Genomic DNA, 53292 nt, shown 5'->3' on the forward strand with positions numbered 1-53292 from the left:
TTTCCCCAAAATTATCTTCTTCTTCTTCTTCTTCTTCTTCTTCTTCTTCTATTTATTTTTGTTTTTATATTTTTTTAAAAAATTATTTTTGTCAATTTTTTTTAATATTAAACAGATTAAAAATTTAGTTCTGCAGTTTTTTTTTTCTTTTAAAACATTATGAATTATTACAATGTTTCCCTACATGGCTTTTCTTCTTCTTCTTTTTTTTATGATTTTTTTTTTCAAAATGATCTTTGTTGATTTTGCTTCGTGATTTTTTTTTTTAAAACACTGTGGATTGTTACAATAGTCTCCACGTGGTTTTTGTTTTGCAACAGTGTTTCCCCACATTTTTTTTTTCAAAATTATATTTGTTGAACTTTTTTTTTTTAAATATTGAGCTGGTTGAGAATTCAGCTTTAACTTTCCCTGCATGCTTTTTTTTTGTGTGTTTTTTTCAGAGTTGTTTTTGTTGATTTTATTTTTTTTAATATGGAGCTGATTGAAAATTTAACTTTGTAGTTTTTTTTTTAAAAACATTGTGGATTGATACAGTGTTTCCCCACATGATTTTTTTTTTTATAGTTTTTTTTTTTCTTTAAAACACCGTGGATTGCAACAATGTTCCTCCCATATGATTTTTTCTTTTGTTATGATTTTTTTTAAAATTATCTTCATCGATTTTATTATTTTTAATATTGAGTTGGTTAAGAATTACAACTGTAGATTTCATCATAAAACACTATAAATTACTACAGTGTTTCCTTGCATGATTTTTTTTTTCCTTTTGTTTTTTTTTGTTATGATTTTTTTCAAAGTTTTCTCTGTTCATTTTATTTTTTAAATATTAATGTTAAGAATTTAATTTTGTAGTTTTTTTTAAAAAATATTATAGATTGTAATAGTTTTTTTCTATATAATTTTTTTTTAATTTTTTTCATAAATTCATGACAATACACAAATATCCCACAAACCTGCAGCATCTCGCGCATGGCTTATAGTGTTAATTTCATATAGAAACTAGAATGGGTATTAATGTTTGTGTATGGGAGGACAGACCCCACTCCTGGTTCAAAAGAGAACCCCATGCATGCATGGGCTTGAAAGGCTCTCTCTTTCTTTTTTTGGCCCGTACTCCTAGCCCGAAAAAAATTCTCAGCATGCATGGGCATGAAAGGCAAGGCATGTGTGTTTAGCTTTCTTTATCTTTTTTTTTTTTTTTTTAATGGGTAGACTACACCTCTTTTATTAATAAATTAGACGAAAATCTTGGCACGAGAGAGAAGAAATCGCGTATCAATCAATTTTGAGTGATGAATTTGTCATTTGTGTATTTTGTATTATATTATATACGATAACAAATTCATCTTTTTATTTTATTCGATTAACCATATACACAAATTGTAATCCATGAAACTACGAATATAAAATATTATAAAGGGCAGACCTTGGAAATTTTCTCTTACAAAATTTATTTACTAAAAATAACTCTAGAATTATTATTCATAACTAAAAACTATTTTTTTTTATAAATCATATCAAACTGCCTTTTAGTACATAATTGAAAATGACCAGGTAACTGACCAATAGAAACAAATTACATGTAACTATTGTCTTTGTATTGCTGCAGTTCTTGCTGGAGGGGTGGATCTAATGGTTATACGAGGATGATTTTTTTGGCCAATGGTGGTTTATAATTCCACCATAGATCACTTGCCTTTAAAACCAGGTTCGAGCAAGTGTCTACCGTCATTTCTTACCTGGGGCGGGTTTTCTTTTCTCCTTATGTAAAAATACAAAAGCTCAGCGATTGCCCCAGAATAGTTAGAAGAACTTTTAGCCCCTTTAACCCTTCTGTAACCTTGCTCCTCGTAAGGTCATCTGTGATTGAATGCCATCGCATCTCTGTCTCCGACCCAAAATCTCTGGATCTCGATCCTTGCTAGTTGCTTAAACTCTTTCTCTCCCAAAAGCTCACAAAAAGAAAGCATATGGCAATGATATCTGTTCAAAGTCTGGTCAAAGAAAGAAAATACCCTTTCATCTTCGCTCTTGCTATCTTACTCGTTTCTGCCACTATCTTCTTCTTATACTCAAACAATTTTCAATCTCTCACATTCTCTCTCGGAGATCTCCAAAAATCTAACCCCACTACCTCAAAACCTTCTCAAAACGCCACCATCTCACCTGACACCACCCAAAATGTCGATGACGCCAACGATAATACCAAGAGCGATGATAGTAATGATTCCAATTCATCAAATGATCATGAAAATAATAATACTACTATTACTAATATTGATAATAATGATCAAAATAATTTACTAATAGTTGATTTGAAGATAAAATGGGGGGCGTGTAAAGGACCGGTGGCAGTGGATTATATACCGTGTTTGGATAATTTCCAGGCTATAAAAGAGCTGAAATCAAGAAGGCATATGGAGCATAGAGAGAGGCATTGCCCGCAACCAAGTCCAAGGTGTTTGGTGCCTCTACCTAATGGTTATAAAGTGCCAGTTCCGTGGCCGAAAAGCAGGGACATGGTGAGATTATTTTGATTAATTCTTTTTGGTAAGATTTTGGTTTTAGTTAGTTTTCTTCCCTTTTATTTCAGGTTTTAGTTGTTGGGCAAAATCTGGAAGCTTAATTTTAAGTGAGCTACCTAAATTTTTTGTATTGTTTTAGGAGTGAGGGATGAGATTTGATATCCCCCCCCCCCCCCCCAAGGATGTATTATGGTGGAATGGGATTGAAGTTAATTATCCAAAAAAAGAAGAAAATAATAATAATAGTAATAATGAATGAATGAATGAAGAGAAGGGTGTAAAATGCTACTACCATTTATAGATTGGATGCCCATATATGGGTTTTGTGCGTGTGTTAAATGGGTGTTGTTTTTTTCATTTTTGATTCAAGGGTTTCATTGACAAGTAAGCCAAAATAAATTCTACGTTATATTTTGTTTGGATAATCCAATTTAGTTATTTTCCCCTTTTTTTCTGTTTTCTAGATTTGGTATGATAACGTTCCACACCCTAAGCTTGTCGAATACAAGAAGGATCAACATTGGGTGATTAAGAAGGGGGATTTCCTTGTTTTCCCTGGTGGTGGTACCCAATTCAAGGATGGGGTTGCTAACTACATCAATTTCATTGAAAAGGTGGGATGAATTGACTTAATTTTATTCTCATTTCTTAAATATGGTTGGTTTGTGACTGGCTGCTCATTAGTTATGCCTGGGAAAGGCAATGGTCAATGTGTCATTGGATATTGGTATGGATTGTAATTTGTGTGTTTGGGTGGGTAATTGGTGGATGATTCTTATGATTCTTGTAATGTGCAGACTTTGCCAAGTATTGAGTGGGGGAGGCACATTAGGGTAATTTTAGATGTTGGTTGTGGCGTTGCCAGCTTTGGTGGCTATTTGCTGGACAAAGATGTTATTACCATGTCATTTGCCCCAAAGGATGAACATGAAGCTCAGATTCAGTTTGCTCTGGAGCGGGGAATTCCTGCTACGCTTTCTGTCATTGGCACACAAAAGTTGACATTTCCAGATAATGCTTTTGATCTGATTCATTGTGCTCGATGCAGGGTTCATTGGGATGCAGATGGTATTAGTGTTATATATATTAAGTTTGAACTTCTTGTCTCTTATGAATAATCTTTTGAATTGTTCTCTCCTCTTTATCAGCCTAGCTGGGAGTTGACGTATTTGCGATGCTTTTCATTAAATTTCAGGAGGGAAACCACTAATGGAACTCAACAGAATTCTCAGACCTGGGGGTTTCTTTGTGTGGTCTGCTACTCCAGTATATCGTGATGATGAGAGAGATCGCAATGTTTGGAATTGTAAGCTGATAGTTGTCTCTGTGCTTGTATTTCTTACTCTTCTCCCCCCCAACCACATCCTTATTTTTTCTCTATACACTAATTATCTCCCTCCTCGTGACTCGATAGAGGGCAACAATCTCCTTCATGTTGCTTATTTATATCCATTTTATTGCAAAATCATCAGAATTAGCCGTGGAATTAATAATGACTATTCTAAGTTGATCTAAATTGGAAATTTATCTTGCATGTCTGGTTCAGCTATGGTAGCTTTGACAAAATCTATATGCTGGAAGGTTGTTGCCAAGACTGTTGATTCATCAGGAATCGGACTTGTAATATATCAGAAGCCTCTCTCATCTTCCTGCTATGAAAAACGCCAAGAAAGCAATCCTCCTCTTTGTGAGCAGCAGGATGATAAGAATGTTCCATGGTATTCTTTGTGAAAATATCATCTCCTACAGGAAATTGTGATGTTTATGTTTTGTTTAGCCGACTGGCTTTTGGCCTGTCTAGTTGTTGTGTGTAAGAAAAAGTAATTTTTGCCCCTTATGACTTTTCTTCTTTCATTTTTTTCAAAACTTTTTTTCGGTCTGATAGGTATGTACCTCTCAGTGGATGTCTTCCTAGACTTCCAGTTGATAGCATGGGTAACCTGGTTGGCTGGCCAACACAATGGCCTGATAGAATTAGCAGTAAGCCACCAAGCCTGACAACCCTGTCAGATGCTGAAGAGATGTTTATCGAGGACACCAAACATTGGGCATCTCTTGTATCTGATGTTTATCTGGATGGCCCTGCTATAAACTGGTCGAGTGTGCGGAATATAATGGATATGAATGCTGGCTATGGAGGGTAAGATTTTTAATCTTCGCAAAGCACTTGGGACTGGTTTGTATTATTTGTTAGGTTTTATTGTTTGGCTGTTATCTTAGGTCTCTCCTTTTCTTTAGTTTCCCTATTTAGTTGTCCTCATAGAGCAATGTTTAGGCTATGAATGTTCAATTTGCTAGTAGATTTTAATGTCGTTATCTAATTTGGATCCATCTCTCTTTCTTAACTTTTTTTTTCCCATTTCCATAAATCTAGAGTTTCTACCTTTAAAAAAGCAAATCAAGACAGCTAACACTTGAATGTTATTTAATCAAATTTACACGTGCACTCCCACACTTAATTTGGAAAGAAAAAAAATGCACTATTGCCCAATGTGTAGCGGTAACATTTTTCTTGGACTACTTAATTGCATGACTGCTTGTTCACACCCTGCAATTGTAGCTTGCTGTGCTATTGAGATTTTTGTTCTTACAGATTTGCAGCAGCCCTCATTGACCTTCCTTACTGGGTGATGAATGTTGTCCCCGTACACATGGAAGATACTCTGCCCATTATTTTTGACAGAGGGCTGATTGGAATCTATCATGACTGGTGTGAGTCTTTGAATACCTATCCGAGAACATATGATCTATTGCACGCCAGCTTTCTCTTCAGAAATCTAACTCAAAGGTGCTGTGTCATTTCTTGTTTTTAAAGCTTGCTCATTATACTCTGATTTATGGTTGTTTTGTGGTTTGGATGTTGCATAAAAAAATCAGCAAAATATGAGACAAATCGGTGCTTTGGCAACCATGTTGTCAATGAACTTCTAGGATTACTCTCTGTGTGGCTGCTGTGTTGAATTTACTCTGCAATTTTTCAGATGTGATATCATAGATGTAGCTGTGGAGATGGATCGCATCTTGCGACCTGGTGGATATATTTTGGTTCAAGACACTATGGAGATGGTTAACAAGCTAAATTCAGTATTGCGTTCGATGCAGTGGTCAACGAGCCTATATCAAGGACAGTTTCTCGTTGGCAACAAAGGGTTTTGGCGTCCCAAATAATGGTGAAATAGTGGGCAGAGGTCGTGATTCCTCGTGTGATGTCAATTTGGATTCAAAATTACATGCTCTTATTATCAAGCTATTAAAGAATTTTGATGAAAATATTCTTGAGAGCTGTTTGATTACTGCGACAAGAAGATCGCCCCTCTTTTGGTGGTGTAAATCTTTATAGTGCATCTTATATGAACAAAAAGAGATCAGAGCGGTTGATTCAATTACTGAAAATTCTGTGGTTATGTTGCCAATGTATAAAAGTTTAATTGTATAAAAACATACACGATCTCTTAGTCGTTTGAAGTTGCTACAATGCTGATATCAACCGACAGACGCCTGTATCCAGTTTGTTTGAATATAGCAGCTGCTTTTTATTATTTTCTTCGAACTCAATAGGTAGCATGTACTGGCAGTCATTTTGCTATTTACGCCTAATTTTTGTTATGCCCCCGAACCACATAACGATGCATGGCGCCATGCAATGAAGCGTCTCCAAGCCACAATAAAATCTGTTAGCAGAGATATGAATATGCGCATAGCGCCGCCATCCCAGCATCCCCGTCGTTATGCTTCACAGGGAACGTAGCTGTTCTGTTTCAGATGCGTACACATAATCAAAGCTGAATCCTGGCGGATAGCCATCATAGAAGATGACAAGCTTCAAAAAAGATTAACAAACTGAATTTTTTTCTTTTCCCTAATTCCTCTACAATCCATGTCTAATATTTACTTAGCATTCGTCGGCAGCTAAACTACCCACGTTTAACACAACAAAGTGAGAACTAGAAAACCACACTTTAAAGCTTCTTGGAGAGCGAACTCAATCAGATCGTACTGAAAACCAGAAGCAAACCAAAGCAAGCTATCAATCTGCATCAATTTGGCAGTAGCTTCTTGTTGACACAGCTTAATGTACGCCACATGCAAGCCTGTATCACATTCTTTATCGTTGAGTTGAATTCCTGTAGCTCTGGAATCCTGACAACAGGCGCAAGTTCAATGAAACTTCACATATGGATGCTCGTATCTTGGCATTATCAAAGTAGTCAGTAGATGGTTTTCCCCTATCTTTCTTAGTATTTTTTTCTGTCCAGTTTTTTTTCCAATTCTCAGGCAAGTAGGACATCCCTTTTCATCGCTGTGTGGGAGTCTTCAAAAAGCAGAGTAACTAAATTAAATTATGAAGCAAATTAGTTAATTTATTGCTTTCATTGCTAATTGATTTCCAAGCAGATTAGTTCATTGGATCACATCTCCCATCTACACAATCATCTCACTTCTAATCTCTACTCTCTAAAGACGACAACTTCAGTTGTACTCGTACATAAACAGTTTTGACATTATTTCACAACCAGCACCTTCTTTCCTAGTTTATTTGTTTAATCTTACTGGTGAATATAACAATTCTAACAGGAAACCACCTAAGGTATCCCTGTACAACAATCAGAGCGTAAAAACCTGAACATCGTCCTTAAGTTGTACAGTACGACCAAGACACTTGGAAATCCACAAAATCATCTCGGAAATGAATTCACAGAAATCACAGAGAGTGACAAAGCATAATAGCAAATCTAGTATTTGCAGCAATATAATAGCTCTAAAATTGGAGACGGCTTTATAGGCAGCAGAGGTTTCAAAAGCTACCAGTCAGCACTGTATGTTATGTTCAGAATCACACATCCAGGAACACTAAAAAGAGAAACAAGATTGTTTTGAACTAGAAACTTTGCAATGAAATAGAGATCAGAAATTTCTATTAACGAACAGACGGACATGTACAGCTGCAGAAATGAAACATTATTTTGAATTTCAAAACAAGTGAAACAAACATTAGAATCAACAGAGTCAAATTAAATTACTTAACAGATGGACAGACATTGGCAGAATCGTCTTTGATGAGTGTTCCGTTCAATGCTGCAACAGTCCTGACATAGCAACCGAACTCATCCCTGCAAACGTAAGTTTGATTAGTCATAGCTTCACCTGAAAGAACAGAATGATCCTTAACCTCCATCCAACCATTAGAAACCTGTTTGTTATTAACATGGCTCGACAGCTTCCCAATTCTAATCCTCTCATTCACTTCATGGGTAACATTAGTAACAAGAATATAAGTATCGTTCTTCAGTCCAGGAAGAGTCACAGAAATCACTTTGAGAGGATAATTTGTCCTAACAGTAACACGACTAACCAATCCACCCACATCATTCAACACTTTCGCTTCTCTTCTCACCTTGATACTCTGTTTAACAGCCTTATAAGATCCATTCTTTCTGAACCTTATCGAGCTCCTAAGCCTAACCTCCTGAGTAATACTAGTAGTCAAATTCCCTGAACTCGACTTAACCCACCCCTCCAATCGTGTAAACTTCTCCGCCTTAATCTCAAACGATCCATCAAGTGATCGAAACTCTTCCCTACGACTTATTTCCGACGCAGGATTAATATTCACAATGTTCTTAGCTTCAACAACCGTGGAAGCTGTGTCCAACCAAACGTGCAAATTAGCATCAACAAGCCAATACTCAATCCCATCCGTAACTCCAATGCCAAAAACATGATCTTTCCCGTCTAAAAGCATCCCTAAAAAGGGCGTCAAATCAAAATCATACGTAGGTAAATTAAAAGCACCGATCGCTACAACCGGTTCCCAAAACAAAGGATTAATCCCTCCGGTAAAGATAACCGGAAATGGCATTTCTGATCCCACTAATTTCCCATCAATTGTAACAAAGACCTCCCTAAACGCGCCATTACCCCGCGGAGTGCTCAGATTATTCATTCTAATGTAAGAATTCGACGGATTCGAATACCAAAACTCGTCATTCCCATGAAACGACACATATAATTCCAAAACGACTTTCCGTGTATTCAACGGAAATCTAACCTTCTCAAATTTGACATCCAATTCACTCTCTATTATAAACCAATAACCCTTTGTACTATCGGATGCTGAAATCGGAATTATCAAATCAGCTGGTGGATCATACATACTCTTGTCTCCAAACAAGGGTGATTGTAAAACTGGGGCAATCAGATTTTGATTTATACCGGTTAAAGGAACCTTGACTGCGTTATCTTTGTAGAAGTAGAGAGTGACGTTAACATGGTAAACGCCGGTGTAGATATCGTTAACGATGTTTTCGAGCATGAGAGTGAAGTTAAGGTAGTTTTGTACGAGGAGAGAGGAGTACTTGGTGATGTCTTTTCGAACATTCCAGAAGATACCGTGTTCTTCGGGTTCAGCGGTGCTGGTGCGGAGGAGCTCGGAGCCACCGAGCCATAAAGCGGAGACGCGATCGTATTGGTCACCTTTGGATTCGACGTGGAATTCGAGGGTTACGTGGGACCAGGGAGGGGGGCAGTCGAATGGGGGGTAGTATGGGGTGGAGAAAGGAGGTTTGTTGATTGTATTGGCAAATGAATGGTTGATGGTTTGGTGCACGCATGATGCGGTCAAACGATCGCCCGGTAGAGGATGGGTGAGTTCGAAGTATTCTTTAGGTTCGGGTGGGCGAGGGTGAGGGTGAGGGTGAGGGTGAGGGTGAGGGTGAGGGTGAGCGAGGTGGTGAGGATGGTTTGAAAAAGTGATCTGGTGAAGTAGAACGAGCGAGGGGAAGGGACGCGGTCACGAGGAGGAGGAGAAACAAAGTGGGAGATGGGTGCATTTTTTAGGTTTCCTTCTATTTTGGGTGGCGACGAGGACAGAGGAGAGAGATGGTTAGTTATGTGATGTGAAGCCAGTCTCTGTTGACTTAAAAAAGATCTTGAAATTACTGCCCTCGATTTTATTTTTTATTTTTTTGTTCAGTAAACTTGTCGCTTGCTGAAACCAAAGGACACTGGGTAGGGACCCTCCTTGCCCCGTGCCTCGTTATTCTAACTAACTTCAAAATACATAGAAAATCTCCATGTTTCCCTTTCGTCAATTTCATCAAAAGTTATCATGTTTCTTCTGTCACGGATATAAGAACTCGTCAATGGAAAAAGCCGCCTCCGAGACAGGATATAGAAAAACATGGCAGCGACTGGGATTTTAAGCAAATATCGTCATTGAAAACCAATTATACTCTAAATTAATAAACACCAACCAATCTGATGCTTCAAACGTTCACCCTAGGTCGTCGGCAAAAAAGATCCACTTGGTAGATTGATTAGAGGTTAGAAATATATATATATATATATATATATATATCTGGAGAAATCTTTAATGCAGTGGAAATGAGTTGAAGGAAAGGAGAGTAGATGCGAGGCCAGTGATGTAAACTGTAAAGATCCAATTGCAGGTTGAGAGTGTGTTTCTATATGCGAGGTACATGAGAATCATGACATGAAAACTCTAAATGGACTCCATGTAAGGAAAGCTAGGAAATTTCCTTCTCCTACAACAGTAGGAAAGCATTGTCTTTTCCCTTTTTAGTGATTTTTTATGCATTCAAACTAGATTCACCATCTTGCTTGCTCAATCTATAATAGGAAGGTGGACTTTCACTATAGGATTCATTCATCATTTATATTATTTTGTTGGGTTTTTATTAATCAGTATATTTCAAATCTAAATTTGATTCTTATTAGGATTTTACTATTTATTTATAATTTTTGACATTATAGTTAGTTTTTAATGATTTGATTCTTTTTTTTTAATCCCTTTCTCGGAGCCAGGTTTTTAGTTGTTCGTACAACTAATCTACCCATTGCCAAAATTAACTTCGGCTCCCGCATCAAACCCTCAACAGTCAAGGCCATCCACTGCCCAGATCAGACGCTAGAGACCCGCAACGGCAGGATCAACCATAACAACAATCTTGCCCGATTGTCCACAAACGACAAATCCGACCCTGCTTTTAAAGAAAATATCGATGATCTAATGCTGGAACTGTGGAAGTTATGTGACAGAAGGGTTTTGAGAAATGTTTGTAGAGGAAATATCCCTAATAGAAACCTGGTGGACTTTAGTACCAAAGCTTGGTGTTTCTGAGAAACAACCAAGAGTTCCGCCACAGGCTGGTGGGTGTTGTGCGGGACAATATATAATTTGCTTGCAATGCATTCGTGACCCCCGCTTTCTCATGGGAGTGATCAAATTATCGAGTTGAGGATGAGACTGTAACATGTTGCTCTTGACACTTGTCAATGTTCAGTCAAAATAACAAAAAAGAAAAAAGAAAAAAAAAAAAGAAGTGATTCAAGACTGGTTTATTGGTTGTAACATGAGAAATGACGAGGATGGCAGAGAGAGGGGGGGAGAAGAGGAGGCTCCTCTGTTTACCAGAAACTGTGAAATATCATCATAACCAATGGCTTTAGCCATATAGAGAGGGGTGGCGCCTCGATTGCTCCTCGCATTAACGTTGGCTCCCCTGTTGATCAACACCTCCACCGTTTCTATGTGGCCGCCCTCCACTGCCAAATGCAACGGGGCATGACCTTCATTGTCCTGGCATTCTAAATCTACTCCAAATTCAACAAGCATCGACACTATGTCCTTGTGTCCCTTCACAGCTGCTGCGTGCAACGCTGTGAAACCATATTGATCGCGATATTTCAAGCTTGCACCCCTTCTCAGTAATGATTCAAGGCTCTCTGATTCACCACGTCTTGCGGCCATTAGTGCTAGCTCTCCGCATTGTAAAACCTCCACAACCTCCTCCTGCATTGTTATACATTGTACCAGTTGAAGAGTAAGAAAAATTCAACTAGATGGACACCAAGATGTCAGGGTTGAATGTTTTCACAGTAAAATCACAGTTTGCTTTCTCAAAACAATGCCATGTAAGATAGGTAATTGTTTTTTCAATCCGTAACGTCACTTGCTAAAAAAAATCCGAGTTTCTGTCTTTGTTATTTTTCATGATCTTACTTCCAATATATCCAGCAGCATGCAACAAATAATAATGTTATCTCAGAATATCTGCTTTTTAATTTAAGCTTCGTAGCTAATAATCAGTAATAAACAAAAGGCTAAAATTGGACGCGCAAGTTCTTTATCAACTTACATGGCCCTTGTCACGAGCAGCGTCCATAGCTGAACGGCCACGATCATCTAGAATGGTGGGGTCCGCGCCAACATCAATTAACATCTCAACCATCCTACGGTCACCACTAGCCGCTGCTCTATACAACGCTGTCCTACCATCCTTACTCTTAGCATCCTTATCAGCACCCGATTCCACCAACAATTTAGCACACTTGATGTTTCCCCTACTAGAAGCCAAATGCAACGGTGTCCTTCCCTCCTTATCTCTCAAATCCAACGGCCCCGATCCTTTCAACAAATCCAAAACATCATCCGCCCGATCAAGAGCCGCTGCCACGTGTAAATCACTCCACCCCTTGGATTCCCACCTGGGATCCACCTGATAAGACCCCACCCCACCAGCTGTCACACATGCGTCAATCTTCAACCCGCCTTCAAGCAGTAAATTCACCACAACCTCCGAGTTGTCCAACTCGGTCGCAACTCGGAGCAACGACTCAGCATCTCTCTGGGTTAATTCAGACAGAATTGTCTTTTGCCTCTTCAATATATTCTTGACTGAGTCGGCATCTCCACAGCTGACAGCGTGGCGTAGAAGAAAGGGACCAACAAAGGCAACCTTGAGTTTGAAGTCCTGAGTTGAGCCGAGAGGGAGAGAGGAGAACCAGGAGGCTAGCGAGTCGGGGTGAGTTGAACAAGGCGAGTTGGAAGCAAACGGAGCCGTTTTGATTAGAAAACGGTCAGACGGAGAGCGTGGGAAAGCAGGTGGGAGTTGATTTTGGGGTCTGAGGATGATTTGGAATGTAGCGAAAGACAAAGGAGAAATGAGTCCAGATGGTGGATTAACAAGAAACTTGTGCGGAGATGAAGTTTGGATTTTGAAAGCTACCGGGGCTGTGGCACAAAGTGACCTCAAACGTACTGTCGCTCGGCATTTGGAATTCAGCAAGAAGTCTATGCGCACCTCTGTGTCTGATAATTCTACTAATCTCTCCATTGTAGGTGTACGTGATGCGAAAGAGGAGTGATGTCTTCTTGGTAATAGGCAGTGAGGTTTGTGGTTTCTTATGATCAACCCGTGAAGAAGTGGGGTTCTTGTCTTATGACTTGTTTGGCGCTTTGTTAAAAATACGAATTTCATAAAGAAGAAGAAGGCTTATCCAATATGATTTGTACTCATCACTAATCCAGTGTCTGTAATAGCATTACAAGAATTGCTAAAAACATAAGATAGAAAAAAAACAAGATCGCATTGAATAACTCTATGTTTGGTATAATTTTTATAAATTGATTTAAGTTTTTTTTTTTTAACTTTGATTCAGAGAAAAACCTTATGTATGTTTGGTTAAAATTAATATTGAATTATCTATGGGAAATCTTAAATCCAAAACAAAATACACTAAATCTAAAAAAAAAAATTGAATAATGCATGAACTGTATTTTTTGGATTTAGGGGCTTCGATTTGTTGTATAATAAGTATTTAATTTTACTAAATTGTTAATGCATGATTAATTTACGTGCCAAGACAAAACACTCATGTGCAGAGAAAATAATCCAAAACGTTACAAGTGCACCCTGCTCCTGGAGAAATGTCCCACTTTAGCCCCCACCTGGATTGATTAAAACCAATCTGATGATAATATTTAGCGATTTATTTTGTTAATTATGTTGCTTACGCAAATTAGAAGGCTTTCTTGATTGGTTGCAGGGTTTGGCTCGCATTCCTGAGGGTGCTATTGTACTGTTTTGTTTAAATTCAGTTAGTGAAGCATTTTTTCCATCAAAATTAATATAAAAACTTTGCATCGAAACGGCTGTTTATTCGTTGTTCATTGATGAAGTTTAAAAAATGGGCCTTGCTAGATCAAGTTCCTTAACAACCAGGCTAAGGCCCAAAACGTAAAAATCAGAATCTGTCTCGTCTTTCTCATAAAGGCTTAAACCCAAAACCATGATCCTCGAGATTCTCCGCAAAATCCCCAATTAATCCTCTGTCCCTATCCCCAGGCCCATCTCCTCCACTTTCCGTTCCCTTTTCACAGCCCCAAAGAACATTCAATAATGAGATTTTTAAAGTTTTTCTCAATTATGTCTGTTAGCTTATTTTGTTCATGCGAGTTCGTACATAAAATTACTCCGAATAACTAATCATCGCTGTCCTTTTATCTATTCGGCGAGACAATTCGGTAAAGTTTTTCTCAAATAGTGTTTTTACGGCTAATTAATACAACACATACCGAAACATTAATTATATATCTTGCTAGTTCGAGGGCCCTAAGAAACTTTATCTGCACATGTCAATATCTGACAAAATTATTTTTGATTTACTTTAATTTAAAATTTAAAATTACAGTAAATCAAAATAATTTTGTCAGATATTGACATGTGCAGATAAAGTATGTGAATCGTACATTAAAAACAATTTATTTTAAATTACCACATGTGATTTTCAATAAGAACAAAATAATTAAATTTCAAACTGTGCATATTGAATTGACAAATAATAATAAAAAGTTATTATTAAGAAATCGAAGTAAATTTATAATATTTGAAGCTAATAAAATGTTTTTAAGAATTAAATTTAGTGTATATTTAAATATTTCAATGCTCTGTTAAGTAAAAAAAGGCTAAAATTGTGAATTGAGTGTATATATTGAGTTGTGTACAAAAATAGCATGTTAAAATTGTGAATTGCCAACACATAAAAAACAATATTATAATCTTGTACGAGGAAAAAAAAAGAAGGCAAAATTAATTGCAAAATCCCACAAAAATTGTAACAATGATCAAGAATATAAAAGAATAACTAAAAACCAAATATCAGAAGAAAAAAGAAATCAGCTCAATGCCTCCTGGCTTAAACGCGACATGTCCCAGCAAAGTCTAAAAAACCTAAAAATTTATGTATTTTTTTAAAAAAGAACGATGCGTCATTCAATGAGAATGACTCATCGTTTTTTGTCTTTTTTAATTATCGGATCAAGAATTTCTATCCACAACTTTTTAAAAACATTGTTTTCACAGCTGTCATCTAAAAAAATTTTTTAATTCCATCCGGCAATGTCTACAAATCAGTTTCAACTTTAAAACCTATTTTAATCCATTTTAAATAGTTTAAAAACAAAATGAAGGAATTGAAATGAAAAATGGATCTTGATTTCTATCTTCATTTTTTTTCTTATCATGAAAGAGTTTTTTTTTTTTTACACGTGGATCAACTTTACTGTAAAAGTGATCTCATCCTTTTCATCTTAAAATATAGCCGAATTTTATTAATTTTATTTATTTTTGTATTTTAAAAATATATTTAAAATCTTTTGAAATTTTTTTAATTTTTTTTCATTTTAAATTAATATATTTTTAATGTTTTAGATTATTTTAATGCATGATATTAAAAATTATTTTTTAAAAAAATTAAAAAAATATATTATTTTAATATATTTATAAATAAAAAATATTTCAAAAAATAATTATATCCAAATAAAAAAACAAAAGAAGAAGAAGAAAGTTACGAAAAAAGAGATGGATAAATCATTGTCGCCCTTCAATGAAAATGTTAGGAGCGGCTGTATGTTTTTTTGACTTGTCCGTGGTGCACCTGATTCTCAAATTTTAAAAACCGACCCGAATCCGAAAACCCAAATTAATTTCAGGTTTGTTTGAAATCTTAATTTATTTAAATCCTTAACGAGACTGTTATTTCAGGTCAAAGACTATCGCTGTCTATCTCGTTCGTAATTTGGATAAAGCTGGTTGAAATAAATAGACTCTGACGTGGGCTTTGGTTAAAGAAACGGACCACATTGGATCCTTTCTCCTTACACAAACATCATATCAGTTTCAATGTCCGAGCTAGCACTTCCCTTTCGTTTCAAAACCTGTCGATTTATTTAATAAAGCTGTCCGAACACGAGCATGAAAGATTGGAAGTGGAGTGCAGTAGTGGTGTCCGCCTGGATATTAACATCAAAACAATGAAGTGGGACATGGATCACATGCATGCATGATGCTTCAATCAAGAAGAAGATGGTAACATCATGAATCGATCCTACCATGTGCATGAAAGGGCAAGCTGCCAGGAATTAGAAAACAAAATCTAGAACAGAAGCAAAAAAAATCATGTCAGCGTCTATTCAAGCAGAAACGGTAAGACCCACATTGGTTCATTATTTTTATAATCTTAGTAAATTCCGAATCTTGATTTCGCATTTTAAATGAAATATAATTTTAAATTTTTAAAAATTACAATTTCAATTATATTCCTAAACACTGTACGTATAAATAGAGAGCCAAAACTCATTCTTCTACTTAAATTTTGTTCGGCCACCTAAGCTGAAGAGCTTGTATTAGTGTAAATGGAATCATTATTATTTCGGGCTTCATGGTGCAAAGGTTTGGTAGTCGTAATCACTAGATAAAACCTGAAATTTATTGAACGTTCGCAGCTGACATTTGGTATAAAAACGACGAGGTCCCCCATGTTTTGTTTGGTAGTTAATTTGCTGGCAGCTAACTTCCCGGGTTTCAACTTTGCTTACACAAGCAACGAAGTTTTCAAACCGGCTGGCATTTTCCTCTCCGATATTGATGAATTGTATTAAAAATGTCCAAAGTCTAACTAGGCTTCTGCAAGGGATCAGAATAATCAACGATGCAATCAGGATTACGTACTGCAAATCGGAAAACTCCAGAGGGAGCCTGGATGGAGTCAATTCCACTCAATTAAAGCCCTAACAGAAGGCAACGATAATGCCATGTGAGAACCATGTGGTGCCATGGAATATAGGGTTCAGCCCATTTCTTTTGAAATCATGGAGCCAATCATTCATGCATGTATTTCTATCAAGATTGCATGGGGATTGGGGATGTTACATTTATTTAATGGTATCTAAGATTCTCTATTCCCCTCCTCCCCATTATTATTATTATTATTATTATTATTATTATTGCCGACATTGTAGAACGGCCCATGTAGCCATGTAGGAAAGAAACCGCCTGTTCGGAAGATTAAATTAAAACAGACACCACCCTTTCATGTTCGAAAGAATAAATTAACTGTACGCAGAAGGTGGGCCGGGATGTTCTATATATTTTCATGAGCAAAGTCTGAAGGGAAGAGTTACGTCAAAGCAATCTAAGGAAGTCCTTGGAGGGGCCGAACTCTGGAAAATTACACTGCAACTGATTGAGTTGCTCATAAAAGCATTTTCATTTAAATTTCTTTAATCTAAGAGTGCTTGCAGAGCAATTTGAAGAAAATGGTCCCATTCAAGGTGCTAGTTTCGTACGTAGTAAGTGACTTCTTCTAGATGAGGCATTTTTTAGAGGTTAACAGAAATTGTTTTTTATTTAAAAATAATATATTTTATTTTATTTTTAAAAACATGAATTAATAGCAATGTCAAACATAACTCACGTAAATCAATTGAAATCGGAGGGGGAGAGAGAGAGAGACTATGACTATAAAACAAGAGAATGCTATGGTAGCATTTTGCCTTGAGATAATCTCAAGCTCAGTCTTGAATAGAAACATCAAGGAAGCAACCAAAGCTCCCACCAAACCCATTCATAAAACATCATCTCCAACTACACCCATTTACTATTATTCCTTCCATCAAATTGAAGCTTATCATTATATTTGTAATATAAAATAAATAAATAAATAAATCATTGTATAATATTTCAATAAACACTGCTAAATGTCAAGGGGTCCCATGATGACATATTGAACAATTAATTAGGAAAATGACTGTGTCTCTCAGCTCATATATTTTTTAATTTTTTTATTTAGAAGTATTGTTGAAGTTGTTTTTTTAAAATGTTTTTAATTTAAAAATATATTAAATTTTTTTTAACACCATAACATTAAAACAATCTACAATTATAAAAAAATAATTTAAAATAAAAACAAATCAAAATTTATGAGAATTCGGAGCAAGCACAACACCAAACAAGGTTACAGTAATTAGTAAGAAGCAAGTCTTTGCGGGACCTGAAGGGCTCCAAAATTAACAGCAAGTCCTTTTCACATTTGACAGCAGTAAAAAACAAGTCCAATACCATGAATTTAAAAGAGGGAGAGAGAGAAGCAGCACGCGTTTTCAAAATCAAAAGCGGCTTCAATGGGTCTAAGAACGCACGCGCGAGAGAGGACAGTTTTTGAATGTTTTATTTCTTATTTCTTCATTAGTCTTTACAATTAATCAATACAGTTCGTGTGGATGCTGTTCTCATGGAGATCAAGAACTGGAAATTCAATCGGCTTGGAGTTGTAATCCTGTTTTTGCTATATCAAAACTTGATTCTCTGCTCTTCACTCAATGAAGAAGGTAAGTAAGTGGTTTTATGCCTGTGTTGTCTTAATTTCTCGAGGAAGTATTGGAACAAGTGAGATAAAGAGCGGTTGTGTTTGTTTGTTTGGATGATGGTGATGCAGGTATGGCGTTGTTGAGGTTGAGAGAGAGGATTGTGAGTGATCCATACGGTGCGTTGAACAGCTGGAAAATGGATTTTGGAGAGATTGATCATTGTTCCTGGTTTGGTGTTGAGTGCTCTCATGATGGCAAAGTTGTCGTTTTGTAAGTTTTTATAGTGCTTCTGACTTTTCATTTATGTTCTGGTTGGTTTCTGAGAAAATTTAGGAAAATGAAGGAATTCGGAAGCATTTGGAACTCAAGACTTGCTAATTTAGTTTAGTTTTTTTTTTTTTTTTTTTCAGACTTCAAGGTTACTTAAAATTTTGGATGTTAAAATTTGTAAATTGTCAACTTTGCTATGATTAGCTATGTAATTAATCGAGTAAATCAGTGATGAGGAACATGCATCGATATTTCTAAAGTCAATCTCAATCTGTTGTGGTGGCTGTTTAGCAGTTTCAACGGGTGGTGTAATGATTTATATCTGTTCAAGTTGAGAAGTTGTGTATTGATTTATTTTGTTTGAAGTGGATTATTGCAATCTTTTTGAAAACTTTGTTAGAAAATCAAGGGATTCTCTTTATTTTCTTTGGGCTGCTGCTAAACATCATGTTTGATGTGTTTTAAGGACCAATGACTGGTTAACATAAATAGCTTTCTTTACTTGAAATTTAGCATTTCTGATCCATTTCAAAATATGATCAGTTTTCTGTTTTATTCTTGTTCGACAGTCAAGAAGAAAATATGACTGTTTGCTGTTGCATTTACATGCAAATGTTCTCTTGGAGCAGTTCTTATTAGTTCTCTATTAAGGGAGAGGAGCTTTGATTGCATGTGGTCATTCGCCCAGTAAGATTATTTTTAAGTCTTTGTTCTAAAGACGAGTTTGTCATATAACATGCAGGAACTTGAAGGATCTTTGTCTTGAAGGAATGCTGGCACCTGAAATCACAAACCTTGTCCACATAAAGTCTATGTGAGTATTCATTAGGTGACTGATATTTAGAGCCCTGCTGATTTATGTTGTAAATGTTCACCGTTCTCATTGTCTTAATGTTTTACTGCAGTATTTTACGCAACAACTCGTTTACGGGGATCATTCCTGAAGGGATTGGAATGCTGAAAGAGTTGGAAGTGCTAGATTTTGGGTACAATAACTTCAGTGGACCACTTCCACTTGATCTTGGCAGTAATCTTTCCCTGGCAATCCTGTGAGTGTCAAACAATTTTTGTTATCGCCAAGGTTAACTTCTGCTTCTAACAGCATATTAACTTATTTTCTATCTATTTTTAGTTTGCTGGACAACAACGAACAACTCAACAGCTTATCGCCTGAAATTCAACATTTGGATATGCTTTCTGAATTTCAAGTGGATAAGAACCAGTTATCTAATGCAGTTAAAGGTTCATCCTGCAACAAAAGATCTATCACATGGTATGTCACTGTCATCAACTTGATGATATTCTCTAGTGGGATATTGCTCTGGTTGTCTGGGGTAAATCACAGGATATCGGTCCTAACGAGGTTCATGAATGGGCTTCCTCTTTAGACCATGAGATGAAATTTCTTCAGTGTCAATGACATTGAAGGGACCTTCGTTTGTCGTACCTTTGACTTTTTCTTGAATTTATTTTGTGTTTCTTAATGTTCTTTGTACATAATATTATGTCTGCTCCATGATCTTATTGTATAATACCTTTTTTTCCCCCCAATGTTTGGCAGGAATGCTGCCCATACAGAAAATGCAGTTCACAGACGACTGATGAAAAACAACCATGAACTCTTCTTGCCTTGGACACCACCATCTCCAAAACCTGCAACACCAACTGTAACTTTTCCTCCTCCTACAATGACTTCCCCTGCACCAACTCCAAGTGAGCCATTTGGAACTTCCTCTGCTCCAGATGGTTCTGCTTCACCTTCCATTTCAGCACCAGCTCCTTCTAACTCTCCCAGAGTAGCATTTGAATCTTCCCCATCAAAAAAACATCAGGGTCCAATCATAGCTGGAGCTGTAGGGGGCACCTTAGTTATTCTCGTTTCAATCATCGGTATATATATTTGTAAAATCAATAAGGTTTCTGTCAATCCTTGGGCCACAGGATTGAGTGGACAGCTTCAGAAAGCATTTGTAACTGGTATGTCTTTCTTCTTGGTAAAATAATTAAGAGGTATTTATTAGGACTTCATTTCCAAATTGAAAACAATTAATTTCTTGTCAGTACATCTATTCAGTTAATATGTTATATGAAAACCTGAACCGGATAATCTGGATAATGATGTCGGATTGGACATAGTTTACTTAATTTGGTGAATTCTTTGATGCTTTGTGATAATTACTGTCGATATTTTTGTAATTGTTATCATAGATGTTGCACCCTGGACCACCTGCATGTGCTAGAGAAAGCGGGTCCACATCCTTTTGTGTCCATGTTTCCTTTCCCCATCCCCTTTAGCGTTGCATGCTTCCATGTTCATGTTTTGACCTTGTCTTTGTACTAACATAATTCAGATTTTCATTTCAGGTGTGCCAAAGCTTAAGAGATCTGAGCTTGAAGCAGGCTGTGAAGATTTTAGTAATGTAATTGGTTCTTCGCCAATTGGCACACTATACAAAGGGACTTTGTCCAGTGGAGTTGAAATAGCCGTGCTAGCTGTGGCCTCTGTCGCAGTAGCTTCTGCCAAGGATTGGTCAAGGACCCTACAAGTTCAGTTTAGGCAGAAGGTAATTTACGAGTAACTACCGTTGAACTATGTGCCTGTACGGAAATTATCAATGTGACTGTGATTCGTTAGAAATGCTAGAACGTGGTATATAATACTTGTTTTTTAAAATATTTTTAGTTAAAAAAATATATTAAATAAATATTTTTTTTTATTTTTAAAAATTAATTTTTAATATTAACATTAAAATATATGAAAATATTAAAAAATATTAATTTATAATAAAAAATAAAATAAATTTAATTTGAAAAAAAACATTTTAAAAAACACAAATACAACAGTACTTATACGTAGAAGCTATAATTTATAGCTTTTTCAAAATTCACGGCCACAACTTTCCCAAATGAACCCTATGCTTATGCCGTGGTCTGGCATTTCCTAATTCTTTTCACATTTTATGCTTCAGATCGAGAAATTATCAAAAGTGAACCACAAGAATTTTGTTAACCTTCTCGGGTACTGCGAGGAGGAGGAGCCTTTCACAAGAATGATGGTATTCGAGTATGCTCCAAATGGGACACTCTTCGAGCATTTACACGGTGAGTGAGAAAACATTTGTGTTCGGCATCTTTATGGCAGACCGCAAACCAAAAATAAAGATCAGTTGGCTGCTTTCCATTTGTTGTTGAGATTCGTTAATTTAAAAAACACAGTTAATCGTTCTAAATCAATGTGCAGAGTTAATGCAAAAAAATCATGAATAATATCTTAAAACAAAAGATGATTGCAACTTTTGCCTGGTTAATCTTCCTGTTAAAACTATCGTACTTTCAGTTTGACCTATTCTGATTAGTATGAATAATGCATTGGTTTCCTTTTGTTTTGTTGTATCTTCCATGATCCTGGATCGAATCTTTATATGCAAATTATACACTAACCTCCTATCTTGAGAAGATAAAGAGCAAGGAAAATGATTGTTGATTGAACAGAGTGCAACTTTAGGGATTTCCTTTTCTCTTTCATGGTTTTCGAACACTTGGTGAATAAGAGCTTGAGTTTGATGCATTGTTAGGTTTTGGAAGATTTAGGCACTTAGGATCGAGTTGGCCACCGGGTCAGGCATTTGAAAATTATAATCTACATTGAGTTCTTCCCCTAGAAAAAGAAAAGCTCTCTCCCTGTCTCTCTATTTCCTTTGTGTTTAGTTTTGTTGTATATTGTACATCTCATTATTAAGTTTCATCCTGCAGTTAAAGAATCGGAGCACTTAGATTGGGGAATGCGGCTGAGAATCGCAATGGGCATGGCTTACTGCCTTGAGCATATGCACCAGCTGAATCCACCAATTGCTCACAACAACCTGAGCTCTTCAGTCATCTCTCTAACTGAGGACTACGCATCCAAAATCGCAGATTTCACTCTCTCAAACAACATAATTGCAACTGAGATGGAACTATCTAGCAAGAAGCTCCCAGATCTGCCGGTGGCTTGCCTGGAAAATAATGTTTATAATTTCGGTGTCTTGTTATTTGAAATGGTTACTGGTAGGCTTCCATATTCAGTAGACAGTGTCTCACTCGAAGACTGGGCATCAGACTATTTGAGAGGGTACCAGCCCCTTAAGGAAATGATAGATCCAACTCTGGACTCCTTCGACGAGGAGAATCTGGAGAGAATCGGTGAAGTAATAAAATCTTGTGTGCACCGGGATCCAAAACGAAGACCGACAATGAGAGACGTCACTGCAAGATTAAGAGAGATAACTACACTGACACCAGATGCAGCTATCCCAAAACTTTCTCCTCTTTGGTGGGCAGAGCTTGAAATTTTGTCCACGGATGCTAGCTAAAATACGAGCAGGCTGTAAGTATGAGCTCAAATTTTTTCGTTGTTTTTAGTAATTGAGGCACAAAACCAGTTGCCTGTAGGCTTGTCGCCCTTGTACCTACCATAGGCAAGGGGGACTGGTTGCTTGTATATAACGGAGTGGCCATCTCTCGTTGTCTCTGTTTTTTTTTTTTCTTTTTTTTTTTCCTGTCTCGGTTCCATTTCTTTCTTTTTTTGGTTGGAAATTGGCTGGGTAAAGCTCAGCATGGTGGCTTTCGGTCTTCCTAGTGGATTCTGGTTACTTTTCCAAAAAGGAGTCGAAAGATTTCTTGTTTTTCTGGGTTGGATACAAGATGGAAGCACTGAAATTTCATCCATGTAGAAGAAAAGGAGGTTGATGAAAGTCTCTCAGACCTATTATAAACAGCGACCACAACCAGGATATATTTTCATGTTCAGCTTTCCCAAAATGCATTAAAAAGATAAAAAGTAATGGAAAAAAAAAAAAAAAAACAGAAACAAGATAGAGGAGAATGTATTTGTCATTCTAGAATTACAAATATATTATTAATCTTTATGGATCGCACGTTCTACAGCACAGCCATAAACAATAAGCCTAAGTCCACAGTCCTTTGAACATATTTTATAGAATGGTAAAATTAAAAATTTCATCGATAGGTGGTCTTAGTCTTACATACTAATAATTTTTTTGCATCGATTTCAATCTTAAACTTTCAAAAGAAAATTAATCAACACGTTTTATCTATTTTTAAGGCTTTATAACCATATTTTCATCCAAATTATACACCTTTTCTATAAGCGATCACATTATTTTATGAACAAACAACATTTTTAAGCGATTCTAATAAGAATCTTCAACTGAGAAATTAAGATAATCTGAAAGTAAATTGATACAAAAAATAGTTCAACGATACTTGATGATATATTTGAGGTTTACTCTTTATAGAAGGAACATCGAACTTGTTAAAAATGGACAGGCCGGTGAATCCTCAAGAATCATCGTGTTCGAACAAGAAGTCTAGGATTCGAACCATAGTTGCATTCTGTTTTTTAAGCAAATAGAGGTAAAAAAAAACATAGATCCCCATGCTCTTCAGACACAAGGACGACATTGCATAAATCTCTCTCACGGAACAGGAAAAAAAATAAGGTGTATTTTTTATTTGTTTTTTGTAAATGAAAGAGGAGGAAAGTGGCCTTCACGTTAACATAAGCTTCAAGGGAAGTTGGCAGCTAACATGCTGCAACTTGCGAGTCCTCACGTCAATCAAAACCTTCAAACACCAAATATTATCTTGGACCGTCCAATTCCCAAAGCTTATAAATACGGACCTCTTCAAATCTACCTTAACACAACTACAAAACACTTTTGTTGTCTGCTTAGTCTCAAATAATTAAGCTGCAATAACCACCACAAGAATATGGCAAGCAACCAGCTCACTATTGTCATCTGCTCTCTCTTGCTCCTTCCATTAGTCTTCCCTTCAACAGCTGCCTATAATGAAACTGCTCCAACCAAGCCGATAGAGAAGAAGGTCGATGTGGTGGTTGAAGGCATGGTCTATTGCCAAAGTTGTAAGTATTCTGGATCATGGTCTTTGACGGGGGCTAAGCCAATCCCTTCAGCTAAAGTCAGTGTTATTTGCAAAAACTCCAATAAACAAGTCACTTTCTACAAGGCATTTGAAACTGATGCGTATGGTTACTTCTATGCAAATCTTGATGGCTTCAAGATGAGCAATAATGTTTTGGACCATCCCCTCCATGGTTGCCATGCGAAGCTTGTTTCATCTCCTCTTACAAACTGTAGCCTCCTCTCCAATGTTAACTATGGACTTTATGGCGCTCCACTTAGATTCAAGAACAAGGTGCTGCGAGGAACTCACTATGAAGCTGTGATCTATGCTGCAGGCCCCATGGCTTTCCGTCCAGCTCAGTGCACTTCAGAATCTCATGTCTGATATAACTGTCCTGCCACTTTTCTCTTAGTTCGTGATCACTCTTCGTTTTGGTTTTGATTCTGTTTTGTTCCCTCTTCTGTTGGTTTTAGCAGTCATCCAGGAATGGTGGCAATTTGTTCTATTTCTTCAACGAATTGAATTTCCTTTGCATGAAGTGTTACATTTTAGCTATTACATTGTTGATGTTTAGTTATTTCTTTCTCTAGGCTGCATTTGCAAACATTTTAAGAACCCAGATCACCGCACGATTCAGATGAATACGATCAATCTTCATTTTAGTCCTTATGCTTGATTTGTTCCCTCTTCTGTTGATTATAGCTGTCATCCAGTAATGGTGGCAATATTTGTTCTATTTCTTCAATAAATTGAATTCCCTTGCATAAAGTGTTACATGTTAACTTTCACAGAGTCTAGGGCCTTTGCTATACTTGCAGACATTACAAGGACACGTATAACTGATCACTGCACGGTACAGATGAATATGAGCTGCAACAGAGATTGGAATAAAGATAGTGCAGGCACACACTACATCACATTTAGAGATCTTAACATGAAGCAAGATCGTCAGAATTTTACAAATTCAAGCACAAGGGCATTGTTGTGGTATATCACAACACAATAAATAAGCTACAAAGTGAAACCTTACGTGCCACTAATAATAGTTGTTCCTAGAAGTCCAATGGATTTCCAAACATTTTATTTATGTCATCCATTGCCTCTTTTGTAAACGCTGTCGGCTCAAACAAATCTCTGTTGCTTGCTCTGGATGGCCTGGGTGGTGGCTGTCCTTGTAGATGCTCTGAATCATCATCAGGAAGTATTGTAAACCCACAAAGATCTTGTTTCCTAACAGGGGCTTTATCTTGCTTCTTTGGTCTCTTGGTTCTTATAAAATCTATTGGCTTCCCAAACATGTTATTAATGTCATCCATAGCCTCCTTCAAGTTAATTGTAGGGTCTACTAATCCATGGTGGCAAACATTTTCCACCGCCGGCTCATCTAAGATGGTAGACCCAACGAACCTGTGAACAACTGTATCCTCTCTAAGTTTTATTCGAGGTGAGCTCTCTGAATTCATATAATCAGAGCTTTCAGATGGAAGATCCTTCGGACTTGGGAAGACAAAAGCATTTGAAGGTAAAATGGATGAGCAAGAACCTTCTGCCAGATTCTGGGTCTTACTCTCCTCTAATTTATTACCATAAGTTCTGTCGCCATTTTCATTGCTTTCTTCATCATCAATGAATATTTGGAATGGTTCTTGGTGAGTCTGGGGGATTTGAGCTCTACCATGCACCATCAGGGAAATACCCGCTTCTTCTTTTTGAAGTGATGAATCAGTTCCACTGTCCAAGTTTTCATCAATAAATACATCAAATCCATTGTTCAAACTACACTCTTCTTTTGGTCGACTTATGCGTGATCTATTTACTGGAGAGGTCTCTAAAGGTTCTCGAAACATGCCATTGATGGCATTCATGGCTTCCTTCATATTTATTGTAGGGTCCACCAGTCCATGATGGCAGGCATCTTCTGCATCTTGCTTTCCAACTATTGCAGTGTCTACAAACTTTACCACAACTGTATCATCACTGTGACACGTCTTGGCTTCATCCGACTCTCCTGTATTCTTTTGCTGCTTGGATACATATCTCTGTCCAATCTTTTTCACATTTTCCTTCTTCCTGGACAGATCACTGCCCAAGCCAACTTCAGATGAATTTCCTGAAACCCCAACATGGTTAGATTCCTTCACTGGCTTCACATTCTGAGAACTCCTGTCCGGTATCTGTTTAGGCCTATCCTCAATGCTGTATACATTCTCATTGTTCTCTTCAGACTTCCTGGAAGATAGAGGTCTTCTGCCACTTCTTCCTATCTGGCGCTGCAAGATCTCTGTAAAAAGTTAGATAACAGAAGACTTTTACCAATAATGAAGGCAAGCTCAACATCCAAAATAAAAATGTGCATACCTGGATGTTCTTTTTCTTGTGTCTCTCCATACGATGAAGGAATTGCTCGTATGATTTCTGCAATTCATCAACAGGCTCGGCAAGGCTGTTCAAAATTATTTTAGATAGTGAATATCGCTTAGGTTCATTTTTCGAAAAAATAAATCACATACCATCCAAAACTATCAAAGGGTTATGTAACATAACGAAATACAGAAGCTACTATGTTAGTAAATGATTTGTTTGGCAAGTTGATGTTCTTTTTGTGATGCAATAAAGCTAGTAAATTAGCAGTCATAATATATTATCTTTGCATGGTAGAGGTAGATGGTCAAATAATGAATGAGGTTTTCGTTATCACCCAAGTTCACAGTGACGTGTAGCTTGAATCGACCAGGGAGGTAAAAAAAAAAACAACATATAGCTTCTAGCATTCCCTTTGAATCCAAGAAGCGAAGCCAACCACGTGAACCGAATGCGAATAGTAAGTAAACCAATTACATTCTGTTATCATTTAGATAAGAACAATGCAAGTGCTTAATCAAGCCAGCAGCATCAAATGAAAGGTGAATGTCGCTAAGAATCCAATTTAAAAGTATACGAGGCTTTTACGAAAGCTCATAGTAGCAGGTTTATCATTTATTTAAACGATCCACTCCTTTCTCATAATTTTCAAAATTCTCGGCCTTAAGCCAGCCAGTAAGAGTAAAATGAACCTAAAAAACATATTGCTAATAAAAAAGCATGCCCACTATCTATATGCAGAACTAGGAAGTAGGAAGTCACTGAACTGCTATTGGCCTTATTTTTCCAAAAGGTTGCATTGCAAAAGCCATGTAACGCTCGTTCAAATGTATTGTAAGCAAGCATTTACTGATAATATTCAGTTATCATAAACATCAAAGGTCATCTTCCATTCAAATATTGAGATGTTTTTTGAAATTCAGTACACTTACTTCTGCACCCCTAAACGGTACATGTTCTCAGCCTCCTCAAAGTTCTTCATCTTCTCGTGATAAAGAGCGTAAGCCTGGTAGAATAATGACCGTTTCGTTCCAATGCTATTCGTTTCCATGGTACTCAACAGCGCTCTTGGATCACTCACATAATCCATCTACTCAATTCAATTCAAGATAAACAAATAACCATAAAATACAACTAATCTTTTTAGCATTCAATACCCTTTTATTTTCCTTTTTTAAGAGACATTTTAAATTTCACTTTCTTTTCTGTTTGTCCATTTTACTCAGAAACCAAACAACAACTGAAAAAACAAAATTGGAAAAGAAACTACACAGCCCGTGGTCAAAATCAGATTTATCAACATGATAATCCAATCTAAAACCCAACAACCCCCAGTTCCCAAAAAAAAATAAAAAGAGAGACGGGTTTTGAAATTACCAGCTGTAACCAGACACGAAGGTAGCGCGGGTCATTCCTGTAACGCCTATCAGATTCAAAACTCTGCGTGCATTTTTGCAGAAAACGAGGCAGCTTTTGTTTCAGTGCATTCGGAGGCAGGCAATCCTTCATTTTATTAATCCCCCTGTTTAAGAACAGATAAAAAATTTGATCAACAGCAGCAATATTATTTAAAAAGGCAAAGAAAAGAAAGAGAGATTAGGAGTACCGGAGCCAAGGGAGAAGAGGATCATTGCCTGAGTAAGATTTGATGTCTGATATTAAAGAAGAGAAGAGATCATTGTGGGTTGTTGAGTTTTTTGTTTCCATTTTTTCCCGTTTGATTTGGAATTAAAGTTGATTAATGGTGGTGATTTGTTTTGTTGACAGAAGAAGTTGTAAAGGAAGCAAAGATAGGGAAGAAGAGGAGGATGCTCGTGGTTTTTGAATTTGGGTGAAATGAGCGCTTCCATGGAAGAATCTGGGTTGACTTGTGTGTGATGCTTGGATTGACAAGATTGGTCTTCCGGGTGTTTTGTGAATACACGTGTAATATATTCTCCAATAATCCAGCTTTTATCTTTCATTTAGAGGTATAATGATAAAATCGAAGTATGTACTTTGTAAGTTTATACTAGCTATCAGACGGTGTTTTGCCGCTGGATAATTAATTTTGGTAAAAAAAATATGAAAGTTTTTTAAATATATTTTTTTACAATAAAAATTTTAATTATAAATTTGTGAATACACGTGTAATATATTCTCCAATACACGTGTAATATATTCTCCAATAATCAGCTTTTATCTTTCATTTGGAGGTATAATGATAAAATCGAAGTATGTACTTTGTAAGTTTATACTAGCTATCAGACGGTGTTTTGCCGCTGGATAATTAATTTTGGTAAAAAAAATATGAAAGTTTTTTAAATATATTTTTTTACAATAAATTTTTAATTATAAATTCAAAAATTTATTTATATATTTAATTAAATAAATTTAAAATCTTTTGAATCAATAAATATATATAAAAAATATTAATGTGTTTATTCGATTCACCTACGTATAGATCAAATAATTTTTTTAAAACTGAAGAATTAATATATAAATGTTATTAATTTATATTTTTGATAACTAGAAACAAATACTATTACAAATAAAAAATCAATGCTTACTTATAATAAAATATAATAAAAATTAAATATATTAATAAAAACATGTTTTAACATAATAGAAAAATAAAATATTATTAAAATTTTATATTAAAACATCATTTTATTAGTCTTTATATAATATATTTAAAAAAAAATATAGAGACAAAAATATAAAAAATAAGTTACAAAAGAATAACTATAAAAACAAAAAAAAATGATATAAATAGGGTATATGAAGTGAAAAATATTCAAAGTGTAAAAAATAAAAAAATAATATTTAAAAAATATAAAGAAAAAAACTAAAAAAATTAATAATAATAATAATAATAATAAATTAATTAATTAAGTGTAAAATGATCATCAAGTGTAAAGGTAAAAAATATATATTTACCACCGGTAAAGAAATAAAAAAATATTCATTTGTGCCATTTCTACAGTAAAAGATCTTTTCCTTTTAGTACATGTACTGTTCCTCTTGTTAGGTATGTTGCCATTTCATGTGCAACAAATGGTGGCTACAACCATTGACTTTGGTAGCCACCATTGTTGAAGAAGAGAAGAAGTTGGCAGCAACCTTTGTTGAATAAAAGAGAGTTTGGCAGCCACCATTGATGACAAAGGAGCAAGAGGAGCTGCCATTGATGCCTATAAAAGAGGCATGACCTTAGAGAGCAAGATGTGAGAGTTGTGAATAACGTGAGTGTGAAGAGAAAGAGAAGAGGAAGGGCTGCTGCCATACAGCTGCAAGGTAGCAAGAGAGATGGGAGTTGAGTGATTAGATCCTCCTCCATGTATTTATTGTAATCCTTTCTCTATCTCTAAATACAATGGACCTCTCCCGTGGATGTAGGCGATTTGCCGAACCACATTAAATATTGTGTCTCAGTGTGCTTATCCTCCGTTGAGCAAAGATCAGTTCGTCACCGGTCGCCTGATTTCCGCCCAACAATTGGTATCAGAGCATATGGTTTAAGTGGTGTTTGATTTTTGCTCAAAAATAAAAGTTGTCAAAATGGTGTTTTGACCATCCCACTGTATAGAGGAGAACGATACGAAGCCACTGGTGAAAACGGCGTCAAAATCGGACGTCGGACATGGCCGCACTCTCCATCACTCTCCGGCAAGGCGTCTGCCCACGCGCGCAGACGCGCCCCACGCATGCCACGCGTCTTCTTCACCCGGATGAGTTGACCCGACCCGAAGACCAGCTGACCCGACCAATATGAACAGTAGAAATGAACAGTGTCATTATGAACAATATGCATGAACAGTGACGGTATCATGACATCAGCATGATGCAAGGATGACATCATCATACACAGTCAGCAAAAGCAATTGACTAATCAACATCCATGTCAGCATAGGGGGACCCACATGCCATGTCATCAGCCGCGAGCCGAGCCGAGTTGAGCCGAGCCGAATTGGAACTGAACTGAGCCGAGCCGCAAGCCGAGGATAGGATCCAGTATAGCTTATCCTACGTGCAACCGGATCTGAGATTGAATCTGAGCCGTTGATCATGCCAGAATTGTTTTGATTAAATCTTAGCCGTCTGATGTGCGATTTGGACGATTCAAGACATGTTTCCAGCTAATTTGATCATTCCGGATGCAATGGTACGGTCCGATCGTTGAGATTCGAGATCGAAAATGGCAGTGATGAATTATTGAAGAGAGATTGCCCGATCAGGAGGCATCTGAAGGTCATCATGGTGGTCGATGGAGATGAAGAAGAAGAAGGTACACACATTTGCCCAATTATGTGTGCTGAACTATTAAGTGGGAAAATTTAATGCCTTGATGGAAGGCAAAATTTGGACACTCAGGACACCCGAGATGTGGACGATTTGAGGTGTAGAGTGGAAATTAATGAAGACCAATCTTGACGAATCTAAGCACTAGTAGTCTCGCTAGATATTGAGAAATCATGTATTAAACCTGTATATTCCAGATCACTTGTAAAGGAAAGCTGCAACAAAGCTAGCAAATGGTTGTATATACGGAGAGACAGTACGATGGATAGATATAGCCTAAGAAGTTCTGTCTAGGAGATTGGGTTTTAAGCGGGACCGTTGTGACCCCTCCAATCTTTCCTGGGAACTTGCTTAGTGGAAGGATTATCCATACGGTACTATTTTCGTATATGTGACAGTTTGTTATGAAACTGTTGAAGACTAGCAAGATGACGGCACAAGGGGAACAGTTGGGTTCCGCATGATCAAGGATCTAATGGAGTGGTGATTTCTTCAAAGAAGCTAGATTCGGTGACTGTGATTTCTCGAGGGGAGAATTGATGAAGACCCTGATAATGGAAGAGAAATACAACAAGGGAATAAAGATTGGCACCCTATTTTGACTTGGACAGGTGTTGTGACAGGATGAGCTGCTGTCAAACATAAGCAAGGAATAGGGAGAAATCTGGAGAGCAGAAATTGCACGAGGGCACACGGAGATTGTGCAAGAGTACCCGAGGGATCCAACGAGGTACTGTAATGAGACAACAGGTGCAAGGAGAAGAAGTGTTTCCAGATGAAGCTCAGAGCAGAGACTGTTAAAGTTTGTACAACAAGAAGTCTATTATGCTCTTGATGAAGACAACAGGCGAAGACCTTTCAATGCATGCAAGGATGGAAAGAGAGCTGTTGCAGAGGCACCTAATTGAGGGGGTGCAAACACCTGTGATAAAAGGCAACCGCCTATGATGAAAGGCGAAGACACCAAAGAGAGGTGGTGTAGGTGGAGCTGTCAAGCAGAAAGACGTAGAAGCTCCAAACATAGAAATCGAGGTAAAGGATTGCGAGGAGTATTCCGCAACTTTCTCTTTCTATGTAGTCAGTGTCAGTAATCTCTCCCAAGTCCACATGGTGGTAGAGAATCTTGGAGCCACTGGAGTCATCCCGATGAAGGAGGATGAGACCGCTCCACGACGAGCGGAGACACCTTGGATGAAAGGTGTGAGGGCCACGATATGAGCCCAGTTCAGACCGCCGCATGACGATGAGCGGAGACACCCGAGAAGAAGGTGTGTGGGCCATGATATGAGCCCAGTTCAGAAAACCCCAGAGCCGATGTGATGACTAGATATAAGTGGACAGATGGATAGCCAATGAAGTGGCTATGATGAGTATGAAGACAAATGCAGGATTGACTTTCATGGATATTGCCCCCATGCTAAAGATCAATGAGCTAGAAGACATTTGCCTTGGACAATAAGTGGATGACTTGTGGAGCATTAAGACGCGACTGCTATGAAGGAGCAGAGGGCATGCGCAGGTTTCGGGAACGAGTTGACTCTTGTCAAGGTGGTGAGCTCGGTAATGGCATTGTAATACTCAGAGTATGGAGATAGATATGGATCAACCTTTAATGGGCTGCCCCCATGGTTAAAGGTGGAGAGCTACCTGGACTCTTACGACTAAGAGCGAGAGACTCATGGAGAAGTAAGGCGTGGTTCCTACAGTGGAACAGAGGGCAGGCGCAACTCCTGGATGAGTAGACTCTTGGAAGAGTGGTGGGCTTGTGATCATATTGAAATACTCAATGACTGTCGCACTTGGGAATATCAGTTTGAGGGGGTGTTGTAAGCCTTGGTGTGAGGCTTGGTGAATCATTCCGGACCGAGCATGATTGATACGCTCGAAGGGGAATGTTGTGTTCCCAGAGACAAGCGTTAACACTCTTCAGATGTGATGTGTGAAACCATCTGGTTGAAGTGATCCTTTGGTGTGAGCAAGGGTGTACTTTGGTGACTCTGGTGATTGAAAGGTTTGGCGAGTACCTGTGAACTTGGCCACGGACGCTCTCAGAATGGTAAGCTTGGAAGAGCTGCAAGATGCAAGCTTGTGCTGAAGAAGTAAGCGGACAATTGCCCCACATGAATGGCAAAGGGGGTGATTGTTAGGTATGTTGCCATTTCATGTGCAACAAATGGTGGCTACAACCATTGACTTTGGTAGCCACCATTGTTGAAGAAGAGAAGAAGTTGGCAGCAACCTTTGTTGAATAAAAGAGAGTTTGGCAGCCACCATTGATGACAAAGGAGCAAGAGGAGCTGCCATTGATGCCTATAAAAGAGGCATGACCTTAGAGAGCAAGATGTGAGAGTTGTGAATAACGTGAGTGTGAAGAGAAAGAGAAGAGGAAGGGCTGCTGCCATAGCTGCAAGGTAGCAAGAGAGATGGGAGTTGAGTGATTAGATCCTCCTCCATGTATTTATTGTAATCCTTTCTCTATCTCTAAATACAATGGACCTCTCCCGTGGATGTAGGCGATTTGCCGAACCACATTAAATATTGTGTCTCAGTGTGCTTATCCTCTGTTGAGCAAAGATCAGTTCATCACCGGTCGCCGGATTTCCGCCCAACACCTCTCTCTCAGCTTCAACAGTCCAGATCCTAAAACCACTGCTTTTGCCTCCCTCTCGACTTCAACATCAAAGCCCATGATTTCTCCCACGATATCAACAATGCGAGTGCTGTTGTGGGATGAGCTTTTTATTGCAAGGTTCATTGATTTATGCATTGAATTTTTTGTTGTTAAATGTGAGGGTGAATTGGGTTATTATAGAAAATATTGATCCAACATCCAAAATACTACCGAAGCAGGAGCCTTTTTCAACCTCACAAGTTTTGTTTTTTTTTTTTTTTTTTTGTCTTTGGAGTCTGATAATGATGTTGAGAAAACCAATTATTCCTTTTGTGAGAATTTGAGTCCTAAAAGCACAGGCTGTGGTTTCAAAGAACACAGGAATTGGAAGAGAGTTGTTAGGGTTTTTGAGTTTTTCAAGTCCTAGAAAGATTATGTTTCAAATGTGATTCATTATAATATCGTGCTTCGAGCATTGAGCATTGAGCAAAGCTAAGAGATGGGGTGAATTGAGGCTTTGATGGATGGATATGCCGAAAATGTGGTTTGCCGACGAATAACATGTTAGATCGATTTGTACAGGTAGGCGGGGTGTCCTAAGGATGCAGCTAAAAGTCTTTTTAGGAATTTTGAAATCTGGGGTGGCAATAGACATTATCACTTTCAATACTATGATCTTTACTTTCAATACCATGTTGCAATGTATGCTTATGGGTCATCGAGGGAGATTGATAAAGCTTCGAAAACATTCATGAAAATGCAGGACAAAGGCGTTGAACCAGACCTTGTTGCTTTTATATTTTCAAGCGTTGTCTTATGTCACCAGGCATTCAATTCAAACATTGCAAATTTTGGGGGTCGTAAATTCTGGTCATCAATGATAAAGGTCTCTCCCAAGGGCTGCTTTTATTTGCTAGGTCTTGCTTGAACTTTGCAGCAGAGATTTTCGAAGGACAAACAGAAGAAAGGATGAAAATAAAGTAATTTTGTTTATGGCCATGGTCTGACTCGGCCATATATAATTTGAGCCTCCAAAACTGAAATGTACAAACTCCAAAACATTCAGAAAGTTGAACAAGCGACATGAGAATTTGTTATTATTAGAAATTATGTGCAACAGAAGGTAAAGAAAATCTCCAAAATACTAATGGGATCACAAGCTTTATCAGTTCCTAAAGATGCATTCCTATTTATCGAAATTAAATGAAGTTTGAAAGATCTATTCATAAGTGCAAAGATCTCACACCTTTTTTTTTATTTGATTGTATCTCTCGAAGACAAAAAGAAGGGAATTTATCCGAATTAGTTGTCATAATGACTCCCAGGAATTAAACATGGAAGATAACTTGGTGTCATTGTTTGATTCCTAAAGTTGATTGTATTACAAAGGAGGTTTGACAGCAGAGGAAGTTTTCGTTTAGGTTGAGAAGTTCCCATGAACAAAATCTTGGTGTCTTCCCATGTCATTGCAGGAGATTCTGTGTAGACAACATTCCGAGTTCTCATTTTAACCAAGACATTGACAGGAGAGAAAATCTTCTCATATGCCGAATAACTGGAAGCCTTCCAAATTTGATGGTCAAGGATAGCTGTTGCCAGGGGTGGAGGAGCATAGAAGACTGAGGTGGGCTGTCGTCCAGGTAGAAAAATAAATCCTAAAAAAACGTAATATCCCATCTTACAAGTATAGTCTTTTTATTAATTTTTTTTTTAAATTCGTATATGTAAATAGTCTCGTTTGCATTATTTCTTATTAGCCTCGTACCTTTTCATTGGGCTTCTTAACCTTTGGCATCTCATTTCTCTTCTTACTCATTGAATAAATCTCTAGGATTTTCTATTTCGGAAAAAAAGAACCCATTTTATATATCCCAATTTATATGTATTTGATTCATAGGAAAACACTAAAAAATTTAATTTTAAAAAATAAAATTAAAAAAAATAAGTTTGGAAGTGTTGTTGCGGTTGCTTTTTAAAGTATTTTTCGTGCCGAAGTGTATCAAAATGATATATTTTTTTAATTTTTTAAAAATTATTTTTTAAATCAATGCATCAAAATGATCCAAAACATACAAAAAAAAATTAATTTTTAGCAAAAAAAAAATTAAATTTTGGGGGAACGCAGTTTGCACCGTGTTCCCAAACGCTCTCTACTCTTTAGCCCCATCTTATAGCAGCAAATAAATACTCAATCAACCATGAGGAGTGTAGCCTAATTGGTCAGGCTCTAGGTTTGTTCTTTAAAGATCACTAGTTCGAGTCCCACAAACTTCAAAACCACTGAAGGTTTATATGGTCGTTAATTTTAGGACCCGTCAGATTAGTCAAGGTACATGTGAGCTGGCCCGAAAATACATATTAATAAAATTAAATAAATAAATACTCAATCAAACTTCATAGTATTCACGCACATAATACATCTTTTTGCCACATGCTTAACTCCTATCGGTATGGAGTATGGTTTCTTTGCTCATCTTTCGATTCATAATGCGAAAATTTTCATGCATTATTAGTGAAGTGATAAATAACAAAAGGTCTGAAACCATAGTGTTTATTCAATAATGGATATTGAAAAACAATTTATGTTTATTTATTCGTAGCCCAGGATAAAAAAAATTTCTGGCTCCGCCCTTGGCTGTTGCTGAGAAACCGGTGTCCGTAGTCTGCTTCTGTTTTCGTCACTCTTGATTTTTGAACTTGTATGTCTTCTGTGATTCTAGATATCTTGAGAACTTCAAGCTTTTCTTCAGCCTTGAAAATTGTTTAGATGATTTCACAGAAGATTCTTTTCACTTGAGACTGCCATCAAGATATTAACAAATATTACTGTAAAGTCTCGACTGCCAACACCTCTTTTCGTCATTAAATTCTGAATTTTAAGTGCATTATCTCATCGGCCAACTACTCCATAGGGCATAGACATTAGCTAAATAGACATAGCTTTAATTGCAAAGCTTTCTTTGCAATGCGCTCTGCAATAGCAGATTGTGGACTTGCTGTACAAGCACTAAGAAGAACCGTCCCGAGAGATGGGTCATCTCTGCAATCTGCATTCTCTATCAATATTTCTGCTTCTTCTAGCAAACCAGGATGACCTAAAAGATACATCATGCAATTGCAGAGCTCCATTCCTGGTTTAATGTCATACACGTCATTCATTGGGGCAAAATATTTCAGCCCTTTATCAACCAAAGCAGCATGACTACAAGCAAAAAGAACCCCAACAAAACTATCAGGCTTAACCCTTCTTCAATCATCTCATCAAATAATTGAAGAACTTCTCCACCTCTTTCATTTAGGGCAAACCTATAAATCATCGAGTTCCATGTTATCAAATTTCAAATCGACATCCACAAAAATTTTATTTGTGCAAAAAAAAAAAAAAAAAATAGCTTTTTGCATAAAATCACCTAAAGCTGATTATGTGATCACATCTCGCCAATGTTACCTCCTCACAAAAATTCTCACAAAAGGAATAAAGGGTTTTTCTCAACATCATTACTGGACTCCAAAGACGAAAACTTGCGATGCTAAAAAAAGGCTCCTCCTACAACAGCACTCGCAATATTGAATCAATATTTTGTCTGATTAACCAACTCACCCCCACATTCAACAACAAAAAACTCAATGTATAAACCAATTCACCTTATAATAAAAAGGCTCCTCCTACATCAGCATTAGCTAACGATGTTGAAATCATGGGTTTGATGTTGAATTCAAGAGGGAGGCAAAAACAGTGGTTTTTAGATCTGGAGTGGTGAAGCTTAGAGAGGAAGCAACAATTGAGAAGAGTGGTTTTTAAATCTGTAAGAGAGCATAAGAGAAGAAGTTGAAGAGAACGGTGCATATAAACGTTGTAGAACACTACAATCTCGGGCCAAGAAAAATTACAATGTTCAACACAATAAACGGCAAAAGTAAAAAGTAAATAAACGCAGTAAAGTAAAATTTGAGTGACGCGCTAACCAGGTACACACACACTACTAGTCGTCCAAGGCACCGTCACTCCTTTACACCTAAAACATCGCCCCGTCTCCCTCCTCGCCTCACTCGACTCTCTCACTATGGCAAAACCCGAAGACGACTTGTCCGACCCTGTCGTACGAAACCATAACAATGACGAAGAAGAAGAAGAAGGCGAACAAAACGACGACATCGAAGACGAGGGCGAGGAAGAGGAAGAGGACAAAGACCTCGAATCCCAAAAGGCAAAGCTCCGAAACCGTTTTCAGAATTTCTTTAGCCGGATACAACACGAATCAGTCCCAATTCGCGTCCACGATGTGGTAATCAAAGGGAACACGAAAACTAAAGACTATTTGATTGAAGCAGTAACGGCGTCGCTTAAAGATGCGTCTACTATTCAAGAGCTGTTTGCGGCTTCGAGTGAAGTGAATTTTAGGTTACAAGCGCTTGAGATTTTTGATTCGGTAAAGATCACGCTTGATTCGGGCCCACCGGAGTTGCCTGGCACTGCTAATGTGATTGTCGATGTTGTAGAAACCCGGAGCCCTCTCTTGGGTGAAATTGGTGTTTTCAACAAAGGCGAGGTATAAATTTTGATTATTATTTTTTTTCTAGTTGGAATTGGCGGTGTTTTGGTTAATTGAATAGTGCCGTAATCTGCTTCTTTCAATTTCTTGTGCCTTTGCTTTAGTGACTGCGAGTGAATTTGATAGAAATTTGGGATATTTAGAGCTTGTTGATTCAGTGAGCATTTGATGACTGAATAATGAGGTGCTTGTGTTTAACGGGAAAATGGGAACAGTGGAAGAGTGGAATTGCATTTATAGAGTTTGCTTGTTTAATTTGGTGCTTTGATGCGCATTATCTACCATCTAGGTACTAACAAAACAGCACTTGTGAATTTTGTTTGTATTTTTTTGGAATTGTGATTCAGTGCCAAGTTTGGTTGCTGAAAAATAGTGGAAATGGAGAGAGAATTTTAACGGCCTAACTAGTTTGTGTCATTCTACAACCATATTAGTGATTATGAGCATGGAATCAGGTATGTTTAGAGTAAGGTGGTTGATGGTACACATGTTTAAAGTTCTAATTCATTGGGGCATTTAGACAGCTCAAATACTCCACGTTTGCATAATTATAAAATCTGTTCTTACACGCTGAGTTTGATTCACATTTTTACACTATAATTCAATTTCTCAAGATTCAACAGAAACTAAGGGGTTTCTGAAATTTTAAGTTGGTTTTGTAGGCTTCATCATCATCGTTGGAGGGTACACTCAAGTACAAAAACATGTTTGGTTATGGGGATCTTTGGGATGGTGCTCTGGCATATGATTGTGACCGCAAGGCAGAGGTAAGTGCTGGCGTGTTTTTGCCAAGATTCAAAGGACTTGTGACCCCGGTAACAGCACGATTATTCCTGCAATCTCAAGACTGCCTTAAGTTTTCCTCTTTCAAAGAACGATCACTGGGGCTATCTCTTGGATTATTCTCAACCCGGAACCATGACTTTGTGTACAATCTTGCATGGCGTACCTTGACAGATCCATCACGAATGGCTTCAAGTTCAGTAAGGAGGCAGCTTGGTCATGGTTTACTTTCATCTTTGAAGTACACATTTAAGATTGACAGGAGAAATTCACCTCTGAGGCCAACACATGGATTTGCTTTTGTTTCTACTACCCAAATTGGTGGTCTTGCCCCTGATAGTCGTAGCTTACGATTTTTGCGCCAGGTTAGATACTCATTTCATGTTTGATCTTCTGGTTTTCCTTGTAGCTCTTCTATTCAGTTCTTTCAAGCATTATTGTTTCCTCTCTTTGCTGCAACTTTTTGGCCGTATACAGGATTGCTCTGACTGCCTTAATTGCTTATGCCTCGCCATCTATCCATGTGTCATCTGTTTTTACAGACAGTTTTCTTTTACCAAATAGAAAATAAATGTCTATATGGTGTTTTGAATCTCAATTCTGTGAGATGAGATCATACTGAAATGTACACTTGTTTTTCTCTCATGCCAGCCTTTTATTTACTGGAAAAGCTCTGTTGGCCGCTTGTTATTCCTCACAGTTATGGACAGCTTGTAATTTTCTTATTTGTTAACAATAACTCACAACTTTATAAACTTTTCTCCCTGAATTTCTGAAACTTTCTCATTCATGATTTTGGCATTGAAAATGATGGCCATCTGTTGTATTTTAATGCAAGCTATGTTTATGAGGCGTTCTTTGAGCTTTTTGTTGGGGTTGGCTTTGCATTTTCCAGGAGAAGCAAACAAATCTGTGATTTCAATTTTTTCATGCTAACAGATCCAAGTACAAGGCCTTAGCTTTCTCTGGGTCAAGTCAAACTCCTTTAATGATAATCAATAGTTGTCTTGCTGGTAACTGTGGCAGATGCAGTCCGTGGATAGTGGAGTCAACTATCCCCCACTGAAATAGTCGAGTCTTTAGATAAGTAGGCAACAATTCTAGAGCAGTTAATATTGACCCGTTCACTGGTTAACATTGCCCCCACTTGGACAACTCCATGCCTAATTGGACAGTCATGGAACTTAGGTACCAAAACTTGAAATGCATTACTTTCAAATGACAAGCTACATGCCCACCTTATTCTTCTTCTTCTTTTTTTCTAGTTAAGAAAACAATGACAAGAAGTTGCATGCCACTTTTTATGAGAGTTGTAATGAAAACTTATGCTACTACTAGCTTCTTTGTTGAAGAAAAAAGAACCTATCATATCGCTGTTCTCATTCTTATACTATATTTGCTTGAGGGGCAAGTTTGCTAATGATTTATAGATATTTTTTAAGTAAATTTCCTTTTCTTTTCAATAATTAGATAGTGTATAAACCATGCAATTTTTTTTTTTAATATAGGTATCTTTTTTCCTCCTGGTTATAGGTATATTTATATTGCTCCCACTAAATCAAGTTACTAGATCCACCAGTGGCTGCCAATGCAGGTTCTATGCAGAGAGTAAATACAGTATATACACTAACTGTTCAGTTGTGGTTCACCATCATGTAAAGTAAAAGATTACTTCCAAATTCTCCTAAATCATATAAATTGGGAATTGGGATCCAATTCAGTAAATAGGAAAATATATTTATACAAAAAAAAAGTCTAAGAATTGAACTGTTGTCGTTTTGGAGAATGAAGATCCGATTTCTCTCAATTTTCTTTTCCATGAAAGAAGTAGAAAAAGATACAGATCAAAGAGTTAAAGATTATCCAGGGTTGAAAAATTTTAAGCTGCAATCATCCTTTCATGTCTACCTTTCTTAGAATGCCAATCTTGAATAATTTAGATTGGGGAATAAAATAGATTTGCATACAAAAACTGACCTTTTAATTTGTTTGTCCTGAACTTGAAAGCTAACTTGTAGTTTTCATCATTTCAAATTCATGCACAAGGCTTGGCTCCTCAACCTATGTTGGTTGACTAGTTGATGGAGCAAAGATTATTTGTTATTGTATGTTACTTGAAAATATTTTGTGTCTCGTGTTTATTGAGGTGTATTTTTGGACAACAAGCTATTTCTCATTAATATATCATACTGGAATCGTGGTTACACATGCACGCGGCTGTATTTTCTACAGGCTCTTTTTTAAAACAAATTGGTCTATTTTATGCCTACTATGTTGACCATGTTGAGCTATTGGATACCTGATTAAAATATGAGATGCCTTTTTTTTGTTCCAACTCCATTGCTTACATTTTTATTTCTCTCGTGGATTTTCCATTCTGTTCTTACTTAAAACAGGAGCTCGATCTTCGCTGTGCTATACCTCTTGGATTTTACCGTTCTGCACTGAACTTGGGGATATCTGCTGGTGTTGTTTTTCCATGGGGATCTGGATTTTCAAGCATGCCTTCACCACTGCCAGAAAGATTCTTCCTTGGTGGCAACCTATCTCCAGTTTGCACTTTGGGTGGCCCGACATCATTATGGGGGTTTAGGACAAGAGGTCTGGGCCCTACTGAGCCTCGAAGGCAATTTCAGAGTAACCCAGCCAATGAGAACACTGATTCTGGAAGGGATCATCTTGGAGGAGATCTTGCTGTTGCTGTGTTTGCAGATTTTTCTTTTGATTTTCCATCAAAGTGGTTAAGTGCAAAAGGAATCCATGGACACTTTTTTGCATCTGCTGGGAATGTTGAAAAACTAACTGAAAATGCGTACCGGAATTTTTATTTACGGAAGTTCACAGAATCATTTCGTAGCTCTGTAGGAGTTGGAGTTGTTATTCCTACAAATCTCTTCCGAATGGAGGTCAGTAATCTGTTTTTTGGCCCCCGTTTTGTAACTAAGAAATAGAAGTTTTATGGGCTGTATAATTGTAGTTGTAGAGCGCAATCCTATTGAAACAGCGGGTGGTTCAACATCAAAAAATTTAATTGTCAGGAAAACGTGAAAGCTATCACATCAAATAACATGGTGTACTGTTGCACGAGTTTCATACAGCATAGCATGAAAATTGTGTTGTTATCGCCTGTTTTAATTTTTCTTTTTCTACAAGACCCTGGCTAGGAATTTCGTTTCTAATGAGCTTGATTTTGTTGCCAGTTGAATTATTGCTACATCTTGAAGAAATTTGGTGAGGACTGTGGCAAGTCAGGGTTCCGTGTCAGCTTTGCTTCTCCCTCATAGCGTACTCAGAGTCTTCCATGCCAGGTGGTTGAGTTTCTTTTTTTCTCTTTTATATGCTTTTGACACTGCAAAGAAAATCTCACATTAGACAGCCTTCATTCTTTGTTTCAAATGTAACTTTGATCGTGCAAAGTCAGTGCGGAATTTTACGGTGCACAAAAAGAGAGGAATAATATGATGAAAACGAAACAGTGACCTAGGCCAAATGTTTCAAGGTGTTCCTTGAAACCTTTGAGCGTTCCAATTTCAGACATGATTTTGCAGAGGATCTGATTATCCTGTTTGTCATTATAATGTGAGTGTTTAGATTTTTATCCGGGCCTTCTGTTGATGTAAAATTATAAACATGCGGGTAGCCGGGCTAGCCCGGATGGTATTCGGAAAGCGGACTCTCGAGAGTGCAGAAGGCAGAAAGCTTCCAGTGAAAGAGCAGCCCACGAGGTACCCTGATCAGAACGCCGCCCGCCATTGTGAGAGGAAGGACTGTGTCCATTTTAAGCTGGGCTTTCTTTTTGTTGGCCCGAATGGTGAATAGTCTCCTACCTCTTCACAACCTCTTGAAAGCCGTGTTTTAATGGTATTATTCTATCCAAGAACCTCGATGCTCTAGTATTTGATATTAAGCTGAAGAAAAAAGAGGAAATTATCACTTCCGATGGAGTGCAATAGCAGCTTTCAGAATAAAAATATATCTATATAGCTAGCCGAATGCTTTTAACCTCTTATCTCCTCCTATTTTATTTTCTCTGTTAAGGTGGATTCATTCAAGGTCATCTGAGGTTATCGTTAATTGCATATGATAATTGGTCAACGGAAGGTAAAAAATATGAGTTATAGGTTATCTTAGGGCTCAGATGGGAAGGTTCTCCAATGTTTACTTGTCAAGATTAGTGTATCTGATTTTGGCAGTCAAAAAGGAGAAATGGTAGTCAATTAGCGTCAGACCGTGGTGGGTCTATAGCTGGCTAATCAATTCCGCACGGTCCCCACAAAGGAGACTGAATCTAATTAATCTGTCAAGATTGGACTATGAAGCTACCGGGTCTTTGAACTGGAGCCAGCATTTTCGCCGTCAATCAAATACACCTAGAGGAAGCCAGCTCTAAATAGGTTCTGCCAAGTCAAGAAGCAAGACCTAATTTCATGAGACCATTGGCAAAATTAATGATCCTCGCTGGATTCCAAATATACTCTCGCTTGTTTCCTGGAAAAGAAAAGACTGCCAATCCCCCTCCGAATATCCATCCAAAAAAAAAAAAAAAAAAGGTTTTTCTCGAGCGGGGCCTATCTATAACAATTAGTAAAAATATCGTTTTACCTGTCTCAAGTTAATTACAGCTTAATCGACTAATAAAGGTCTGTTTTTTCTCCCGTTCTCCAGGGAAAACCAAGTGGAGGCTGCTTTTGCGTGCGTTTCCTTAATGTACCTGACAATGTGGCACGGTACTTGCAGAAGAAAAGCAAGCTAGTTCATGAGTATTGCAAATTGCAGCCATGAGTCTCATGCAACTAGCCTGTATTTGCTAGGGAAATACAAATGACGGGTAATTTGTCACGCTCATTGCCGTGGTGGACAAAATGCTTGAAAAGGAGACAAAACACACCTTTGATATCAATTAGCAGAAGCTGCAAATATTGCAAATCAATGTTCAGAGGTATAAATTTCCTTTCATTCCATGCATACGTTTCCGATGTGAAGGCAACGCAATCAATTAATTACTCGGCGGCAGCATTTTCTCTTGAATAATCAAACACGCAATGTTAATTAATAATTCAAAGCGTTTCCCATTTCACAACGCCAAGAACAGCTTCTAGCTAAAATTGACCCTTTTTTTTTTTTTTTTTTTTTTTTGTCTCGACCGCCATGATCAATCAGATGGTGTTAATGGGCTGATCATAGACCAATTATAGGGCTAGTGACGTGATACTCGTGAAGTCAATCTTTTTCCACACATACCAAAAACTTAATTAATGATTAAGTGAACACCAGTTGTTATTTCATAAATGAGAAACTAGAATGGATCAGCTGAAGTTGAATGTGGTCGACATGCAGCATGCATGGCATGCATGGATTCTACATGGTGATAATGATCATGGCAGTGTTAAATGTAAGTGGGTGCAGCATAAAAAACTAAATTTATGGAGCCAGGAAAAGGACAGACATGCTCATTCTCAAAGGATGGTAGATCCGCATTAATAGGTTCACGTATTCTCATGCACAAGATAAAAGTAGATTAAAGAAAGAGTGGTTAAAAAGAAGGAAAACAAAGGTCTTGTTGGGAGTTGACTTCCTAGATTAGGTGTTTGATGCCGCATCTCTCAGACCTCTCCCATTTCTAGTCTTATTTTAATAGTTTTCACAGGAAAACCAGCTTGTAGTAGTACCATTGCTGAGAGAAGTGATCTTCACGTATAAAACAAGAGGGTGAAGAGTAAATTAAAAGATTGAATCATAATCTGACAATTGATCCTAAAAAAACGGATTGTTCTTAACTAGCAATTTGATGTCTTCTGTTTTCCAGGAACTGCTTGGAAGGAAGAGACAAAAACATAGTAGCGCATAATTGCTTTTAAACTAATAACGAGGCATTTAATTGACTGAAGGTGATAAAATGCATCAAGTAAATTAAATGAGACTAAACCAATTATACAAAATTAATTAACTAAGTTGATTGACTAAACTCAAATTAACCCTTTTCCCACTTAAATCACGAGTTGAATTGACTCACTCGTGCAGCAAATTTTGTCAAATGTGCACCAGCTCAGTTAGTGTCCTCCAAGTCCAACCATTGTAAGACCATGGATGGATTAATTTGAAGTTCTTTTTTCCATTCAAAGACGTTCTCAATTAGCATTTGCAGTCACACCCCACGCCCAATAATATTTAATTTAATACCAGCTACCTATGTCAAAGGGTGATTTTGCCAGGAGAAACCATTAATTTCTTGGACGGCTTTGATTTCTCTCAAGATCCTCGTGATGATGAGTAGTTTTTAGCTAAAGAAAGTAGAAAAAAGCTTTAGTTAGTGGTTACATGTCATGCTGAGATTTGATTACGTTTATATGTATAGCCCATAAATGTAGTGAGAGCACACGAGGATGGAATATTAGGTTTCATGCAGAAATATTACTATATGCTACCTTACTTTCCATGTCGAAAGCTGAAATTAAATTGTGCGTGTGGCAATTTTATTGAACATCGAGTTAATTATAAAACCACAATGATCTTTAGGCATGAATTAGGAAAAAAAATAATCATAAATCTATATAATTCGGACTTTAACTGACCCAAAAACAGATTAAAGTATTTGATTAATGATTTGTTTCCTTCTTTGTCTGTTTGGTAATGGATTAATGATTGTTTTCTATAAGGGTGTTAGTGTTTTTTTTTTTTAACTTCTTGACTTCAAATGTAATATGGACGTTATACATGTACATTGACATTTTAATTTTAGGACAGCAAATACATATACGGGCCAACAATTTTTTTATACATTGTTTTTTACTTGAGATTTGTTAACATCGAAAAGTTATTGCTGCTTGATTTGTAGCTCGATCATTAAATTGAAAATTGGAGGAAGGCTCGGGATCTTGGCATGCACACTGCTTGGCACGAAGGCTTAATTATAAATCTTAGTTTGAGATTTTACTGTAATTTTTCTGTTTGAATATTGGACTATCAACTGGAATCCTTAAATGAAACATTGAAGGAGTTAAACTGCTGCGTAATAAGTATTTAGAGCGAGCAGCGGTGTAATATTATTTTGAATTTTTGAATTTTTTTTTTTAAATTATTTTTTATATTTTTAAATTGTTTTAATATGTTAATATTATTTTTTAAAATTAATAAAGTTCGTGTTACTAATCTTTTTGAAAATATGGACCACACAAATATTTAAATCCTATCTTAAATTAATTTTTTTACTTCAAATTATTTTTTTTATATGTTTTTGCTAATCATTTTGCTAATTATATCTATTTATTTATTTGCTTCTGAGATTATTTTCTCTTCTCCTCTTTTAATATTCGCGTGGTCCATGGCATTTAATCTTGGATGAAGGCAAGGAAGTCAAGGCTTTCGTTAAAAGTTACCATGCTTCTAGACTTGATAGCTCTAGTCTAGTTGGGTCTTATTTGTTCTTTTCCCCTACTGATCTAGTCTATATATATATATATATATATATATATATATCTTCAGTTTTCAAATGCTGGCCCATGCCAGAACCATAAGGTCGTGATGGAGCACGTCCGATGGAATTTTTCTTTGTCAGCTACCCAGCATTGCTCGAGTTTCTTGATACAAAGGTTCCTAGCTTTGTCTAACTAGTTATTTATTAATCCAAATATTTTTTATTGGGAATTTAACTTAATTTGATACTCATTTCCGAATCATGATTTTATTATTTCCCTAAACTAACTCCCACGCCAAATCCATATCTGACATCGGGTCTAAGTTTTTTCATATATATCGCTAATAATTAATTATTAATACTAATATCAAGGCTCTTATATATACATGATGATTCCCCGATAACCCACAATCACCGGACCCAGTACGATGATTCAATTTTTTTAATGTACATATATCCTCTCAACATCATGTTTTTAAATTAAATGGATATGATTTAGAATACCATAAAAATAAGAAGTTAGCTTTTTTATTGTTTTATTTTTCTTGTCTGATCAAGATCATTGGGTTTATAATTGAAAGTTACGATAAAAGAATATGAGGGGATCCATATCCAAAATATCATGCTTTCACATCCATGTATCTAGAGGGACTTTTATCATATTTATGTAAAGAATGAAATTTAAATTATTTTTGCAAATGAATTAAATAGATATGGATATGCTATATTTTTCCACAAAAAAAAAAGCTAGTAGTTAAACTTGAACTTCAAACCTTCGGAGTAAGTAAGTTTTGTCTTTATCTCCTGAATCAAGTCGGCCAAAGCAATTGGTTCGGTTGAAATGAATATGCTGATATCACATGGGAGCAGGGTTCCGATAAGTATTTTTTTAGCGCATTAAATATGCTACTATTGTTCGTGATACTAAGCTAACTCAGTAAAAAATCAATTAAATTTAATTATTAAAAAAATTAATATTAAAGAGTGAAAAACAAAAAAAAAAAAAAAAAAAAACAACTCAAACTAAGTTAACTTTTTAATCTCACGATCATGAATATAAGATTGAGATAACCTCACAAAAATAAAAGCAGAAAAAAACACGAATAACACTTCTAATCAATCAATCAAATATCGTAAAATTGAAAAAAAAAATCAATGCTCATCTAATAAAGATTAAATGAAAACATAATAATCTCATAAAAAATAAAATGAAAAAAAAAAACCATTAATTGAAGAATAAAATTAAAAAAAATATACAATTCGACAAAACTAAATTTATATTAGAATAAAATCTGCAACCTAATGTTTGAAAACAAATTGAATAAAATTACGTTTAATTATTAAATAACTCAAAGTTGAAAGACAAGAAAATCATTTTTAAAATCAGTAAAAAATCTAAAAAATTAAAAAAAAATTTTTAATAAAATTTATATTTATTAAAATACTAAATGACAAAACATCATTAGTTAATAATTTTTTATTTCAAAGATATATATTTAATCATTTTATTATGTAAAAAAAATTGAAAGGAAAAAAAAGTAAATTTAAAAAAGGTTTAATATTTTTTTTCTTTTAAAAATAATTAAATCGATTTATCCAGATACATTTAAAAATAACTAACGAGTGAGATATATAACACAACACTAACTATTTTAAGCCTCATAACAAAACAAGGATGTTGGTTAAATGTCAAATAACCAAACAAATACATGTCAGAAAGACCCAAGAGAAATCGAAGAGTTGTTGACATGGGTGCCACGGTAAGTGGTCTTCGATAGAGACAAAGACAAAATCCGTGATTCTCGACGCAAAGATAGTGGGGCATGCATTTTTCCAAGTTAATTTGTGTGTGAACTGGCGGGTGACAGGCTGGCAAAGCTTGATAGGGCTATCCTCCATTGATGAGCTATAATATTCTTTTTTGCACACATGCACATAATCTTCATTATATTTTCTTGCCTTAATTTTTCTCTTATATACCATTAATTTATTCCTCGGTTTACTGGCCTCGAGCTGATCATGAGCATAAAGTTCTTTTCTTTGAGAATGCCACAGAGAAACCCATTTAAATAAGTGCATGGAAATTCTCATACATTGTGCATTAGAGATCCAAATTAATATAGAAACATGAGCGTGTGAAGATTTTAAAGAACAGGAAAAGGCTACTTCTGTGTACGTATGTATAATTAGTTCGGTCCAAATTTATTGAGTCTCTGCAACGAACTAATTATGATAATAAATAAATCTTTACTTAATTATATAAATATAGTAATTATTTTTTTAAAAAGTAATAAATTTTACTTATATCCCGAAATAGATATATAAGAACTTATAACATGGACTAGAGGTACGTGTTCGGGTGAGAGAGATAGATATATAGTCGTGGAAGTTTCATTTAAAACTATACTTTTTTATCATAATTTTTGAGGAGTAGAAGAAGTTTTGAATTTAAATTAAAGTCTAAGTTCAGGATCGGTGAAAGAAAATTCAAGGAAAACATTACTTTTATTATACAGCTCAACTCTAATGGACATCTTCGAGAGAGAGAGAAAAGAAATTCTAAATACATAAAGAACTTATCATATATATACACGGAATTACATGTGCACCAAGTGTATGTATGTATATGCATAGTGTACTATACATGCTTTTGTATATATATGGTAAATGTCATTGTCCAGCACCTAGGTATAAATTTAATTATTCATCATCCACCCATCCATGCATAGTAATAGAATAATAAATGCATGCCAAACTTCATTATGCATGCATGTCGACATAAATAAGTATAAAAAAGTAGACTAGCTATATATCAAGAAGACAGATGAAAGAGCCAGCTATAGCTGTATATTCTCCATAGTCAAGGGCTAGGGTTTTTGAATTCCTAATTCTTGTAAATATTATTGCTTATGCTTATCTGATTTTATTCCAAAAGAATATTAACCCCATTTTCTCTAGTCTGAGGTAAGAAATTAAGATGAAACTGAAACATCAAAAGTCATTTTATAAGACACCTAGACGACACTAAAAACTACTGTTTCTTGATCATTCACGTAGAATTGATAAGGGAAGACAGGTAAGCTAAGCTAAGCTAAGAAAGATGGAGGGAAGTGATAGTTTTGAAGGCTCCAAGTCAAGCTATTCTAACAAGGAAGTCGAACAAGACGAGGGTGATGAGGAGGAGGTGGATAAAATTAGTTTCAAATCCAGAAATGAAGGGGTGAGCACAAGCCACAGCTCAGTTGAAGAAAATGAAAAGAAGGCAGCCAGTACCGGATCTGTACGGCAATATATTCGTTCTAAGATGCCAAGGCTCCGGTGGACGCCGGATCTTCATCTTTGCTTTGTTCATGCAGTTGAAAGACTAGGAGGACAAGACAGTTAGTACTCAATTAACACTCCTGGTCTCCTGTTTTGTTCCTTTTTTTTCTTTTTTTGGTGAATGATCTGTTCTTGTTCATTAATTTACAGATGGGAATTCCATGAGGAATTTGCTTCTGATAATGGGAATTGTATTGATCTGTGCAGGAGCAACCCCAAAGCTTGTTCTTCAGATGATGAACATCAAAGGCCTTAGCATTGCTCATGTCAAAAGCCATCTTCAAGTATTTTGATCTATACTAGCTGTTACATAAGTTTACTTATGCACTGATTAGCTAACAATTTTATTTTTTATTTATTTGGCCCGATTTTCCTAATTTTATGTATTCTTTTGTTAGATGTACAGAAGCAAGAGGAGTGATGAACATCAAGGTAATTAATTATTAATCCTTTTTTCTTTTTATCAAAGAAGTAATCTTTCCTGCATAAATAGATAGAGCATTAGGGCTAGGGGATTGTAATTCTCTCTGACTTAGGAAGATACTATTGACAGGCCATGGGCTTTTTTTTGAAGGCGGGGATCATCAAATCTACAACCTTAGCCAGCTTCCCGTGCTAAAAAATTTCAATCAAAGATCTTCTTGCAATTTAAGGTATGAAAGTCTTAACTCCTTGTTCTCCTATTCCAAAACCAAATTCAGATTCTAAATTGGTATATCCTAACAATCTCTCTCTCTCTCTCTCTCTCTCCCTCCCCCCTTTAAGATATGGAGATGCTTCTTGGAGAGGTCACGACCACCAGATGTACAGCCCTTATAAGGGAGGAACTGCTCTCAACAGGTTCAAACATGGACTTTATGGCTCGGTATCTGAAAGACTAGTAATTGGACGCAACAATCACAATTCACTTAATTATGATTCGAGTATCAACATTCCTTCTTTGAATGTACAAGCTACAAGTAGAACTCATGATCAATCTCTTGAAGGGGTCAAGTTGTTTCAAGTATCCCGACAGGAAGAAAGTAGACCTAGCTCAATGGAATCAAACTTCATAGCCAAGTTGCAAGAGAGATCAGGAATAGATCAAAAGGAATGTTTGAACACCACTAGTTCCGCCGACAAAAATTGGAGAACAATTCAAGAAATGCAAAAGGGTTCAAAGAGAAAGACTTTGGATTCAGATTGCAGCTTGGATTTGAATTTGTCGCTGAAACTATCAACTAAAGATGACGATGGACTTCAAAAATGTGTAGCTGATGGTAGTTTGTCTCTTTCGTTGTCTTCATCTTCATCTTCATCCTCAAAGCTTGGCAGATCGATGGAAGGAGATGGAAGTAGGAGGCATGCAAGGATGGCAAGTACTCAAGATCTGACTTTATGAATGGGACAATTTTGAGTGAGATCTTGAAGTACTTACTTTTCCTGGACCAATATGCTTAATGATAATATCATGTACCTGCATACAAGGTAATTTTAGTCATTATTTGATCTTCTTTTATTGGTTATGTTGTTTTGTATGCAAAATCTCAAGTAGCTGTAGGCTTCAGTTTGGTGTTCCCAATGAACAGATGAATATTTTTAGCATTACAAAATATGCATTTTGGGTTCTGGGCATTGTTTTCTGATTAGTGAATATATATATAAAATAGGTCTCCAATATTTTAGCAACTCTTATCTACCTTTGAAAAGACAAAAAGAAAAAAGAAAATGACATTGATACTCAACTCATTAGCATGAAAATCCTTCAATTATGCTACCTATATATCATGTAGGCTCGTAGCTAGATTTAGAGAAGAATAATTCTCCATAGGGAGGGGAGGGGATATATGGTTTTCCATTGGAATATGTATATTGATTGAACAGTGTACTTTTGCACTTTGCTGATGAAATGTTTGATCAGTTCCTCTATATACTGAAAAAACTATTAATGATGTATAAATGCATGAAATGATTCATGGAGATTGGAGTGACAGAAGAATTAAAAGAGACACCTCTCATATGCAAGTAAACCTAAACCATGGAGAGCAGTGCAGCATATATATATATATATATATATACTGGCATTGTAAAGGCTGGGGTGGACTTTAGCCTAGGTCAAGATTTTATCAATATTTTTTAACTAGTTTTATGTAAAAAAAATTTATAATTCTCAATTAAGTTATCAAAAAATTCTGAAAATTTGCTTAGAGCCTTCTAATATGATGCTTTAGTTTAGGTTAAAATTTCAGAATTATTGGAGAAATTTAGAAATTTGATGAAAAATCACAATTTAATCAATTTTACGTTATTGGACGAAATTTTTAATTCAACCATCAGATCGAGTTAAAATTTTATGAGGGATCTTAAAATATATTGAATAAAATCTAGTTAAGAGTTTAGAATGAATGGAGCTTGGTAGTGCTAACAAAAAAAAAAAGAACCGTGAAATAAAAGTAAAATGACTCATTAAGAGTAAAATGGTTATTTGTCATTAAAAAATAAAACAAATCAGCTCCTTCTTTCTTTTATATGTTGCCGACTGAGCAGAAGCAGAATAGAAGAAGAAAGAAAAGAAAAGGCGAGAGAGAAATAGAAAAAAAGTAAGAGAAAAACATAAAAAAAATTTCAAGAAAAAAAAATAAAAAGTGAGAGAATAACCTTGTAAACTTACAAAGTCCAACTTATAAAACACTAATCTAAGGAAGAATCAAGTGAAGGAATAATGAATTAAAAAAGGAAAAAAATTTAATTACTTTGTTTTTCAGTTGACATAAGATTGTTATTTTATCCTGGTTGAGGGGTTGTTACAATATTAATTCAAATTCGATTATAGATGAATTATATTCCACAAAACATTAAAGGAATGTAACTTTAATAGTGAGTTTATTTTTATTTTCGTTTTAATTTTATTTATTTTTAAATTTATTTTTTAATATTTTAGATAGTGTATTTAAATTAAAAATTTATTATTAATTTTAAAAATTTATATACATGAGTTAATAATCGATCTTAAAAAATATTTATATATTTATTTAATAGCCTTTTATAAAAAAATATTCTGGCTCCATCCTTGTGTGTGTGTGTGTGTGTGTTTGTGTTTATATATATATATATATATATATATACAAGTCTGCTACCAGTCAGCAAGTAACTTTGGTTTCCACTTTTTTCCGCGCGCGTGGAAGTGATTGGTTTTTCAGATATTCATAAATGCTGGAACTGTTGAGTTTAATGACATTTTTAACATCTCACAAGATCAAACTTGGAACAGAATGGTCTTCTAATTAAGACATAATACAGGAATTAATTTTTGATATTGAGGAGAAATTAATGCTATGCCATTCAATTTTATAATAATTGAACGTATATTGCATGTGGCTTTCTTTCCCTTGTATTTAATGGCTGAATGTGTTTTCACTACAAAAAAGAATTGGAATTTTTTTCCTAATATCTTGGGATTTTCATTCTTTGTATCGATTTGATTGGTTGGATTTTTCTAAATTTAGAAGTGGTTTACCCTTTGAAAATTCCGATTTTACATTCTGGATTAGTTTCATTCCAGGTTGTGTAACAAATTATACACACATACACAGTAGTATTTTACTAGATTTGGACCTGCGCTATGCCGCGGGTCCGTAGATTTTTATATAAATAAATAATGTCTAGGCAACGTAAGCGGGTATCAAAAAAATAAGAAAAATAAGATATAATTCTGACCATGTCAAAAGAATTGATTTTATTTTAATTAGACAATAAAAAATAAAGGATGATAGTAAAGTGATAAAAAATTAAAAAAAAAAACCACGATTATTTGG

General features: G+C 36.2%; 8 protein-coding genes across 11 annotated transcripts; 5 read left to right on the plus strand and 3 right to left on the minus strand.

The window, feature by feature from the left end:
* Positions 1 to 1609: 1609 nt before the first annotated feature.
* On the plus strand, positions 1610 to 6078 carry LOC118043198 (probable methyltransferase PMT23). The gene is made up of 8 exons (XM_035051075.2): positions 1610 to 2525; positions 2993 to 3142; positions 3326 to 3596; positions 3724 to 3834; positions 4075 to 4246; positions 4414 to 4668; positions 5122 to 5316; positions 5510 to 6078. The coding sequence occupies exons 1-8, from the start codon at positions 1974 to 1976 to the stop codon at positions 5694 to 5696; spliced, it is 1893 nt and encodes a 630-aa protein (XP_034906966.1). The 5' UTR covers positions 1610 to 1973; the 3' UTR covers positions 5697 to 6078.
* Positions 6079 to 7415: 1337 nt separating this feature from the next.
* LOC118043200 (peptide-N4-(N-acetyl-beta-glucosaminyl)asparagine amidase A-like) lies at positions 7416 to 9318 on the minus strand (the record flags this gene model as incomplete). The annotated part of the gene is made up of 1 exon (XM_035051077.2): positions 7416 to 9318. A coding segment is annotated over one exon (1773 nt), but the record flags the coding sequence as incomplete, so codon positions are not given.
* Positions 9319 to 10724: 1406 nt separating this feature from the next.
* Positions 10725 to 12871, minus strand: LOC118043199 (uncharacterized). The gene is made up of 2 exons (XM_035051076.2): positions 11687 to 12871; positions 10725 to 11340 (listed from the first exon to the last, which is right to left on the minus strand). Exons 1-2 carry the CDS (start codon positions 12806 to 12808, stop codon positions 10876 to 10878), a joined length of 1587 nt encoding a protein of 528 aa, XP_034906967.1. The 5' UTR covers positions 12809 to 12871; the 3' UTR covers positions 10725 to 10875.
* A 4887-nt stretch (positions 12872 to 17758) lies between these two features.
* On the plus strand, positions 17759 to 22910 carry LOC118043197 (inactive receptor-like serine/threonine-protein kinase At2g40270). The gene is made up of 9 exons (XM_035051074.2): positions 17759 to 17997; positions 18105 to 18246; positions 18989 to 19060; positions 19152 to 19295; positions 19379 to 19519; positions 19808 to 20223; positions 20611 to 20810; positions 21216 to 21348; positions 22000 to 22910. The coding sequence occupies exons 1-9, from the start codon at positions 17901 to 17903 to the stop codon at positions 22596 to 22598; spliced, it is 1944 nt and encodes a 647-aa protein (XP_034906965.1). The 5' UTR covers positions 17759 to 17900; the 3' UTR covers positions 22599 to 22910.
* Positions 22911 to 23964: 1054 nt separating this feature from the next.
* On the plus strand, positions 23965 to 24836 carry LOC118043202 (non-classical arabinogalactan protein 30). The gene has a single exon (XM_035051078.2). It carries the CDS (start codon positions 24019 to 24021, stop codon positions 24556 to 24558), a length of 540 nt encoding a protein of 179 aa, XP_034906969.1. The 5' UTR covers positions 23965 to 24018; the 3' UTR covers positions 24559 to 24836.
* A 65-nt stretch (positions 24837 to 24901) lies between these two features.
* On the minus strand, positions 24902 to 28437 carry LOC118043203 (uncharacterized). Its single transcript, XM_035051079.2, has 5 exons — positions 28142 to 28437; positions 27913 to 28057; positions 27468 to 27625; positions 26533 to 26617; positions 24902 to 26444 (listed from the first exon to the last, which is right to left on the minus strand). The coding sequence occupies exons 1-5, from the start codon at positions 28240 to 28242 to the stop codon at positions 25227 to 25229; spliced, it is 1707 nt and encodes a 568-aa protein (XP_034906970.1). The 5' UTR covers positions 28243 to 28437; the 3' UTR covers positions 24902 to 25226.
* An 8947-nt stretch (positions 28438 to 37384) lies between these two features.
* Positions 37385 to 42369, plus strand: LOC118043204 (uncharacterized). Its single transcript, XM_035051080.2, has 4 exons — positions 37385 to 37977; positions 38643 to 39128; positions 41160 to 41669; positions 41964 to 42369. The coding sequence occupies exons 1-4, from the start codon at positions 37492 to 37494 to the stop codon at positions 42045 to 42047; spliced, it is 1566 nt and encodes a 521-aa protein (XP_034906971.1). The 5' UTR covers positions 37385 to 37491; the 3' UTR covers positions 42048 to 42369.
* Positions 42370 to 49013: 6644 nt separating this feature from the next.
* LOC118043205 (uncharacterized) lies at positions 49014 to 51106 on the plus strand. Of its 4 annotated transcripts, none has more exons than XM_035051083.2 (5): positions 49014 to 49557; positions 49649 to 49782; positions 49897 to 49930; positions 50073 to 50151; positions 50264 to 51106. In XM_035051083.2, the coding sequence occupies exons 1-5, from the start codon at positions 49278 to 49280 to the stop codon at positions 50877 to 50879; spliced, it is 1143 nt and encodes a 380-aa protein (XP_034906974.1). In that variant the 5' UTR covers positions 49014 to 49277; the 3' UTR covers positions 50880 to 51106. The 4 variants fall into 4 exon arrangements, with proteins under 4 accessions (XP_034906974.1, XP_034906973.1, XP_034906975.1 ...); XM_035051082.2 differs by having other exon boundaries at positions 49015 to 49557; positions 50052 to 50151; XM_035051084.2 differs by having other exon boundaries at positions 49015 to 49557; positions 49706 to 49782; positions 50052 to 50151.
* The last annotated feature ends 2186 nt before the right edge of the window (positions 51107 to 53292 follow it).

Source organism: Populus alba, chromosome 10 (assembly GCF_005239225.2).
Source record: "Populus alba chromosome 10, ASM523922v2, whole genome shotgun sequence".
NCBI lineage: Eukaryota > Viridiplantae > Streptophyta > Magnoliopsida > Malpighiales > Salicaceae > Populus > Populus alba.

Excerpts from the sequence above, each read along its gene's own strand:
- LOC118043198 (XM_035051075.2), top strand. The coding sequence starts at position 1,974 with ATGGCAATGATATCTGTTCAAAGTCTGGTCAAAGAAAGAAAATACCCT. Across the intron at positions 3,597-3,723 it reads GGTTCATTGGGATGCAGATG|GAGGGAAACCACTAATGGAA; the intron begins GTATTAGTGTTA and ends ATTAAATTTCAG. Across the intron at positions 3,835-4,074 it reads AGATCGCAATGTTTGGAATT|CTATGGTAGCTTTGACAAAA; the intron begins GTAAGCTGATAG and ends TGTCTGGTTCAG.
- LOC118043199 (XM_035051076.2), bottom strand. The coding sequence starts at position 12,808 with ATGAAATTCGTATTTTTAACAAAGCGCCAAACAAGTCATAAGACAAGA. Across the intron at positions 11,341-11,686 it reads CTGCTCGTGACAAGGGCCAT|GAGGAGGTTGTGGAGGTTTT; the intron begins GTAAGTTGATAA and ends ATAACAATGCAG.
- LOC118043197 (XM_035051074.2), top strand. The coding sequence starts at position 17,901 with ATGGAGATCAAGAACTGGAAATTCAATCGGCTTGGAGTTGTAATCCTG. Across the intron at positions 19,061-19,151 it reads CTTGTCCACATAAAGTCTAT|TATTTTACGCAACAACTCGT; the intron begins GTGAGTATTCAT and ends GTTTTACTGCAG. Across the intron at positions 20,811-21,215 it reads AAGTTCAGTTTAGGCAGAAG|ATCGAGAAATTATCAAAAGT; the intron begins GTAATTTACGAG and ends TTTATGCTTCAG.
- LOC118043202 (XM_035051078.2), top strand. The coding sequence starts at position 24,019 with ATGGCAAGCAACCAGCTCACTATTGTCATCTGCTCTCTCTTGCTCCTT.
- LOC118043203 (XM_035051079.2), bottom strand. The coding sequence starts at position 28,242 with ATGGAAACAAAAAACTCAACAACCCACAATGATCTCTTCTCTTCTTTA. Across the intron at positions 27,626-27,912 it reads TTCGTGTCTGGTTACAGCTG|ATGGATTATGTGAGTGATCC; the intron begins GTAATTTCAAAA and ends TGAATTGAGTAG. Across the intron at positions 26,618-27,467 it reads TACCGTTTAGGGGTGCAGAA|CCTTGCCGAGCCTGTTGATG; the intron begins GTAAGTGTACTG and ends AATTTTGAACAG.
- LOC118043204 (XM_035051080.2), top strand. The coding sequence starts at position 37,492 with ATGGCAAAACCCGAAGACGACTTGTCCGACCCTGTCGTACGAAACCAT. Across the intron at positions 37,978-38,642 it reads GTGTTTTCAACAAAGGCGAG|GCTTCATCATCATCGTTGGA; the intron begins GTATAAATTTTG and ends TTGGTTTTGTAG. Across the intron at positions 39,129-41,159 it reads GCTTACGATTTTTGCGCCAG|GAGCTCGATCTTCGCTGTGC; the intron begins GTTAGATACTCA and ends TACTTAAAACAG.
- LOC118043205 (XM_035051082.2), top strand. The coding sequence starts at position 49,278 with ATGGAGGGAAGTGATAGTTTTGAAGGCTCCAAGTCAAGCTATTCTAAC. Across the intron at positions 49,931-50,051 it reads GAGGAGTGATGAACATCAAG|GCCATGGGCTTTTTTTTGAA; the intron begins GTAATTAATTAT and ends TACTATTGACAG. Across the intron at positions 50,152-50,263 it reads AGATCTTCTTGCAATTTAAG|ATATGGAGATGCTTCTTGGA; the intron begins GTATGAAAGTCT and ends CCCCCCTTTAAG.